The sequence below is a fragment of the Nicotiana tomentosiformis genome, chromosome 2 (assembly GCF_000390325.3).
Source record: "Nicotiana tomentosiformis chromosome 2, ASM39032v3, whole genome shotgun sequence".
Taxonomy (NCBI): Eukaryota; Viridiplantae; Streptophyta; class Magnoliopsida; order Solanales; family Solanaceae; genus Nicotiana; species Nicotiana tomentosiformis.
In genome coordinates this window covers 80,715,328-80,787,416 of record NC_090813.1, presented here as the reverse complement: position 1 = coordinate 80,787,416, position 72,089 = coordinate 80,715,328, and the positions used below count along the sequence as shown (strand labels likewise).

At 38.9% G+C, this 72,089-nt stretch overlaps 4 protein-coding genes across 4 annotated transcripts; 2 read left to right on the top strand and 2 right to left on the bottom strand.

Annotated features, from left to right (window-relative positions):
- The first annotated feature begins 24,710 nt into the window (after nucleotides 1-24,710).
- Nucleotides 24,711-35,827, top strand: LOC104096310 (uncharacterized). The gene is made up of 3 exons (XM_009602666.4): nucleotides 24,711-24,937; nucleotides 32,207-32,375; nucleotides 32,499-35,827. The coding sequence occupies exons 1-3, from the start codon at nucleotides 24,824-24,826 to the stop codon at nucleotides 35,435-35,437; spliced, it is 3,222 nt and encodes a 1,073-aa protein (XP_009600961.1). The 5' UTR covers nucleotides 24,711-24,823; the 3' UTR covers nucleotides 35,438-35,827.
- A 49-nt stretch (nucleotides 35,828-35,876) lies between these two features.
- On the bottom strand, nucleotides 35,877-39,100 carry LOC104096311 ((-)-alpha-terpineol synthase-like). Its single transcript, XM_009602669.4, has 7 exons — nucleotides 39,020-39,100; nucleotides 38,492-38,768; nucleotides 37,642-38,020; nucleotides 37,150-37,368; nucleotides 36,703-36,841; nucleotides 36,350-36,598; nucleotides 35,877-36,258 (listed from the first exon to the last, which is right to left on the bottom strand). Exons 1-7 carry the CDS (start codon nucleotides 39,098-39,100, stop codon nucleotides 35,962-35,964), a joined length of 1,641 nt encoding a protein of 546 aa, XP_009600964.1. The 3' UTR covers nucleotides 35,877-35,961.
- A 9,805-nt stretch (nucleotides 39,101-48,905) lies between these two features.
- LOC138905138 (WEB family protein At5g55860-like) lies at nucleotides 48,906-50,486 on the top strand. The gene is made up of 2 exons (XM_070193644.1): nucleotides 48,906-49,442; nucleotides 49,752-50,486. The coding sequence occupies exons 1-2, from the start codon at nucleotides 48,906-48,908 to the stop codon at nucleotides 50,484-50,486; spliced, it is 1,272 nt and encodes a 423-aa protein (XP_070049745.1).
- Nucleotides 50,487-59,569: 9,083 nt separating this feature from the next.
- Nucleotides 59,570-60,394, bottom strand: LOC104096312 (small ribosomal subunit protein mS78 (rPPR3a)-like). Its single transcript, XM_070193643.1, has one exon. It carries the CDS (start codon nucleotides 60,392-60,394, stop codon nucleotides 59,570-59,572), a length of 825 nt encoding a protein of 274 aa, XP_070049744.1.
- Nucleotides 60,395-72,089: the final 11,695 nt, after the last annotated feature.

Sequence of the window (72,089 nt, the reverse complement as noted above, 5' to 3'; positions counted from 1 at the left end):
GTTTCTCTCATGTCTATTATTTACTAATTTCATTCCTTACATACTCGGTACATTATTTGTACTGACGTCCCTTTACTTGGGGACGCTGCGTTTCATGCTCGCAGCTCCCGATAGACAGGTCGAGAGTCCTCCAAGTAGACTATCAGCTCATTGGAAGGTGTTGGTGCACTCCATTTTCTCCGGAGTTACTATTTGGTCAGTATGATTAGGATATGTATTGATTGGTATGGCGGGGTTCTGTCCCGACCTTTATGATATTTATGTACTCTTAGAGGCTTGTAGACATATGTCATGTATACAGATACTTGTATGGCCTTGTCAGCCTATATTTTAAGTATATAATGGATCCAATTGGTCTTATAGGCCTGTATGTCTATGTTTGAGTTGGTATTACAGGTTGGGTCATCCTACGACGAGTGTTCCCTCATGTTTCATTCTAGTTATTTCATGACAATCTTCTGGCCCATTTATCAATGATAATACGATAAGAAAGATACATTATGTTGGTACTCGGTTGAGTAAGGTACCGAGTGCCCGTCGCGGCCCATCGGTTTGGGTCGTGACAAAAGTGGTATTAGAGCAATTCTGTCCTAGGGAGTCTACAAGTCGTGTCTAGTAGAGTCTTGTTTATGGGTGTGTTGTGCACCACACTTATAAGCATGAGGCTACCGGGGATTTAGGATTGTCACTCTTTGTTCTTACTCTTAGATCGTGTGATAGAGCTCAGTTATAAGAACTCAATTTCCTAAACTCTATCTTATTCATAATACGACGATGCCTACATCTAAAAAGACGGTTGATAAGAGATATAGCTGTGGAAAAGTTGATTCAGAGGAACTCGATTTTTCATGATTCTTATGATGAATACATGTGAGGTGTTCAGCAGATCATGTGTGTACTAAAATGTGTAAGGTTCTTGATAAGGAGCTTTAAGGCTAGAATATTTATCCACTCTTACGGTAAAAAGGTATAAGAGAATCGGAAGGTAGACACAGGTTTCACCAAGTAAAAGAAGCAAGATGAAAAAGGCTACGAGCTACCCAGCTAATGAAGATTATCGCAGAAGAATATAAGCCTTTTGAGTTACCTTCAACAATAACAAAGGTATGTACAATTGGCTATACCCATCTCATTTATTCCCTACGGGGGCTAACAGAAGTAGTATAAGAGAATGAAGGATATCAGGATCTAACTGGGGTTAAGGTAACCCAAAATGGTAAATGGATTTTAGCGTTAGCTGACTTTTCCGAAGGATGTTGCAAATGTGCTAATAGGTCTCCTTGTAAGACACCCAGAGGATGCACTCTAAAATAGTACAGCTAGATATGAGTACCACAAATATAGGCACAGAAAGCCTGGAAGGGATAAATATTACCTTAGTGTGGCTCGCGTCCCTAGTAGAGCAAGAACGTTAAGCAACCCGAAGAGACACTAGGTGGAGCAAGGGGGAGCTAAAAGCAAAAGAATGCCTTGTTCGAGTTTTCAGAATAAAGTGATGGACATAAATGGTAGCGGGAAATAAGAAAAGAGTTAATGAAGTATTATGAGTAAGATATGATACATGGATGACAATGGTAGATCAAAAGATGACAGTATTACAGAGTCTATAGTCAAGTGAAGGAAATACGAGAGGTGACAGGCCTTGAGGCAACAAAAGAGTATAGGCCATAAAGTCATATCCTCATTTCGAGAAATAAGTTCGTGACTCCTACGCGACTACTGGAAAGAAAAGTTAGACCCTAGAACAATAGAAATCAATATGGGCTGGTAAAAAGATAAACTAAATATGAATTATGGACTGAGTGATTGGATAATAGTCAGCATCATGAGAATTTCATATTTTGTTCCGGCGATAATAGAGTGGACAACAGAAGAAGATTCATGAGAAATTCAGAGAATGGTCATTCAGGAAGACGCTTCCCTAAAGCAAGCAATGTGAGCAAAGTTAAGCTTAAGGGACTGTATGTGCCAGTTATACTAAGTGTCACCCTCGCGAATAAGGAATTTTATTATCCTTGATACAGAAGGATTTCCACAAGGCGAGTAAGGGTCATCAATGATTTAAAAAGACACCAAAGATGAAGAGGTAAAATATCTATAGGTAGATCCGCGTGGCTCCAACTCTTAGTACTCGCCTAAAGGGGGGAATATGGAGTGATGTGGCATTAAGTCAAAACTAAGTGGTTTTAGTAATTATGGATTAATAAAGGAAGAATGTGATAAGAATGAGAAAGGGATAAAATTGCACTTATTCAAATCCTACCGATATGCTACGATTCCAGAACATTATGCAAATATGACATAAAAGAGAGGAAGTAAGGGTTCCTGCCCGAGATGTTATTGATAGATAAGGAACCAGTGCGAGACGTAAGTTAAGACAAAGGAAATAACCCAAGAAAGATTACGTGAAATATTGATATGAGAATGGGCTAACGATTAGTTAGTAGTTGATTCAGGAAGAGCCTAGTTATGTCTAGACTGGAGGTTACAGATAAAACAATAGATCGTGCAAGATAAACATAGTGAACCCCAACATGGGGAATTCAGTCTCGCAGATATGACATCGTGATCCTTGAGAAATATTCAGATAAGAGTTGGGGTAGATAAAGGTACTGTATGAGTGTTACGGAGATAAAAGAGAGTGCCACTGGGAAGACAATCAAAATATCAGCTCAGAAGTAACCCTACAAGTACTAGGGCATGGAGCTTTACATGAGTCAGAGGGTCCTCCCTAAATACTACAACGAAAGCCTAGCTGAGGAAATAAGGAGGAAGGCTTCAACCTAAGCTCAATAACTTAAAGAGGAAATGGTCTTGTAGCAATAGTCTCACAACAATATTGTATGCACTCCATAAGAAAGTGACACATGTCGTGGCTAAGAAACGGGAAGTAAAAATCAAAAGTAAAATTCGAAATCATATGATTTGCACAAAAACTCTGGCATGCATAGGAACTAAGATAAGCTAAGTATGCATGCAACAAGGGGCAGAAAGACCAGGAAAAGTAATTGCTTACGTTTAAAGAAAGCTGAGATGGAACGAAAGGAAGTATTCGATAAATGATCCAGAGTGAGTTACGTTATGAACGCACTTAAAATTTCGGAGTATTATCCATGCAACATATATATTGACATCCATACAGCCGTAGAAGGAATTGAGCCGAGGGCATAGACAAAGGATTGAATTGTCATAAGATTGTATCATGGATATTCCATAACGCTCATGAAAGGCTAAAGTAATAACTACTACCATGAGCCGCAGATCGGAAGATAGCTTAAGCCTACATAAAGGTTGATCAAAAGGAAGAGGAAACTAAAGAGTTACATCAACGAAGTAAATCAGGAGTCTGATTATTGGACCCAAAAAACTATAGACATCATAATTGAGAACATTGCAGAATCACTCTTAATATCAGAGGTACAAGAGAGATAGTACAACAACCATTCTCTATAACGACCCTACGAAAAAGCCAGTTAGAAGAGTACCAGCCTCATAAGAAGTCAGTATGAAGCTTCCACTGAATCGTGTACGCACCAGAGTTGCAAGTGTTATAATAAAGCTTTAAGTTGTGGATGTGAATTATACCTATGTGGAAGGAAGGTCATAAAGGAGATAGAAGATGTGATGCGAGATTTTAAGGTAAGTAAGGTAAAGGTGAACAACGTACGAGATACTCACATGCAGAAGGTTATGTATAGTCCATATTTCGGATAAAAGGCTAGAAGCACTGGGATTCAATATCCAGGAATGATAGCGGCGTCATCAATGGCATATTTTCCAGCCTATGGTTTCTAGGTATCAAGAAGCCTAATTAAAAGAGTAAAGAAGAGTTAGAGACAATGTGATGCCTCGCTTGATGTTCCATGATGACATAAGAAAATCATGTTACAAGCAAGTTGAGGGAAGGTTGCGAGTAGTATAAATAGATATGTGTAGGTCGCAAGCTAAAGTATGGTAAAGAGACAATGTTTTAGGAAGACAGGAGTAAGGATAAGAAAATGCAAGTACTAAAGTGACAAGAATGGACCTCGGGATTAAGCCCATGAAAACAAGAGAGTTTATGGTTTCTCTAAGTTATAGAAAGCTCAGTATAGACTGAATGAACTCAAAGGAATCTAAGACTAGTAGCATTTAGAAGAGATGGAATGCTGCCCTGGTAGTAGAATGAGGGTGTATTTGTGATAGATAAAGGATGACGTTTGGGCCTTAGATTGAGTAATGACTTGAAGAGGATTTCATGAATTGTACGAAATTAAAATACCCACATAAGTGAATCACAATTGGATGCTATAAAATACGGTTATTGAAGTACAGTATCGCCGCTAAATGGATCAGAAAAATCACTTCAAATATTCCTCGATGCAACGTAAGCCCTAGTGGCAAGGTATTACATAAGAAGTTTCAAGTTATTAGTGGTATATTGTGGAACAATATTGAGGTGAATCAACGATTGATGGACAAAAGTCACAAAGTATGATATGAGATTAGGTCGTCATTCTTAAGAGGAACAGTAATGAGGAAACATTAAAGGACTTAGACTTATACATATAGGATAAGCAACGAAAGTAACCTAGAGTTCGGTAGCAGACCTCAATAACGATAAATCGAAGTAAGAGTTATGGTATAGTATGACCAATCTAGTTGCAGTAAAGTCATACGAATGGATAACCGGGTCTATGAAATAAGATATAGCAATACTCGTAAGTTCAACAAAGTATCGAGCAAAGAACTTCAGTATACCTATAGATGCCCAGAGAGACATCTTATAAAGCTTTGTATATGCTTACAAAGTGAGGCCTAGATATTGGCTAAAAAGAAAATTGGAGGGAAAAGGAGAGAAGAGTCGCATTGGCGCACATACAAGGAAAAAGTCGTACAGGCTGCATGACAAAGGGTAGCAAGAGCTACGAGATTGGAAGAATTCCGACCATAGACCGTGGTGTGAGAAAGAGGCCTAAAAGGGGGGAATGCCCTGGCCTTTGGATTTATTCAAAGAACAGTTGCCTAAATGGCAAGAAGAGTATTAAAGTATTCGCAAGAGCTATGGGTTACGACAATGATAAGTGCATCGGTCAACATTCGAGGACGAATGTTCCAAAGGGGGGAATAATATTACACCCCATATTTTCGTACGTGGAAGTACGCCATAAGTAAAATGATGTAAGCTCGGAAATGAGATGTTACATGCCGTATTTTCGTATGTTGAAGTTTCGTCATAAGTTAATCGACGTAAGTTCGGGAATGAGATTATTTTGAGACTATATGCATTATGCTATTTCAAACAAGTGATAAGTTAATTCGTGAAGGTGAGAGGGTAAGCGAATCGAAGAAAATGAGTTTTATCGAAGTTTGATAATTTGGGGATAAAATACGATCCAAGTTATAATACCCCGTATTTATGGACTAGTGTCATACAAGGTACCACATGACCATAATAGTAAGGTGTATAAAGTGTATTAAAGGCGAGTAGTATTTTAAGTAATTTGAGATAATTCCTAATTATGTGGATAATTAGGTAATTGTTGGTTAATGGGGATTAACAAATTAATTAAGGAATTAAAGTGAATGATTATGGGATAAGAATTAACTCCCTAACGTGGCAGCACCCCTCATCCCCATTTATGACTCTTAAAACCATTTTGGTAAGATGGCAAGATTAAGGGCTATGTGGCTAAGCTACCACATGAAGTGGGGCCCACACCCATTTAATATAAGGCTTCTCTACTTTAGCATATATCAAATGCTAAAGTATGATCTTAAGGAATTCAATAACGCAAGCTTCCAAAGATCTTCAAGAATTCAATAACATGAGCTTCCATAGATCTTCAAGAATTCAATACCCGTGAGCTTTCATGGATCTTCAGGAATTCAAAAACGCGAGATTTCACAATGCTACAGCAACATGATATAATTCTAAGAAAGTCCGGTACAATCTTTCTCAAGAATATCATACGGATTTTTCCCTACTTCGATCCACCGTTACGTGTTGTCGCAATTGATGCGTGTTAAAGGGATTGTCAAGAGAATCGACTCAAGTATGTTAAGGCTATCCCTTCTTTATTTTTGGCATGATCCAAATGATACAAATGAAACGAGCATAATACGCAGCTACCATAAATGACTCTATTCATAGAAATACTAGGGGTGTCTATATTCTTGATTCCCCATGTGAATTATTATTATATCTTCTGTTCATGGGTCTCAGAAAAATACGTATTTGATAAAGTTTATCCGACATGCATATTATTTTTATGACATTCTGAGAAATCTTATTAACGTATTTCTTATGCATTTCATGCATTTATACATGTACATTGACCCATGACCAGATGGCGTTATATACGCGTATATTATATGTATATGGGATGTGGGAAAAGGTTATGGCGTTATATACGCACCACCACCTGATCAGCTGGTATACGTTGATGATTTGCCCACAGTGGCCGAGATGATATGATGGGATGACCTCAGAGGCTTGATGATGTTATGAACGCATATACCTATGCATGATATGATATTTATACCCATATGCATGACATTATAATATTAAATGATTCACGGGGCTATTCAGATATACATGTTGAGTCTTTTACTCCATGTTTCTCTCATGTCTATTAATTACTAATTTCATTCCTTAAATACTCGGTACATTATTTGTACTGACGTCCCTTTACCTAGGGACGCTGCGTTTCATGCCCGCAGGTCCCGATAGACAGGTCGAGAGTCCTCCAAGTAGGCTATCAGCTCAGTGGAAGGTGTTGGTGCGCTCCATTTGCTCTGGAGTTGCTATTTGGTCAGTATGATTAGGATATGTATTGATTGGTATGGCGGGGCTCTGTCCCGACCTTTATGATATTTAGGTACTCTTACAGGCTTGTAGATAGATGTCATGTATACAGATACTTGTATGGCCTTGCCAGCCTATATTTTAAGTATATAATGGATCTCTTTGGTCTTATAGGCCCGTATGTCTTATATATGAGTTGGTATTACAGGTTGGGTCGTCCTACAACGAGTGTTCCCTCACGTTTCATTCTAGTTATTTCATGACAATCTTCTGGCCTATTTATCAATGATAGTACGATAAGAAAGATACATTATGTTGGTACTCGGTTGAGTAAGGTACCGAGTGCCCGTCGCGGCCTATCGATTTGGGTCGTGACAATGAAATATCCTCCAACCACTTGGGAGGAAATACACAATGCCTATTGTGCCAAGGCCCGTGCATACGTAGATGACCTGAATGGGCCAACTCATCGGTCTACGCATTGGAGAAGCTCGGACCAAAAGTAAAATGGCCACAAATGATGAGGTCAGACCCGAGCACCAGAAAGTCAAATGCCCTCTGCGAGTTCCACCAAGAGCGAGGTCACAAAATCGAGGATTGCATCGCCCTAAAATAGGAGGTCGTAAACATTCTTCACCAAGGACATCTTAAAAAATTATTGAGCGACCGATGGAGGACCAACTTTGCCCGAGGATGTGAACAACACCAAGGACCGCCGAAACTATCCTCACTGACTCGCACCATTCAAATGATCATTGGGGGTGGCGACGACACTTCGATCAACAGCGTAAAGTTCACCACAACCCACAAGCTCAAACGGTCGATCACTCATGAACGGTATGACGAGCTCGAAGAAAGTATCATCTTCGATAAGTCAGATACCCACGGTTTGGTTTTCCCTCACTATGATGCCCTTGTTATCACCTTACGAATATTAGATACAGATGTAAGATGCATTATGGTGGACGATGGGAGCGGCGCGTGTATTGTCCATCCTCGAGTACTTGCACAAATGAAACTCGGGGATAAGATAGTCCCGCGCGGCATCACACTAACAGGTTTTAACAATGCAGTTGAACGAATGTCTGGAGAAATCACACTCCCCGTCTTGGCCGGCGACGTCACTCTGGAAACTACATTCCACATAATGGACCAAGATACATCATACAACGCCATAATAGGCCAACCCTGGATACACACCATGAGGGCCATCCCCTCCAGCTTGTACCAAGTTATCAAATTTTCGACCCCATGGGGAATATTCAGCATACGGGGAGAACAACGCATATCTAGAGAATGCTACCGCATCGCCCCGGATTATACGACTACCTAAAAAATGAAGGGCAAAGCAAAAAAGGCATAGCAATTAACAGGGTCGAGGCCTAGTTGTGACGAAGGAGATGACGTCATCAGAGATCCCGAAACAGTAGAGGCCACGGATCAACCATAGAAGACCTCGACCCCGTTCAACTTGATAATAACGACCACAGCAAGAAGGCCTACATCGGTTGCAAGATTCAAGAACCGGTTAAATTCCGTCAATTCTTAACTGCTAACGCAAACTTGTTTGCTTTTTCCCATGCAGATATGCCAGGTATCCTAAAGGAGATTTCCACACATAAGTTGAACGTCGACCCGTCCCACCCCCCAGTGAGGCAGGTTAGGCGGAAGTTCAATTCCACAATAAATGAAGTCTGCGAGGAGGTCGAAATATTACATGAAAATGGCTCCATCAGGGAGTCAAAATACTCCCAATGGGTCGCCAATGTGGTCATGGTGAAAAAAAAAGAACAGGAAGTGGCGGATGTGCGTAGACTTTACAGATTTGAATAAAGCATGCCCCAAAGATTCATTCTCGTTACCTCATATCGACTAGCTCATTGACGCAATGGCCAGGCATGAACTGCTAAGCTTCTTAGATGCCTACTCGGGCTACAATAAAATCCTCATGGAAGAGAAGGACCGGGAGAAGACTACCTTCATCACCTATCAAGGAACGTACTACTACCGAGTTATGTCTTTCGGACTGAAAAACGCGGGGGCGACATACCAAAGGTTGGTGACCAAAATATTCAAAGATCAACTCGGCAAGACTATGGAAGTCTACATAGACGATATGTTGGTCAAGTCCAAAAGGAAAGAAGATCACATAGACCACTTGAAAGAAGCCTTCGATATACTCAGGCGGTACAAAATGAAACTAAATCCTAAAAAATGTGCATTCGGCTTGACCTCAGGAAAATTCTTGGGTTTCCTGGTATCACAGCGAGGTATCGAGGTCAACCCCGACAAAATCAAAGCCATAGAAGGAATACTAGAGCACTTAACCACCAAAAAATAGGTTCAGAGACTGACTGGCCGTATCGCTGCCCTGTCAATATTCATATCGCGATCATCCGACATATGCCGCAAGTTCTTCGGTGTACTTAAAAAGGACCACGACCTCCAGTGGACCTCCGAGTGCGCCCAAGCCCTGAAGGATTTAAAGGCTTACCTGTCATCACCGCCGCTTCTTTCCAAAGCGGAACCTGGGGAACGCCTCCTCGTCTACTTTGCCGTATCTGAAGTGGCGGTGAGTGTGGTCCTAGTCTGAAAGGATAAAGGTACGCAATCTCCCATCTATTACATTACCAAAACCTTAATCGATACCCAAACGAGGTACCCCCACCTCGAAAAATTGGCTTTGGCCTTGGTCGTAGCTTCACTAAAGCTTAGACCCTACTTCCAATGCCACCATATCTCAATAGTCACAACTTTCCCCTTGAGAAACATTTTGCATAAGCCCGAGCTATCGGGCAGGTTAGCCAAATGGGCCATAGAATTAAGCGAGCATGATATCACATATCAACCGATAAAATCACAAGTCCTTGCTGATTTCGTCGCCGACTTCAACGCAAAAATAATGCCCGAAGTTGAAAAAGAAGCCACCCACACTTCTCCACAAATGCAAGATCTATGGATTTTGTACACCGATGGCACTTCTAATGCATCAGGGTCCGGACTGGGACTTGTACTCGAAGTCCCAATAGGCGAAGTGATTCGCCAGTCCATAAGGTGCCCGGACATGACTAACAAAGAGGCCGAGTATGAGGTCATGATTGCAGGATTAGGGCTAGCACTCAAGTACGGGGCGAGACGCGTCATACTACGCTGCGACTCTCAACTCGTTGTCAACCAAGCCACAAGGACTTTCTAGATCGAAGAGCAAAGGTTACAAAAATACCAGGCCGAGATTTGCAAACTACTGCCCGAGTTCGACGAATGCCAGCTTGACAAGATTCCTCAAGCACAAAACATCGAAGCAGACGGCCTCACCAAATTAGCAGCAGCCACTAAAAGCATAACCAGAGAAAGAAACGTGGTCACCCTCCTTCACTCATCAATAGATCAAATCGAGGTAAAGACAATAAATCTAACTTGGGACTAGCGCAACCGTATTGTTACATACTTGCAGGATGGCGTACTCCCAGATAATAAAAAGGAAGCCAAGAAGATTCGGATGCAAGCAGCCCGGTACAACATCATTCATAACGACCTATACAAGAGGACGTATGGCGCCCCCCTAGCGAAATGCTTAGGCCCAAATCAAACCCGGCGCGTCCTAGAAGAAGTCCATAAAGGCCATTGCGGAGCTCATTCCAGCGATAGAGCTCTGGTCAGATGTCTCATACAGGCATGTTATTACTGGCCCACTATGAAAAAAGAGGCTGCAGACTTCGTGAAAAAATGCGAGCAATGGCAAAAATATGCCCCAATGATCCATCAAGCGGGCGAGCACTTCTACTCGGTCATTTCCCCTTGGTCGTTCATCAAGTGGGGAATGGACATCGTCGGCCCCCTCCCTACGGGGCGAGGTAACGTACGATTTCTTTTGGTTTTAACTGACTACTTTTCTAAATGAGTAGAAGCATGAGCATTCGCCCAGATACGGGAACAGATAGTGATCGCCTTCATATGGAAAAACATTGTGTGCCGCTTCGGCCTCCCCAAAGAGATCAGTTGCGACAACGGACCGCAATTTACTGGAAAAAAGGTCGCTAATTTTTTTGAGAAGTGGCATATCAAAAGAATACTCTCAACACTGTACCACCCCATGGGCAACGGGCAAGCGGAATTCTTAAATAAATCAATACTGAACATCATGAAGAAAAAGCTTGAAGACGCCAAGGGACTATGGCCGGAGTTATTACCACAAGTGTTATGGGCCTACCATACAATGCCGAAGATGAGCAGAGGAGTTAGGAGAGATGCCCTACTCATTAGTGTATGGGACTGATGCGGTAATACCAGTCGAAGTCGGAGAGCCCAATTTGAGATATTCCCATGAGAGTTGGCCGAGGAACGATGAAAGTAGAAGGCAAGAGCTCGACGATGCCGAAGAATAGAGAGATATGGCCCACATAAGGATGATTACCCAAAAATAATAGGCAGAACATTATTATAACAAAAAGGCCAGGATCAGACCACTCAAAGTCGGGGACTACGTGCTCAAAGCAAAAATACAAGCAAGCAAAGACCCGCGGGAAGGCAAACTGGGAACAAATTGGGACGGTCCATACAAAATCACGGCAACAACAAACAAAGGGTCTTTACAACTAGAAACAATGGAAGGAAAACTACTACCAAACAACTGGAACATCACACACCTCAAGTACTTCAACTTTTAAGAAGAAGTGTTCTCCAAATCATACTCTTTTTTCCCTCACTTGAGTTTTGTCCTAGTTGGGTTTTCTCAAGGAGGTTTTTAACGAGGCGGCAAGGGGGACACTTCAAGTTGAAATACGAATGGAAGGCACCGTACGGGCAGTTCATTGCCCAACCTCTCAACATGTCTCCAGGTCACCCAATGAAGGGACTAGATAGACTGGTACTGGAATGCCATCCCGGAAAACACATGAAAATTTCTCTAAGTATATGAGCAAAACACAAATATATGAAGTCCATGCTTTCGCCAGAGCAATATTGCCTCAATATCTAAGTACGGGTTACATTCGACCTCGTTTAAATCAACACTCGCTTGTCCCCCAGCCATAATTAAATAAAAGTTACATTCGACCTCGTTCAAATTAACCCATATTCGACCTTGCTCGAACTAACTAAGTATGGGTTACATTCGACCTCGTTCGAATCAACACCCGCTCAGACCTCGTCCACAATTAAATAAGAGTTACATTCGATCTCACTCGAATTAACTCACACTCGACCTTGTTCGAGTTAACTAAGTATGGGTTACATTCGATCTCGTTCGGATTAACTAAGTTAACATTCGACCTCATTCGGATTAACTAAGTTAAAACTCGACCTCGTTTGGATTAACTAAATAACATTCAACCTCGTTTCGAATTAACTAAGTATAGGTCACATTCGACCTCGTTCGAGTTAACACCAACCGGCCCCCGGTATTGACAGAAACTTAGATCTGTTTCGACCTCGTTCAACACACATAAACCAAGTTCTTACGACTAAAGCGACCAAATGACAAACAAAAGAAAGAGGTATACAAGCCCGAACATAAGGGAAAGAGTCAGGTATGAACAACAAAAATGACATTTCATAAAATATATTCTTTATAAAGGCTAGAACAGATGCCCGCAAAAATATGTACAAAACTTATAAGCAAAAAGAAAGAAAATAACTACTCACTACCTAACCCAGCAACGTCATCTATACAACCGCCTAGGGGATGGATGAGCCAATAACTGGGACTTATCGGCTTCAAGGGCGACAACTCGTTTGTTAAAGACCGAATTTTCTTTCTCCAACTCCCCTATACGCTCGTCAAGTTGCACCTCTCTGAGCCTCGCCGTCTCCCCTATACGTCTATCAACCTCCTTTTACGAGGGACCAAATCCTCCTCGCTCAGTGACGACTCTTCATCTATTAAATGAAGCAAGGGAGAGGCCGTAGTCTCTGGTATTGAAGTCGTCGACGATCGAGCCAGTCTAGCCAAAATCGGAGGTCGAATAGAAATGGATGGTCGGGCAAGCTTGTCCACAGTCACAATAGGGGCGGACCCCGTTGTAGTGTGCATCTAGAGAAACGCATGAGTAAGAGCTTTCGACCTCCTCGAGGATCCCCTGGCTAGAAACCAAAGAGAAGAAAAAGAAGATTAAGAGGACGATCCCCATAAAACAATAAGCAAGTGACCAGAAGGCCACGACAATAAAGATTCAAAACGGGCAAACTCACCGATCGCTGAAAGCTTGGGCCCGAACTTCTTTAAAAAGGCCGACCATTCGCGAATCCCCATTGTGTGAGGCAAGACCTGGCTAACCCAGTCGTGAATATCTGCAATCAAAGAAGGGGGAGAAGTCTCAGCTGAACAAGATAAAGGCAGAATGTTAGGCTACAATCAAAATGAGCAAAATAAGCCCTTAGTAAAATATACTTACGGGCATAATTCCATGCCTCAAGAAATCCATTCGTATTTGTCACCACGTCCTCGGTCTTGATGTAGAAGTAGCTGAGCCAAAATTGATGATTCGCTTTATCATTTATCTTCACTACCAAGCTCTTACTTCCTCGGTGACGAAGATGCAACATCGTCCCCCTATAGAAACTGGGCACGAAGAGGTGCATCAGGTGGCGAAGAGAGATCCCGCGGCCGGCCAATTCCGCGTACTTTGTTAATATCCGGACGAGTTTGTAGATGTAAGGAGAAAGTTAGGCCGGGCAGACGCCGTAGTAGCGGCAGAATTCCTCCGCCAATGGGAGAAGAGGAAATGAGTAGCCCACATAGAACAAATACTCATAGAATGCGCAGTATCCGGGGCGATGAATAAACACCATGTCACGACCAGCCGGGACCAGATCGATGTAGGCCAGAATTTTGAACTTCGCTCTAAAATTAGCAAGGGCAACTACATCCATCACCGATTTCGTGGTCTCTGCAACATCTTCGGGCAATTTTGAAAAGTAAGATCTAGCTTTCTCATTACGGGAAATTACTTCTTCCACCATAGGAAAGTTTTCATCCTCTGCAACAATGGCAACCCCATCGTCATGGAGAGGCATGCGCATTGCCAAAGGAACAGGGTCAGGTACCCCCTCCCCTCCCCCCCAGAACTAGAAGACACGTTGACCATATTTGTTTATGAATAAAAAAGGTGTAAACACAGAAGAGTCGAGTAGCAGGAGCCACCAGAATCAGTAAAAGCAAGAATATGGAAGTAAGTTCAAAAGAGCAAGGATTCTGAATGAGGAAGGAAGAAAAAGGTATGAAGGTCCAATATTTAGATTGCAAAGAGTAAGGCAAAGGGTTTTGTACCCCTATTTATAAGATTTCAGGCATCAATATCGAGAAAGCAAACCGTCGTTACCCAACTCAGGCATCGAAGAAGTAGAGGCATGAGAAACGATGCAAGGTATTGGAAAAATGCGTAGTAATGACGTATGATGACATGACGTCACTCTGAAATGACGTGACCCTGGGTTGTGGCTCACAGAAGGCCACGTTTTCACCCCATCTGAAATGCTACTACTCGACCTACTCATCTAAACTTCTCAACCATAACTAACAGAGTCCGCTCATCGAGGTCGCCCAGGGTCGACATCAATAAGCGGAGGGACTAACTTTATAGGTCAAAATTTACCTCAATGGGATTTAACACGGAGTGGTATTATGGAAAGTGGTGTGGCCGAGGTTGACTAGTAGATAGCGGGGCTCGTAGCTGGGGGTCTATAATTTCCAAGGTCAAGTATCAAGGACGATACTAACAACTAATTTTTGTAATGGGATATTTAAGGGAATATTTCATTAAATATTCTATGTATTGGTACTTTTAGGGTTGACTGGGGATATGTACCATATAAATAGAAAGAGAGATAAGGGGAAAGGGGTAACACTTTCTGATAAAAGCACCTTTTGAGAAGAAAACTCTTTGTAGAAAAGATACAAACACTACCTTTCTAATAAGATTCTACCATACATTATTCCATACTTTTCCATCACATCTGAGAATAGTTTAGATATTCTAAGATTTATCTGTCACTCATCACTGTCAGAAAGAAGGATCATCCACCTCATTCAATATTAGGTGAATCATTCTCCTTATTTACGTTAATGTCATTTATTATTATTTATTGTTTGATATTCTTCCATCATTACTCCTCTTGAAATATTAAATGTACACTGCATTTAATCCCTCACCTACATTATCCTGCGTTATTGGTGTTAACTAGTTGTAAAATCCAGGGATATTATTGTTAACTAGGTTTGATCCTTCATCACATAAAACTAATTAGTTTAACCGAAGATTTACATATTTTGGTCAAACAAAGACATGCTGGTATTTATTGTTAAGAGACCAAACAATACTATTACGATGAGCTAGTCCACGAGACCCAGAGCATTATTACACAAGTAAGATGCTCACCAGACTTTTGTTTAATATTGATCAATTGTGTTTTAGTGACATGGCCAGAATATATATTTTCTTAAAGATATGGCTTGATTTAACAAATTAATAGAAGTTAACAAGCAACATACTGGAATTTATTTAGGATAGGCAAAACAAAAAAGCAAAACGAGAAGCTAAAATTATTTCACAACACGCACAGAATATGAACACATTTAAATTTTGAATCGAAAAGAAGATAGAAATCATGGACCTGCTTTAGGGCAGTGAACTGAGGTAGGGATCTAAGGTGCACTATCAAACTCCGGTCTAGGACTCGCTACCTCGAACCAACGTTAATCGCCGAGATAAATAAATAAAAAATACTTTTGGTTTGGTTAAAAACCAACAGAACTGAGAGATTTAAAAGAAGGAAATTTTTTAGAGGTAGAGGTGACGGCTAAACAAAGGTTAAAGGAGGGAGATCCAAGCTTATCCCTAATGGCTGCAATGGATTGGTATTTATAGGCAGATTCTAGGGTTCTTTTGGTGGGATTTTTACCCCTAGCATTTGAAATTTGAATTTGGGGGTCACGGGTTGAGGCTGTAAGGAGCCGTTTGAAAATCAAACCAAATCTCTAAGAAATCAGTCCTTCAGACTTAGAGAATCAAAATTTTAGGAGTCTTTTGGCTTCATATGTTGACTGACCCGTTGAAGAAGAGAGAGAGATGAGCGTTTGAGAGACTTGAACAAAAATGGGGCGGACAACCTCTGTTCTTGGCTGAGCATCGATGTATTTTGTATTAAGATGGCAAGAGGAAAGAGATAGGTGGGAGAGAGAGAGCTAAAAGTAGCCATTGTACTTTGGTCTTTTGGAGTAGAGAAGTGGGCCGGCGAGTATGGGCCTCCGATTTGTACTATTTTGGTGGGCCTGTGAGGGCTTAAGGGAATTTGGGGGCTAGGAATTGTATTGAGTTTTAGGTGACTAGATATTGGACAATCCACTTCTTTCTTCAAATTTTCTTTGGGCTTCTAATTTTTTTTACATCTCTTAATTAATCACATTAGCATATATTAATATTAAATAATTAATTTATTTATTCGATGTGTTTTATCTAAACATAAGATTTTATAGCATTTAATTTTGTAAAATAACTATTACATTAATTGTGAAAATAAAGAGAAAATATTATAAAGAAATGAATACTACTATTTGATTACATAAAGGAAAGCGATATACTTTTCGCAAAAGACGATAAGAATGATATTAAAAATAAAAGTAATAACAATAACAATAATAGTAATAATAATAATAATAATAATAATAATATCTAATGCTCATAATAATAATAGAGATAATAACAATAATTAAAAAAATGATACTAATTAGGTCTAATTTGGGATAACAACGGTAAAATAATTATTCTTAAAGTATTAGTAATATTAGAAGCTTAAAGAAATAGTTTGGAAGAAAGGAGGGACAAAATTGGATGTCAACAGGCTATACATCGCCCTCTTCCTCGTCTTCCTCGTGATCTCAAGGTCCATGACAGAAGCCTATGAAGGGCCAAGAGGTTCTCACTTGGGATGACCTTGCAATCCGTGCAAAGACCTATATCGTACTTCCTGCAGAGTAAATAATCAATTTGAATCTCGACCACCAAACTCCGGAAGGTGACCAAGTGCTCCCTCTTCTTCGGGAAACTTGAGTTTGCTATCACCAAATCAAATTCTCTAGCAAAGTCTAGCAGAGACATTTCTCCCCCGTTTCTATCTCCAAAACCAAAGCCACCATGCACATCATCATACCCCCCAGACGTCACTCCAATATGGCCATTGAAATCTCCTCATATGAAAAGCTTCTCGGTATGTGAGATACCACGCACCATCTCATCCAAATCCTCCCAGAAACACCTCTTGACTTTCTCATCCAAAGCTTGAAACTGCCCACATCTCGCGCCTTATCTCCTACCCACCAAGTCTCTTGTACACATGCTATATTAATCTTCATTTTCTCGAGAATCTTCGCTAACTTCACAGATTTTCCAGTCAAAGTTCTTATGTTCCAAGACCCTACTCTCAGCCTAGTAGCTCCCTTAGCCCTCTTACCCTCCTTGCTCTCTTCCCCCGCACTGACACCTCCAAGGACAAGACCTTACCCTACCATCGTTCACCAAATCACTATAATCTAGGAGTCACTACGCAAGCACTATCCCGAAAACAAGCGAAAAAAATAAAATAAATTATAGAAATATAATCTACCACTAAAGGCCGCAAAATAAGTGAATAAATAAAATAAAGGAACTAACGGGAACTATAATCTACAACTAAAGATAAGAATAACAGGTAAAGAAATAAAATAAAGGAACTAACAGGAACTATAATCTACAACTAAAGGTTAGAAAAACAGGTGAAGAAATAAGACAAAGGAACTAAAGGAGCTATAATCTACAACTAAATGATAGAAAAACAGGTGAAGAAAAAAAATAAAGGAACTAAAGGAATTATAATCTATAACTAAAGGATAGAAAAATAGTTTGAAGAAATACAATACAAGAGCTAAAGGGGGATATAATCTACAACTAAAGATCACAAAGAAAATGTGCAAAACTAGAGAAGAACTACTAGGGGATATTTGAAATAAAGATTCAAAATAAAGATGAAAACAGGTAGATAACAATATAAATAAGTAGGCAAAGCTATCACTAATGCAATTAATTTAACAATGCTAGGGCAAATACTAACTAAAGATTCAAGAACAAAATAGGTAGGAAAGGAGATACAATTACGTTAAAATATTAAACTATTAAAATATCATGACAAGAGAGGAACAATAGAACCTGGATTGCAAATCCGAAGACCTGAGTTTAGAAATTCCGAACGAGAACTTATCGAATTCAGTTTTCAATCGACACCAATATATACCTTCAGCTTCAAATAGCTTAAGAATCAAACCTATCGAATCAGCTTTCAGTGATTCAATTTGTTCAAATAATCCCCGAATCGAAAGACCTAATTTCTTCGTGTTCTTCGACTTCGATTCCGAAATTTTCAACTAAATCTCTAGAAATTCAGCCCCATCCCTAGAAATTAATAATTTCGTAAAATCGCCCCTACCATCCATGGGCCCTTGTAATAATTAGTAATATTTTTCAAGTTTTCCCATAAAATATTTCTTTCTGATGTGTCATTACTAGCATAGATAGCACTACAAAGCCAAGTAAGTTTAGTAGGCTTTACCTCAATCATGACATGTATTTCCTGGTCCCTTCTTATAAAATTGTTGACGGTTACCATGTCATGGTTCCACAATATAACCAATCCACCAGCTTGGCCAACAACAGGGACTTCAATCATCTCAGTGAAGTCAAAGGCCTCCAAGATGGGTGTGTGATTTTCCATTTTAGTCTCCAAAAGAGCAACTAGATACGACCTATAGGTATCCATGAGCTCTCTAAAATTTCTTCTAAAGTTATCATTATTAGCACCCCTTACATTCCAGATTACAAAATTATTTGGTTGATTCATCATTGTATGGTTGCTTTGGTGGTTGTTCAATGATATCCTCATGTTTCTCCTTAGAGATAGCACTACTATCACTACATCCTTACCCATTGTAGGGTCCTGTGGTGGTCTTATGTCCAGTGAGTACTTGAAGAGTGTCACTGGATAGCTGAAGATAGATTTCTTGTGTAGACTCTCCTTGAATATTAGTATTTTTACCTCACTTATGGCTCCCCTAGGTGTGGCATGATGTCCTCATCCTCCTTTTCCTCCTGTATTCCTTCCTGGTTTTGCACGTTTGGTGGTGGAGCCTGTTCTTCTATTGGATCTGGTTGTGGTGCCATTGATTGGTTCTCCTTGTGTTGCGCAGTACATTGAGTGAATATTAGGTTCGTCAAGGTCAGTTCTTCTGGTGCAAAGAAAGGAAGGTTTAGGGGAGCATTTTGTGGAATCTGTTGGTTGGAGCTGCTTGGTATATTCCACATATACTGCATAGTATGGACTAGGTTTTGGTTCATTGAGGGTGCAAGAGCTTGGAGGATGTTGTTCATCCATAGTTGATTTATATAGTTATTCATTGCAAGATTCATTCCTTCCGAGATTAGTTTTGAAAGATAGTTTGTGTTTTGGATTATCAGAATGGATTCTTGGCCATTGATCTCTAGGTTGAAAGAGACTGCATAGCCCATCAGACCTACTTCAACCCACGATTGAGGTTGGTAGTTTGGTAGATTTGGTGGTTGTGCATATATAATTGGGTTTGATGGGAAGTGAGGGGGAAGAGGTGGAAGATTGCTCATATTTTGTTGGCGAGGGAAATGGTAGAGTTGTCTGAGCATGTATCTCCGCCTTAGTATTAGTGATACTCTTGGCATTGTTGTGGTATTCTTTCTTTATACTAGAGTTGTTTTCTATAGGGTTAGGAGGGGTGGTAATGATGAGCTCTATTTGTATGGAGTTTGAGAGGGTTGGCGTAAGGTTTTTTTTAATCCAAATCTTGCATGGATATCATCTCCGCCACTTATCCTTCCCTGTCTTCCATGTGTTCATTAGTTACTTGGTTGAGAGGGGAGTGTTTTACATATTGATTGTTATTGGTTAAGCTCATGGTAATAGAGTTATCATTGTTAATAGGATAATTGATATGATCTTGGGGTGTCCGATTTATAGGTAAATAATTGTTAGTGATATTTTTGTTATTAAGCGGAGGATTACTATTACTAGAGTTGCATGTATTTGTTGCCACGTTTTTGCCACTTGTAATGTCACCACTTATTGGTTCATGCATGTGGTTAGTGATTTTGTTGATTTCATTTTCTTCTTTTTCCAAAACCATGTGCTCTTCTTGGAGCATTGCAAAATTGTTGATCATATCGCCTTGTGGTTTATCAAAATGAGTTAAGTAGTTTTTTGGTCCGTTAACGATCATTAGAGGGGTGTGTTTATTACACTCAATGTTGGTATCCCCTAAATGTTGTTTGTTAACATATTCCAAGTGTTGAGTATTAAGGTACTTACCAGTAGAAGCATCATAAATGCGTAAATTAATACTTGGCACCTTTGATGTGCTTGCAATGTTATTGTAGTTTTTGGATATTCTGACCTTGCTTTATTTTTTTGGGAAGGAGACCGTCTGCCACTCTTGAGATCCTCCTTGCACGGGTTGAGATGGTTGTAAAAGCTTTTGCTCCCCATTTTGTTGGATTGGTTGAGTAGAGTAGGGACAATTATGACATATATGCCCTAACCTTCTACAAGATTTGCATAGAATATTTTTCCCTTCGTATAGGATGGGTTGTTTATGAAGTCCAACGAGTACATGAGTTTGTACTGGCTGTTCTAATGGCATCTCTACGCACAATCTTGCGTATCTTCCCCTTAATATGGTAGACGTGCATACATTTACTTTGAGTAGCTTCCCAATTTTGTTCCCAATTTTTGCGAGGATAATTCCATCGTAAAATTCTGTGGGGAGTTAGGCAGCCTTTCCCACACCTGCAGTGTAATTTTGTTGAGCTTTCTTTGTCACACAATTTGGGACCCATTTTTTTTACTGATAAGAAGAACCCGTTTATAAACCAAGGTCCATTTTGTAGTACCTTAATCATGTTCTCTTCTTTACAGTATAGTAGTCTTCTCCGAGATCTATTAGTGAATTTTTTTTATTAGGCTTCCACATGTCTTGTATTTTGTTTTTAAGATAGTGGTGCACTAGGCGTTTTCCCATGAGCTTTATAATGACTGAATATTTCCATGGTTGTAGATACGCTGCTTGTCGACATTCGTTAATATTATTTGTCTCAAATTTTTTTTGTCAATTCCTCCACTAACGTTGCACTGGCTAGCTTTTTTTGCTGATTTTCCTCTCTCTGTATAAAGTCAGTCCCAGTGTTGGGCAGAGCCCATTATCAAAGGATCGTTTCGCTGGAATGCTTGCTTGAATATAGCTCTGATGATTGTATCTCCATTGGAAATGTTGGAGTCTCTTCAGATGAGTGTGTATTTGTAGTAAAGACTTCATTCCAACAATTTATCTTATAGTAGAGAAATCCCTCATAGTAGAGAAATCCCTCACAAGCAATAAATGTATGTGGCCGAAGCCATTTTCTAAGTACTTTTAAATATGAAAATAATATTTAACGATCAACCCTTTATAGAACAGTTCCTGTCAATCACCCTTTTATATGCCACTTTCTCTCAAGATACTATAAGATATGCGTTTATGCTTTAAACTCTGACACAAATTGTTTTTTTCCACTATCCGAGCATATAAGAGATTATTAAAATTTCCTAACTTGCATAAAATTATTTTATAAGAAAAGTTTAGTACATACTTTACCCCTAGCTTGCATGAAAATTCTTTTAAACTTTTTCTTATTTTTATTTTTGGAAAAGCATAAACACCCCTAAACTTGTGTTGAAATGATAGTTACATGTAGTGGTGGTAAAATGGATTAAAAAAAATCAATTATCCATCTATATTATCCAAAAATAATAGGTTGGATAATGAACTTTTTAAATCTGGGTCAAATATGGATAAGATTTAAGTAAAAGATGGATACTTAATGCATAACCAATGAGTTTAACTTTTATATTTATAAAAACTAAAATTCTAATTTCATTTTTGAATGAAGTTAGAAGATACAACTCTTATTAGTTTAATAGTTTATCCAAGAGTTACTCAATAAATCCGTTGATTATTGGGGGTCCTCAAATTTGGAAGACTATAAATTCTCCCAAAAGTAACCACATAGAAACAATGTATAATATGAGTATCTATATTATCCACCGGTTAACCTATCTTTTATATATATATATATATATTAAATATGACCGTGTTAGGTATTTTATCTGTTTTACATTACACGTTTTCGAGCCGCGTATATCCGACCCGATTTGTTCGTTTGCCACCCCCTTGTTACATGCATGTACTTTGTAAGGGTTTAACTTTTTTGAAGTGGAGTAAATACACCCTTAAAATGCTGCAACTAGATTTGTATTACATGGTGAATATATACACTAATTAATGTGTGTAGCTGGTATTTCGAAATAAGTTTAGGAGGTATTTATACTTTTTTTTTTGTTTGGGGAATTATCTACCGTAATCTATCCAAATTTGTAAAAGTGAAACTATCTTTTTTCCCTGCTAATATAAAGTGAAACTATCGCGACTAGTAAAATACTAGAAGATGAATAATAAAAAATGTATATATATGGCCTTATTTGATGCCACATGTCTAACATATATATATACACATATGCAATTTGATTTAATAGCTTTAATTATAAAAAATTGTCTAAATTAGCCTTTATCTTTTCTTAAAATTTTTAATAAGTACTCACCAAATCAAAAGGACTAATATTTTAAAATCGAAGCGAGTAAAATATTCTCATAGAAGTGAAGTGCACACATATTAAATCTGAACATATAAACTTATGCAACATTTCCAAGTTAATCACACAATCATTTTTTTTTTAAACCTAGGACTTAGGAGTGTATTTAGGTATTAAAATAATCTATATCTATATATATAATAAAGTTGGGAATAATAGTGATGACTTGACACTTCTCTTAGGCCAAGAACTCTATTTATCTTTTTTCTCCTTTTTTTTATTTTTTTTATTTTTCATATTCAATTGTTTAGGCCTTTTTAATGTAAGGGAAGTGACTGATCCCTCATGTCTCTTATGTTACGAATTTGGCTGTCTAATTTCTTTCAAGTATATATATATTATGGATCAATTACCTTTTCTTCACCTTTTGTGTTCTCTGTAGCTCTCTTTCTCGGGTTTGTTTTGCTCTAATAGACATGGATTTTATTAGAGTTGTATTTCCTAAATAATTTTGTATTTGTTTCTCTTCATTTTAGATTTTACTTTGTGATTGTGCACTCTTCAGTCCTCAATCACATCATCAGATTCATAGAAAATGGAGTATGCTATTTACATTTCTTTTTTCTCTCTCTCTTAAACTAGCCAGCATTTCATATTGGTATTTTTTTGAAGTGTAAATCTGGTATTGAGATAATATTGCTTCTGCTCTCAAGTTTCATAGAAAATATTATCTGAATGCAGGTGAAGCAAAAGCACACAAGCAAATTTACAACATAATTAATGTGCTGAGGGAAGGTATGTTTGATAAATAGCTTCATGCGAAAAACTTTCATTACTATGTTCTAAAAATCAGAAATGCATGTTATAATTGTTTATCTGAATTAATATTTTTTTTCTTTTTCTTTTCTTTTAATTAACATTTCTTAGTCTACACGTTTACAAAACTAAAATTTGTATACTTTTGTAGATTTTGAAGAATTTAGTATAATGCTTTTTCTTAGAGTTTTATAATAGTATTAAGAAAAACTAAAGGTTATTTGAAATAATATTCTGAAATAAATTACAGACATATAAGTGTTTTTGAGAAATCAAACATTTGATGATCAATTTTGAGACTAAATTTCGATAGGTAGGGGTCATATTAAATGTGTTGTCCAACTTTACGTTAAACATATTATAATATGAAGGTTTTTGTTTATGTTGTCTGTTATTTATGTCATCGATGTTATAGAGAGTGTACAAATGGAAAAAGTATAAAGTTTTGTGATTAATTAATTTATAAAACTGATTTTGTATGCATGTAAATGTAGTTAATTCCCTAAATGGTCACTCAAGTTGATGAATTTACCTGCCAAAATCTTTCTTTGTTTTATCACAAAAAGTTACCAAACTATTTATTTATTTATTTCTCTGATAGTCATACACCACCATAAAAGCCGTTTTAATAGAATTTTTTTTTTATTTATATCAGTAAATACATAATAAATAAAAAAATCTATCCATGAAAGTTTCAGATGCCTAATGTCGGAATATCTTATAAAAATTATTATTTTTTATTACCTAATATTGAAAACAAAACACAAAAATACTTTTATCATAATTCTTTAAAGATTTATCAAATAAAATAAATTAAAAAATAATTCGTTTGGTCTTTGAGAATTTGTGGTACAACATTGATAGTGGAATGTAAATTTTAAAGAATAATTAATGTTAAATAAATATTTTATAATAAATAGCCTAATATTAAAAAATATACCGAGTTTATAATATATTTTTTCTTCTACTATTTTATTTCTAATTGCTTCAATTTTTTATTTTTACCAATTTGAATCTTAATTTTAATTTCTTTCACCGCTAACATCGCATACTTATTGACATGGGTAAAATTATCCTTTTCTATAAAAAGTGGCTTTTATTATGGTGTATGACTTTGGAGAAGTAAGTGAATAGTTAGTGTCTTTTTTGTCCTAAAACAAAGAAAAGCAATTTTGCTAGGTAAAATTATCAAGTTAAATGACTATTTGAGAAATTAACTCTATGTATATGCAAATTTTATCTTGATATCGATTTCTTTTTTATAAAAGAAGAGTAATTGTTATATTTCTCTATACCGGGTGAAGCACGGACAAATTTAAGATCGACCTTTTGCTTTACATGTATTACTAGTGAACTTGCTTTACATGTATTACTATTTACTAGTACTAGTATTTGATTTTTCTTCTATTTCCTACTTTTCCTACAATTTCTTGAACGTCGTCGTCTCGGTCAGCTGTACTCCCTCTCATTCACTTTCAACAAAGACGAAACTCCAGAGGAAAAAGGGTATCAGCGATTCTTCTTATATTTTCTTTTTCTTAAAAAATGTTGGAGAAGATCGGATTGCCGTCAAAGCCATCACTGAGAGGGAGTAATTGGGTAGTTGATGCATCTCATTGTCAAGGATGTTCTTCTCAGTTCACTTTCCTTAATCGCAAGGTTTGATTTCCCAATATTTCTTCAACTTTCGTTACTTTTTCTTGTCACCCTTTATACAAAATATTATTTTTCTTGATACACTTTACGCAAAATCCCAAGTTTCACAGTTTTGATCATTATGGGGTTTGATTGTCGAATAATCACATGTTAGATCCTAAAATATTTAGTCAATCAATTTAAGTTTTTGATTGAATTCATATGTCATCTCTTTTTTATCTTTCCCCTTTCAATGTTTAGGCACGGGGTTTTTTCTTTTTTGTACTTTACTTTATTTAGGAATTGGAGTAAGGTTTAAATTGATAATATATTGGGGAGTGATAGCAAAAATCTCAGCTCTATGTTGAAGCATCTCTATCTGTCTAATTAACTTTCTTCTTTTAAAAAAAGAGTTATAGATTTGTGTTCTAATTATAATTCTATGATTTGGGAAGTTTGGTAACGGAATGAGAATAAGATTTTTCCTTACTTCCTTGCTCTATTAAGGCTATTATGTTCCAATTCGAGCATCTAACTTAATCTTATGAAGCCCCACTGCGATAAAAATGGAGGCTTACTAGAGGTTTCAGCCAGTGTTGTGAAGAGCGTGAAGCGAGGAAAAGCGACAACCCCCATTTCGCTTAAAACGAGAAGCGAAGCGCTCGCTTTTTTGAAGTTAAGCGGAATTTAAAAAATAAAATTAAAATAAATACTGGGCAGCATAAAAACAGTGAAAGAAGAACTGGGCAGTATTTCAACAAAGAGGAGAGGACTGAGAAAGAAGAACCGAAGGAAAAAAAAAAATTCGCCAGCATTTCGCTGCTATTTGGACACTGAAACAGTGAAAGAAAAAGAAAAAGAAGAAGAAGAAGAAGAAGGAAGAAGAAATCACATACCTGTTGCTGCTGGTCGTATGTTGAAGTTGAAAAGTGTACAAGACTTGGAACCCTAGTCGCCTCTTTCTCTCTGTTGCTGCTGGTCGTATGTTTTAATAAAAGAACACCTTTCTTTTTTAATTAAATAGGTTGACAGGTGTTTAAAACAGAGAAGCGCTCGCTTCGCTTCAGCGCTTCTCGCTTTTTAGTGGGAAGCGCACGCTTTTGCCTACCTGAGTCGCTTCATATAGCAGAAGCGGTCATATGGTCGCCTCGCTTCGCTTCTCGCTTTAAGCGAGGAAGCAACCGCTTTTCACAACCCTGGTTTCAGCTGCCTTTAGCGTGAAAATCTTACAGATAACTCTGGTTATGATCGAACAATCCTAAATGGCAATGCAACCCTCAGTAAAATACGATACTATAAGGATGAACTCACTAGGAAAGCACGTAGGAAAATGAAACTTAGAAGTAATAGTATAGCACTAATGACTCAGTGCATCTGAAAGTCTACTTGGAACTTTAATTAGTTAAAGAGCAGTAGCTCTCTAATATGGTTCTTCCCAATCATGATTCTGAATTAACTAGAACCATATAATCCTTTTGCTAGCTTTATGATACCGAATACCGATTATATCATGGATCTGCTCAGAGCCTTGCTCTGTCTGTAAAGCTTCTTTAGCACACTCTTAGTGCTGCTGCTTGCTCATAAAATGTTTGACACTTATCAAAGAAAGAAAAATGTTAAAGGAAATCAAGCCACAATGAGGCCAGAAATACCATCTTATTCGGTTCTGGATAGATACTTCTATGCAAAAGTATATTGATTTTGATTGTAAGCTGTGAGCTGCATAAGCTTATGGCGGAATCTCTATTTATTTTCCATTTTCAGTGTCAAGCCATAATGAGGCTAGAAATACCATCTTCTTTGGTTCTGGATACTTCTATGCAAAAGTATATTTATTTGGGTTGTAAGCTGCGAGCTGCATAAGCTTAAGGTTGAATCTGTACTTATTTTCCGTTTTTAGTTTTATGCTAGACGAGAGCTAGCTTCTCTCTATCAACTCTCCACATCTGGAAATAAGTAGGCCCGGGTTGGTCAAATCTTTGTACTTACATATAAGTTGTGCAGAAATATTCACAGAAATATTCTACTTTAATTTGAAGCTGGGAAACCTTTTCATCTGACAAGGAATTGTCACTTGTCACCCTCTAGTGTCAGCTGTCATAGTTTCGTTTCCGATATGTCCTCACTAATTTTTCTTTTAACTTCTATGAAATCATGGTGTAGAACGTACCTCCTATGCCAATATTATATAGGATCTTGAGATGGCTCGTCATGTCCTGTGTCGACCTCCAAATGCACCCGTCTATAGGTGTGAAACGATGGTAAATGAAGGTGTTAAAAGAGAACGAAGTAGACCCAGAATTACATGGAAGGAAGATGTCGCGAAAAGATCTGCAATCTCTCATAGTGTAAAATGGAAGAAAAAGATTTATGTAGGCCATATCTATTAGTTGCGACTATGTTTAGTCATTTTAGTACGCTTACTTTAGGTCTTATGTTTTCTAGAGTATTTTAGTCCTAGTTGAGAATGAGATTTATTTGCCAGTAGAAAATATAATGAACTATTATTGAGTTTAAATGGAGTGGCATGGTCGGTGAGAATTTATACAACCAACCCTAACTTGTTTGGAATTGAGTCGTAGTTATTTTTGTCGTCATTTAGAGCACACACATTATACAAAGGTTATTCTTTATCTTTTAGGGGCTTTGCACTTCTACAATGCTGTGATTTGTCTATTCTGTTTGAAATCTTTGTCATCAAGTGCAACTGGTTATAATTATTTTTTTTTTTGGGGGGGGATAAAGTTGGTTATCATTTATTATGATATGTAGAACTAGGTTATCATCCATCATTTGATGTGTCTCTCAAAAACTTTGGTCTTGGATTTCCTGGATGCACGTCTTGATTTAAAAGGTAAGAGTAAGACTGCAAGTAATGCGATGATGAGGTTAATAAGCATTATTACCGCACCCAAGGGTGTGGCCTGGTGGTCAATGAAATGGGCGAGAACCATGAGGTTAGACAAAATACACAAGGTGGTTTCTTCCGACCTGCCCAAGCCTTGGTGGCTAGAGTTACCCGGTACCTGTGCGGGAGGTAACGGATACCTAAGTTGCTCCGACATGGCAATTTAGGTGCCACACCCGTGTCGACACGACACTAGTATGGGTGTGGGTATGGGATCCGTACCGGATATGGTCAAATAATTTTGGGTACTTTGATCACAACAGACGGAAATATTCGACACGAGATACAATTTGATTCCCAAAATCAGAACCAAAGCTAGGATAAATTTGAAGAAAATAGCATACCTTATCTAAGAAATCAATCATTTACTTATCTATAATTTGAGAATAAAAAGAAATCGACACTTTACAAGCTATACTTAAATATTCCACAAAATTTATCATAATTTAAAGATATTTTTATATTTTCTTTTGAATTATTTTTAGTCGGATCCCTGCACCCGTATCCGTACTAGGATCCGTATCCCCGAATCTTAAAATTTACATCTCGAAGTATCCGACCTCTAGATCCGCACCCGTGTCGGACACCCGCACCCTTGTCCGAGCAACTTAGACAGATACCCGGTGGAATTAGTCGAGATGCACGCAAGCTGGCCCGAGTACCGCTATCATTAAAAAAAGCATTATTATCTTGAATGGACACCTGATTGTACTCTTTGGTTAACTTCGAAGTAGAGTTCACTTCAGCAGAGGCGAATCAAGAATTTTTAAAACATGGGTGCACCACTATAAAAAAGGAAAAAAAAGTACTAAGTGGGAATTGATCTGTGTTCCGTTGGGTAAATAACTCAGTATTCAACCAAATGCATCATTCAACCTTTGTGTAGCGTGGGTGCCAACAAATAATATTGGACTAATTCTAAAAAGTACTTACATAAAATACCTAATTTTGCGGAGAGACCATGGGTTCACGTGCCCCATAAACTAACCTATACATCCGCCTCTGTACTTGAGTAACAGTATATCTTCTGTTATCTGGCATCTTAAAGGATCACCAGGCTCTAATATCAACTAACTGCTAAATACCTGATAAGAGCTTTAATTTAGTGATTGTCATAAGCGCTTCAATTGGGCATCACACATACTAATGGGAGTAACATGTGCAATCTCAACATTTGATGTACCCAGCGGCCAGCAGCAAATATTAATCTTGTCATCATATGGGTCTAATGACCCAATGAAAATGCTCATCTTTCCGAGATAATTGTCATACAGCGGAATGTCTCTAATCTTGTACTTTACTCTAGTGTGTTGCAAGGTGTTTCATATTGCTGAAGAACTCTTGTAAATATTATTCTCATTCGAATGGTCTTCTGTTGAATTCGAAATAAATAGCTGATAGTCCCAAATGTGTTCCTGAATAGCATGGCAATTGAGGTATTTTTGCTAAAACATGTTTATTGAGAGAAAAGAGAGATAACGGGAAAGACATGATGGGATTCATTTTTTTGGTTTAGTGGCAAGACTGAAGTGCTCGTGTGCTCTAGATTTCTGAATCCTCTCACTTGGATTTGTGTAGAATTTTGGATGTGAACAAGCTTGCTCAGTGCATCTTTATCTTTGTTCCAGCTCCACCACTTACTTCCCAAGAAGAAAATAATAGTACCTGCAGCATGCTACTGCTTCCATTGTACTCCAAAGTGGTAATGCAGCGCTCAATCTGTCGGGATGCATTATACAAGAAATAAGCTCGAAAGAATATCAGAGACCTTCGAAGGTAGTAAAGTCACCCAAGAGAAAGATTAAGGCAAACCCAATAACTCATTGTTCTCGAGTAAGAACCTCTTTCTGCAACGAATTGAGAGCAAGAATTTACAATTTCAAGCATATTTTAGTGTACTTTAACTACAGCTTGGGGACATCTTTAATAGACTTCTATATATTCTATAGACCAGCTCAATTAGCTGATAATATTAAACTTCTCCACCTCATCTTCTAGGTAATGCATGCCCTTATGCCTCAAGTGCTTAGTAATGCACCTTGTAAAGAACTCTAATTTTTTTGATAGCCGTGGTGTTAGTAATGCATCTTGTAGAGAACTCTAATTTTTTTGATAGCAGTGGTGTTTGGGCCAGCGTGCGTGCGACTCGACTAATTCCACGGGATACCTGCTTCCTCCCACCAACATAGGTACCGGGTAGTAGAGTTCTCCGTATTTGAGAACTCTATTGTATTGTACATATAGATGAATGACCTGACTTGCCACATTAATGGGAGCTATTTCATGCTAGTCCTCCTTGAGCTTCTCGCCAGAAAAGCCAATTTTCTAGAGTTGCATTGGTACACCATAAAGGCAATAAGTTCGTCACAGAAATCAATCTATTTCATCCTGGTTAAAAACAGTTTATGCGTTTCTATTTCATTGTTACATAAATTGGAATAGGATTTGGACAAGAATAGTTGCAATGTAGCTTCTTTAATGTTACGAAACTTGCACAAAAAAAAATCTTCTATAATATGACGAGAAAGTAATCATTATGGGTGTGAAGATGGGGAATCTATGTTTCTCTCCCCCCCCCCCCCCCATATCTTACCTCATTATCTGCAATATACAATTTTCATTCACTTGTGGCCTTGTGCGCAGTTATCCTTATTGGAGAACAAGAGGTTCTTCATTTTGCTTCTCTAATGAATTTCTTGACCACAAATATGCTTACTATACATTTGGTTATCACCACAGTACTAATTGGTTTTAAAGTGTTTTTGAACTTTTAATAGTTGAGTTTAAAGTGTTTATAACTTTCTCATAGCTAGTAATCCAAATATATAGACATTGTTTTGTGTGCTATTCATACTCTCAAACCATCTGTCAAGCTACAGCTGTATTGAGGCATCTGTCAATCCTGTTTGAAAAGCTGGAATTAAAATTCCATTGCTGAATTGTTTCTTTTTGGTTTCACTTTATTGGACGTTAGCAGGTGCTGTTTCTTGTAAAAACAATGAACCTTCTCCTTTGTGATGTACTTTGAGAGCAAATTATGACAATTATAGCCCAGATATTGCATAACTTTTCCCCAGTTTCCTCCTCTCGGATATCTCTATTTTGGTTATCTTCTCAACTATTCAGTAGTGGTTCAGCTCAAGGGTTAATCTCACTCTCCAAACAAAGTTCACACTTGTGGCCTGGAACTTTTTATGATTTGAAATTGTCTTGCTGCTTCCAAACAAGTGTTTGCGGATTGCTTGTCTAGTACAATGTTGTGAAGAGCGTGAAGCGAGGAAAAGCGACAAGCCCCTTTTCGCTTAAAGCGTAAAGCGAGAAGCGAAACACTCGGTTTTTTGAAGTGAAGCGGAATTAAGAAAAATATTAAAATAAATACTGCATAGACAACACATATTACACATGTAACTGCCAATACTAAAAAAATTGACAGTAGACTAAGAACAAAAGATGAAGAACTGAAGGAAAAAATAAATGGCAGCATTTCGCTGCAATTTTAAGAACTTAAAACGAAAATAATAAGAAGAGAATGAGAAAAAGAAGAACTTAAAGGAAAAAATTTTTTGGCAGCATTTCGCTGCTATTTTAAGCACTGAAGAAGAAGAAGAAGAAGAAAACATACCTGGCTTGAAAATTGAAATCCTAGTCGCTGCAAACATACCTGGGCTTTAAAAATGAAACACTAGTCGCTGCTTGCTGATTTTGTAAAAATAAACTGAGCTTTTTTATTTATTAGTGACTTAAAAGACAAAAGCGAGCTCTTCCGTCGCTTCTCGCTTCGCTGGCGCTTCTCGTTTTTTTGGCAAAAGCGGACGCTTCAACCTACCTGCTACGCTTCACCCTACAAAAGCGACACAGTGGCCGCCTCGCTTCGCTTCACACTTAAAGCGCTGAAGCGAGCGCTTTTCACAACACTGGTCTAGTAGTCTAGCTTTTTGTTGTGAAGTATCTTAACTTTTTGAATATTGCTGCCCAAAACCAATCCTCTTCAATAGCGGGATTTAGGCATTCTTTCGGCTGTGAAAGTAGGTTGCAATGCATTAGGTAGAAGCTGAAGGAAGTAGTTAAGGACATGCTTTTTTGGCTCGCCTAAAATGATTCCATTTCTCTAAGACATAACATGTTGAAGTTTCTACATATGACAATTTAGTTGCTGCTGTGACTTCTTTTTCTGCCTTAGTGTTCTTTTCTTTTATAATGGTATTTGTTGCATTAGTATCGTTGATATATCAGTATCATCTTTTGTATCCTTCTTACTAAGGCTATAGAGATGATTTTATTTCAACGCTCCTGTCTCCTTGCTCTTTGTTTGAATGGAAATATGAATACCATAGGTGTCCGGTTGTCTTTCACTTATGTTGTGATTCTCGCCTATGAAATTTCAGCATCATTGCCGGAGGTGCGGGGGCATTTTTTGCAATAGCTGTACCCAGCAGAGAATGGTGTTACGCGGACAAGGTGACTCACCGGTGCGTATATGTGAACCCTGCAAAAGATTAGAAGAAGCTGCACGTTTTGAAGTGCGATATGGGCATAAAAATAGAGCGAAAGGAGGTACCGTATAAATAACTGGTTATGCTTACATTCATAGTTACTGTGCTGGAACCTTAATTGCATAGTACAGATAGAAAGAAATGAGTACTACTTGTTTTAAAATGCAAGTGTTTTCTCTCACAGGGAGCTCAAGACTTGCATCAAAGAGTGAGGATGAAGCTTTAAATCAGCTTCTGGGAAAAGAAACGGCCTCAGATGTTTTTCCCCTTGATCAACAGTCAGCAAGCACTGCGTCTGGTTCAAATGTTCTAGATTATTCTAGTAAAGATGAGGCTGGAAACAGAAGCGTTAATCAGACTGAGCAGCAGGCTCAAATGGAATCCACTACGCCTGAAGAATTACGTCAGCAAGCGATGGAAGAAAAAAAGAATTACCGAACCCTAAAGGCTTCAGGTAAGCCTGAAGAAGCGCTAAGGGCTTTTAAGAGGGGTAAAGAACTTGAAAGGCAGGCTGCTGCTTTGGAGATTTCTCTAAGGAAAAATCGTAAAAGGGCATTATCTTCCAGTAATGTCACTGAGATCCAGCAAGATGCTGATGACCGCGAAGCGTCTGGTAGGAAAAATAAGCTCTCTCCTCAAATTACCAAAGAGAAGGATGATCTTGCTTCTGAACTCAAAGAACTGGGATGGTCAGATATGGATCTTCATACTGCTGACAAAAGGCCAGCAACCATGAGCCTTGAGGGTGAACTTTCTGCGCTTCTTGGAGAAGTTTCTGGAAAGACCAATCCTGGAAAGAAAACTCATGGAATTGACAAGTCACAGGTCATTGCTCATAAGAAAAAAGCACTCAAGTTGAAGCGGGAAGGGAAACTTGCTGAAGCCAAAGAAGAATTGAAGAAGGCTAAAATTCTTGAAAAGCAAATAGAAGAGCAGGAACTGTTGGGTGGTGATGAAGAGTCTGATGATGAGCTTTCTTCTTTAATACGTGGCCTGGATTCTGATAAATTTGATGATATATCTACTGGATATAAACCAGATTCTAGTTATGATTTTGACAACCTTCTGGGAATTGCTGATGATCTTGGTACACATGGTAATTTTGAAGTAACTGATGATGACATGTATGACCCAGAAATAGCAGCTGCCTTGAAATCAATGGGCTGGACTGAAGATGCCGCTGAATCTGAGGTTTCAGAAAAGCAATTCCAGCCTGTTGATAGGGAAGTGTTACTAAGTGAAATTCAGTCACTGAAAAGAGAAGCCCTTAGCCAGAAAAGGGCTGGTAATACTAAGGAGGCAATGGAACTTCTAAAGAGGGCAAAAACACTGGAGAGCGAGCTTGACAGTTCTGCTTCTCGGGAGACTAACATGAAGGTACAGCATCCTGGGGCAATCCAGAAGGAACTTTCTCCTTCAGTTGAAGAACAACTAAATAATGGTGAACAGGATGTTAGAAAGTACATTGAAAGGAAGGACAAGGAGCACAAAGTAGCACCAAAGAGTAGATCAGTGATCCAGAGAGAGCTTCTTAGTATTAAAAAGAAGGCTCTTGCTTTAAGAAGGGAAGGAAGGTTAGATGAGGCTGAAGAAGAATTGAATAAAGGCAAGATTCTTGAGAAGCAACTTGAAGATATTGATAATCCACCAAAATCCGTGGAGCCCATTGCTGGGAATAAGCTGGATGAAAGTGTTGCAGATATTGATGCTGGAGATGAAGAGGCAGAGGTTACAGATCAAGACCTGCATGACCCAACTTATCTTTCACTGCTTAATAATTTGGGCTGGCAGGATGATGAAAAAGCTAATGTTCCATCTTCGTCATTTCAAGGGAAAAATAATGTTTCTCATCTTAGCGATTCCTTAACTAAGGAAGCTACGAGTAACATCCAAGCTCGAGCATCTAACAAAAGTAAAGGTGAAATCCAGAGGGAACTTCTGGGATTGAAACGAAAGGCACTCACATTGAGACGCCAAGGAGAGGCGGAGGAGGCAGAGGAAGTGCTGAAAGCGGCTAAATTGTTAGAAGAGCAATTAGCTGAAATTGAAGAATCTATGTCTAACAGAGTTCCAACTGAGTCAAATGAGCAGAAAGAACTTAAAGCTATCAGTTCTTCCCTTGAGAACCCACAGTTTACTCCATCTGGTTCACAAAAGAGCCCAATTGAGGACATGGCAAGCAAAGTTACTCGTACTCCTGAGAAACCAGAAGAGGTCGCTCAGTCAGATGAGAAACCATGCATCTCTGAGTCAAAATCTGCCCAGGAACTTAATTCTCAGCTTGATCAAAATTCCCTTCCTCAAGATATACTGGCTCGCAAGAGGAAAGCAGTTGCCTTGAAGCGAGAAGGGAAAGTGGCAGAAGCCAAGGAGGAACTTCGACAGGCAAAACTTTTAGAGAAGCGCCTTGAGGAGGAAAAGACTCTGGATACTAGTAGTTCCACAGTCTCGGCCGGTCCTACTACCTTGCATGTTGGACAAAAGGAAGTTAGTCCAAACAAAGTTCCTAATGTATCTCAAGTTGGACAGACAGAAGTAAGTCCAAGCTCAGGTCCAAAGCCATTGTCTGGACGTGATCGGTTTAAATTGCAGCAGGAGTCTCTCAGCCACAAACGACAAGCACTTAAGTTAAGAAGGGAAGGTAGGACTGAAGAAGCCGATGCTGAATTTGAATTGGCAAAAGCTATTGAGAGCCAGTTGGAAGAAGTGTCTTCGCAAGATACAATGAGGTCTTCTGATCCCACAGCTAATTTAGCAGAGGATGTCAGTGTTGAGGATTTTCTTGATCCTCAGCTTTTCTCTGCTTTAAAAGCAATTGGAATTGCAGATACCACTATTGTATCCCGAGGCCCTGAAAGACAGGAAACAAAGAAACACATAGCTGGCAATACTGATAAGACTGGCACTATTGCCTCTCAAATCCTTGAAAGACCAGAGCCAAAACTATCTGAAGCAGGTGTATCTGATGAGTCTTCCAATGAGAGAAAACACTTGGAAGAACGAATAAAGGCAGAGAAATTGAAGGCATTAAACTTGAAACGTTCTGGAAAGCAGGCAGAGGCCTTGGACGCCCTTCGACGGGCTAAGATGTTTGAAAAGAAGTTGAACGCTTTATCTTCATAACAATGAAGCTGGTACAGTCTGTGTCTGGACAGGTTTTTACATGGTATAAACCAACGATAAGCATGACAACAGTTGGAATGATGGACTAGGTACTACTTCTCATGTACGCTGGTTAAGTCATTCCAATAGATGAGCTCAGTGAGTGAATTATTGGAAGAACCGGAAACATAATAAACCATTTGAATGCCCTGATGATATTGCTTTCTATGGCGACATGTATAATTATTCTTTCTTAACCTTTTTTTGAGAATGAGATTATAATACTTCATCCCCAAATTTAGATTTGGCTGGGGATCCTTGTATTCTACTTGATTGTTCTTTTAGTTTTTTTCTTCCATTGTTATAGAATGTTGGAAATTCGTGAAAATGCAGGTTAACTATTTCTTGCAATACATGCTCTTCCAAGGCCTTATTTACTGGAGGACATCATACAAGTATCTGGATATAGAAAACAGATATTCTTATATATTTAGTTCTTTTACATTGAGCTTCATGTATAAACAGGCAAATTGAAGTATGTCATTTCATGAAAGAGGAATGGGCTCAAAGAACAAGGAGCGGATCCGATCCTTTGTCTCACGATCTGGAATTCCAAATCCATCTCCATGCTGGTACATGCATTGAGCAATCCTAGCAAGATTCATTGCAGTTGTTCTAAAATCCTTTGAGAAGGAGCTGTCCCTTAGAATATCTTTGTTCATCTTCTTCCAGGTCTGATCAATTAATTGCTTTATATAGTTTCGAGCATTTTCTTCAGACCTTCCTGACTCATGCATGTAGCAGTGGATTGATTTAAGATAATCCCCTTTCTTGATTTCATCCTGAACAAAGGTTAAAAAAAAAAAAATTGTTTAACATATCATACTAGAACTTACTGACCTTGCACAGAAATTGTATATAAACATAGCTTACAGGTGAAGTTGCCAAGTCATTTGCAAGACGAAGAATTAGCGAAGGCGATTGAATAATAGCAGGATAATTCTTTAAGCATTCCAGTTCCTCCTCCTTTATGGGGTTTGTGATGCAAAAATAAGCATGCATTATTAGTACAGGACCAGTGTTTGTTATCCATGCATTTCTCAGGAACTCATTCAAGCTTGGTGTGTATCTACTCTGGTACCACTTCACTTCCAGTAAGTAGGCTTTACATAGGTTAGCCCACTGAAATATTTGGTACCAAAAAATGTCAAATGTATAAGTCAGTAAGAATGAAGAGGAGGAGATGAGGAATTCAAGATAAATTACAGGCAAGCAACATTTGCTACCTGCTTCCTTATATGTGAAATTATGCTGAAGCCTTGTTCTTTGAGAATATCATAAGCCAGTTCATTCATGGAGTTGAAGAGAGCTAGGAAGCAGATTTTCATGTAGTCAGGTAGTCGCTCTATTGCATTGATGTCCCATCTTCAGAACATGTAACCACAATAAGTATATGCGCCTCATCAAAAATAAATTCGATATTCTATTCCAGTCCAGTCTACCCCCTTGACCATCCAAATAAAGGGGAAAAAAGGATCTAACTTATATACCCTGCTAGTGTAATGAATTTTCACGCTATCAATGTATTTTAAGTTGTCGTAGGAGGTAACTTGTTTAATTTTCTAGGCTATTTATCTTACTTATTATGGACGGTTATCTATAATTATCTTTTAGATGACATGATATTATAAGAATTGGGATAGAGGAAAAAGGCCTAAAGTATGTGGACTAACCTGTCAACAATATCAGTGAAAAGCTCAAGTTCATCCATGGTGCCATAAACATCATAGATGTCATCAATTGTTGTGAGGAATACAGAAAGCTTTGTTGAAAACTTTCGGCAGTATCCGAACTGAGGATTAGGAGTGAAACCAACAGCCCATAAAAAGCCCTCCACCAATCTGTCCCTAACAAAGCTCATCTTTTTAACAAGTTTAATGTTCTTATCCCACCTGCATTATAATCAGATTAAAACATATCTTCAAGTAAAGTTTTCAGGATTGAAAATATTTTAGTATACCAAAATTAAATCGTATTTTGTGTGTATTCAACAGTGTGCCACTTCCAAAGTCATGTCCACAGTGATGGATCTAGCCATGAGTTTGCAGGTTCGATAGAGAAGCATATATAGTTGGATATCCATATCAATACTCACTCTCTCAACTTATAACCTACAATGTCTAAATTCTGTATCTGCCTCTTTAACGCACGCAACGCCATCTCACCTTGACATTTGTTTTAGTTCCTCCAAGTATGTAGCTTGTACCATGTTGTAGTCCAACTTTGCAAGTTCAAGTATAAGAGGATTCATGTTCTCTCTTTTGTGATAAACTTCTTCTATAAACCATCTTGCTTCTAGCCTCTGCATCCTCCAATGTAAAGGCATTTCTAAAGCATGGTTTACTTGCTCAGCAAGATTCTTATCTGTCTTCTTCTTAAGGCTTTCCGTGAGAAAATGAGTGGTGAAATCTCGAGCTATTTCCAAAATGCTTTCACCTTCCATACAAAGATAGCAAGCTTCATACAAACTCAGCAGTCCGTTAGTATCCACAACAAGGCTTGTTTTGAACTTCCCTTCCTTATTCATGAAAGTGCAAAACATCTCTGGAAAAGAAGAAAGGAATCTACATAAGAACAAGCATAAAAACATGCTATCTTATATTAATGATTTTCACTAAGGGAGATCAAAATATAAAGAAGTCAATATACGAAAAGGTCAAGAAAATTCAATATATATAGTAATTATGCAATTTATTTTTACTTATCAACAAAGTGTAATTTTTAAGTGATATGGTGTCAATTAACAACGGAAAATGAACTTTTACTGGCGACTCTCAAAGACTCTTTAGATATTGTCCGACACGTAAGACCATCTCATTTTTCTTGTAGTGCATGCAAGAAGATATGTGCAAAAACTTTATGCTCGCTGCAATTATGTTGTTCTTTCTTTAAAAGAAAAAAAAAATTAATTTATCTTTTTTGGTTAAGTTCTCCTGAGAGGGGGACTAAGTAAACAGCATTATAAATTATTAGATGAAATCGGTAAAAGTAAACGTAGAGGAAATTTTGAAGTACCTTGAGGGACATGATAACCCTCTTGTCTAAGGAGTCGAAATTCTAGAGCTGTAGCATACAAATCTTCGCTCTTCTGCCCATCATTTCTATTAGTAGTATAAATATTAACGTACATTTCCTTCAAAACTCTATCAATTTCTTCCTCAAAGTAATAGGACAAACCAAGTCTTTGCAAAATGTCAACGAGCTCAAGTTGTTCCAATGGGTGGATCGTTTTCTCTAGCATTCTCCTCACCTCTTCTTTTAGTCCGGCAGCTCGTTCATAATGTTTCTCTTCCTGCTTGATAAAGAAGTTGTCCCGTCAGTTGATAATATACACTTAGTTTTCTCACAAGGGTTTAGCTTAGATGCATTGACAGTGTACAATTTTTTATACAACAGGTCAGTGCCAGTATATATTATCCTATTTAGTAACATAAGAGAAGCGCAGTAAATAGCTTGTTAAGGAAATACTTTAAATTGGTTAGAAAATATACAAAGACAGAAGATTAACAGCTAACTATATTTTTTTTCTTAATTCGGACTTACAGCGTAAAATGTAGCTCGTGATTGGACATATCCATCTTCCCAAATGCTAGGTTTGTAGTTTCCTGACCTCCTAAGATCCATTGTTAGGAAAAGTGAGCAACAAATTCAGCTTTTATAGCACATGACAAGTAAAGTAACTCTACGGATTTTACGCCCAGATAATACACTTGTCAACATTAGAATATCAAACCTTAATTTTGCAATAAAAATTAATCACATCCGTGATTACATCGACTCAAGAGCATAAAATAAAGTGAGAATCCGATAAATCTTTTCCCTACTTTTTATTTCAACTCTTACATGCCATGCGGTAAAAAATATACACCCTCCGCATTCATTTACTTGATACTTTTTTCTATGTTGTATTCTATAGACATCATTATTCTAACAATAATTTTCTTTATATCTGTATACGGGTAAAATCGGATCCGTTGAACATTTCGGTTTCCCAGTAAGACAAACTGGACTGGAACGTGATCATAAGAAATCAGAATCTAGGCGAAAAACCTCTTGCATTGGGGATCAAGCAAAGCATCCGCCCTCGTAAGCATCGGGGCCACATCTCCCGGGTCCGGTTTGAATCCCTCAACTTCGGAGAGCACTACCAAATGGCCGAACACGACTAACAAAGAGCCGGGACATCCGTGCCCAGTTGGATGTCACGGCGTAAATCTTGGCCCGTATCAGCAATGAATCAACGATTAGCATAAAGAAGATTTTAATCCTTTTTTAGAATTGTACTTAGGGTGAAACTCCCCTACTATATAAAGAGGAAACTAACTGTTCATTAGGCACACTGTAATACACATATCAAGGCAATTTATTCCAATTCTCTTTGTTGTTCAACGTTTTTATTTCTTGTTCTTAAGTTTTTCATAAGTATAAGCTTGGAATCGAGGGCAGGTTCTTCATCGAACCATCAACTAAGCTCGGAATTACCCTTATAATTTGTTTGGTCATCTATTACGTTTTTCATTTGTTTAATCTAACGCTATTAATCATTCGTATTGAATTAATTCACATATCCTTAAAAACATATATAAATTAATTGTTATCCGTTTTTAAAGTTTGACGTCCACCGTAAGGCTAGGGATAATAGTGGTAATTTGAAACAAATTTCCATAGCACACTCTTTTTACACTTGTTCTTTGAGATTTTAATTTCAGGCCAAGTAAAAATGTCGAACTCTCAATGTGCTCATTTGAGCGTTGATGCTGAGTCTAGCCACCATGGTGAGAACAATAATGTAGTGCCCAGCAACGATGTGCCCCATATTGACCCCAACGGAGTTGCATCTTTGAAATGTTACACAGGCTCAACATGCAGCGATAGCCCAGTTGTAGAACCAAAGCCGCGCTCCCTGCAGAGTTGAGCCCGAACCATCCCGGGAAAACACTCGCAGAAATGAACCGGCCACAAAAAGGCCGGCTAAGTTGAACCCGGGACCAACCTCGAGATAATAAAGATGCTTGAGGAATTGACAAAACTGGTGTCATCAGGAGAAAAGAAAATTGAAGCCAACGAAAAAAACGTGGAGACCTATAACTCCAGGGTTGATCAAATCCCAGGAGCACCCACGTTATTGAAAGGCTTGGATTCTAAGAAGTTCGTCCAAAATCCTTTCCCTCTGAGTGCAGCTCTGAAACCGATGCAAACTAAGTTCTGTATGCCCAAAATTCCAACATATAACGGGACAACGGATCCGAATGAACACGTGACCTCCTACACGTGTGCAATTAAGGGAAATAACTTGGAAGATGACGAAATCGAGTTGGTTCTCCTGAAAATATTCGGGGAAACCTTGTTTAAAGGAGCAATGATATGGTATCACAACCTGTCCCCTAATTCCATTAATTCATTTGCCATGCTTGCGGATGCCTTCGTAAAAGCTCATGCCAGGGCCATCAAAGTTGAGACCAGAAAATCATACCTCTTTAAAGTTAACCAAAGAGATAACAAAATGCTTAGGAAGTTCAGGTCGATGTTTCAAATTGAAAGGATGGATTTGCCCTGGGTTGCGTACGAATGGGTTGTTCAAGCATTGAATCAAGGACTCAACCCCCAAAGCTCTTTGGCTTCACATCAACTGAAACAGAATTTGCTAGAGTACCTGGTGCTAACTTGGGCTGACGTCCGTAACAGGTACCAATCGAAAATCAGAGTGGAGGATGATCAGCTCGGGGGCCCCTCTAGGTCAGTGTATCCCATCAGAACTAATGACAGGTCTAAATGAGATGTCGATCGTGAACCAAGACCGAGAAGAGATTGGCACCAACCGTATAGCGGATATCGAAGGGGTAGTGGATCCGGATGCAACCCAGCGAGGAATGAAAAAAGAAGCGATCGAGGTCATAATAACTAACGACTCATGAGTAAAAATGATTTTGACAGGCAAATCGGGGCCAGAGAGGCACCGAGGTTATCGGAGTATAACTTCAGCATCGATGCTGCCGGCATCGTATCTGCCACCAGACACATCAAAAGATACCAAGTGGCCACGGCCATTGCAGTCCGTTCCTGCCCAAAGATACCCCAACCTGATGTGTAAGTATTATGGCACCCACGACCACAGGACCAAAGACTGCGGGCAACTAAGAGAAGAAGTGGCCCGGTTATTCAATAACGAACACCTCCGAGAGTTTATGATTGATCGAGCTAAAAATCACTTTAGGAATAAGGACTCCAACAAGGAGACCGAGCAAGAGGAACCTCAGCACATCATCAACATGATCATAGGCGGAGTTGACATCCTACATGGGCCAATGCTGAAGCGTACTAAGGTGTCCTTTACAGGGGAAAAGTGAACCCGAGATTACATGCCGGAAGGGACCATCTTTTTGAATGATGAAGATGCTAAAGGCATCATGCAACCGCATAACGATGCCCTGGTAATTTCTGTACTCGTAAATAAATCTCGAGTTGAGCGTGTGTTGATTGATCCAAGTAGCTCGGCTAGTATCATCATATCGAGGTCATAGAGCAGCTGGGTCTACAAGGCCAAATAGTGCCCGCTGTCCGGGTCTTAAACGGATTCAACATGGCATGTGAAACTACTAAAGGGAAAATAACCCTGCCGGTGAACACTTCCAGAACCATTCAAGAGACGAAATTCTACGTCATCGAGGGGGATATAAGACACAACGCTCTATTCGGAAGGCCATGAATTCACAACATGAGGGCAATACCCTCGACTCTACAGCAGACATTGAAGTTCCCCACACTGGGAGGGATCAAAACAGTTTACGGAGATCTCACGGCGTAACCGGATGTTACGTCGTAAATCTCGGCCCGTATCATCAGTGAATCAATGATTAATATAAAGAAAGATTTTTATCTTTTTTTAGAATTGTACTTAGGATGAAACTCCTCTACTATATAAAATGAAAATAAATTATTCATTAGGCACATTATAACACGCATATCAAGGTAATTTATTCCAATTCTCTTTGTTGTTCAAAGTTCTTATTTCTTGTTCTTAAGTTATTCATAAGTATAAGCGTGGAATCGAGGGCAGGTTCTTCATCGAGCCATCAACCGAGCTCGGAATCACCCTTATCATTGATTTGGTCATCTATTACGTTTTTTATTTGTTTAATCTAACACTATTAATCACTCGTATTGAATTAATCCACATATCCTTAAAATCACATATAAATTCAACTGTTATCCGTTTTTTAGGATAAACAATAACATTTGTAACTTCTGCAAATGCAAATTCATTTGACTATATGTCTTGTTCTCTCTAATAACTAATTGGTACATTTCAAGTATATTAATCAATTTTTTGTTCAATCCATGCCAGATACCATACCACGACAATAATAATAATTTCTACTCCTAGACGGCTAGTCCAATTGCGAGTTCATTAAGATTTGAATGTCTAATAGGTACTAGTTCGAGTTTAGGTATTAAAAGGTAAGTATATATCCAACAAGCATAGGGTGCGGTCTATGAGTTTGGCTATGTTAGTTGATATAATACTCCTTTCGTTCACTTTTGCTTGTCCATTAGACTAAAAATATATTTTTATTTTTATTTATTCACTATACTAAATCAAGAAAAAAATATTATTATTTTTTATTTTACCCTCATCATTAACTATTTATTCCCAAATCATTTTTCAAAACTTTTAAAAGTACTATCATTATTATAGGTAAAATTGGAAAATACATATAAGGAATACAAAGTGAAAAGTGGACAACCAAGAACTAACGGGGGAGTAGTAAGATTTGTTAGTGCTAATTATACGAGTCAACCGACAGAGAGTATCAATTGGTACTTGAGCACATTACCTGGTACTCCATTTATTTTCTCAAATTCCGATAGTGATCTCAAGATTCTCAACCAGAGTTTATACTGTACTTAATTAGCGACTTCTTCTAAGGTTATTGAAGGTATTATCAACTTCGTTTTTACCCCCGGATCCCCCGGCCTCCGAATCCGCCCCACGATACTATTCTGCAGTTACCGTCAACTCAAATATTCTGCATCTCTGAAGCTATTCCTTTCAAATCACTGAACTAATCTCCCGAATTCATTTTCATGACTTTATTTCCGTTTCAAGATGTTTTAAGATATTTTATAAAGTAAGTATTACTTATGATTCCAAAATACTAATTTTGTTTCGTAATATTTGATGTTTATAAAAAAAAATAATCATTTATTATTCTTTTCCTTAAAATCCATCCTTACTGGTTCAATTAGTAGAGTGGTAATTTATTGATAACTTAGAATTCTCATATAATTAAAGCTATGTTAAATGACTTTCTTAAATAGTGTACAACAGTCTTAAAATACATATAATATGGACTGGAGTGAATATTATTAAAATACTACATCTTTCGCAAGTTCATGTTTATTTAGGTTAACTTATTGTCACAATAAATTATCCATTGTAAATTTTTTAAGATATCCTATAGTAAGATAACAGGTGGCCAGGACTTGAGATTTCCAAAAAGGTTGGGGCTATGAACCTATGACATCTCATGCCGGAGGAAGTAAATACGAGGTAAAGCAATTAAGAAAGTTATTTGAACTTTTCTCTTATAACCGGAAGTGTAATTAATTACCCCTAAGATATGACCTCGCCGTACTACTCAAGTTGCACAGGACTCAAAACACTAGTAATAAAGCCAGGTTGGTTTACAATTTTCCAAGTAATTAATTAAATAACTAATCCAAGAAAGATTCATGAATGGATCCGAAATGTCTTCACTTTGCATAGCTCTTTCTTGCGGAATACGTAAAGGATAAGCAGTTCTATTGGATACATTCATTTCACAATTTCTCAAGATACTAATTAATGCACAATCTTTGGTTTACAGTTAATGCACAATCTTTGGTTTACTCTCTTAGGTGTTTAAGCTCCATTAATGAGACCAGCCTCAGTTAAAGCCATGGAGTATAATGTAGAGGGTTTAACATTGTCTAAACTAGGGGTACTTATTGGGCGGATTTGGCGGATAATTACACTTAACAGTTCGGCTTATCGATTATCGGATTATAAATACAGTAATTTGGTAGCCATCCAATAAGACAATGAACGGATTGGTATCGGATTAATGATTATCGGGCGGTTTATCGGCTAAACTAAATAAATTTTTTTTGAACAATCAACAAATCCTTTAACATAGGCATGCATTTTAATTCACCCAACACTTTGAATTAAAATGTTACACGGGACTTGTCACTTTTAGTTTGACAGTAATTTTAAAAGGTACTGCATATTAGCACACATTTTGATGTGATTATATTAAATTTTAAAAGATGTTTCTTCTTCCTATATTGTAATTTGAAAATTTTCTAATGGTGATTTTATGGTGCATATGTGACGATAATAAGATAATTATTTTCGTGTTGTAATTTAAACAGTCAAATGCATAGTTCAAACTATATATGTTAGTTTTTGAACAATCAATACCATTAGCATTGTTATCTACAAAGATAATACTACGGCCCAGTGAGGAATTCAATTCATGTCCACTCATAATTCATGAAAAGTTAGAGACGACTGTCACTAGGCATTAGCTACAGACATCAGACAGTTCTATCATTATATGTTACAATTTTGCACGCATTTGTGACTGTTTTGGTTTAAAGAATGTTCAAATTCAACGGGTAGTATGCTGGAAATAATATCATCCAGTGTCTAAATTCTAAGCATAGTAAGATGACATGTCGATGCTTTCAGACTATGCGGGTGAAATCGGACCCATATGCTGGCCCGGTTCCTGATAAAATAAATCGGGTAAGGGACGCGATGACAAGGAACCAGAATCGAGGTAAAGGACTCATCGGGTCAAGTATCGGGAGCACGACGCCTGCCCTCGAATATGTCGAGGCCACGACCCCGGAATCGGTCCAAATCCCAAGAGACTTCGGAGAGAATTATTGGGCAATCAAACACGATTAACGAAAGACCGTAATATTCGCGACCAATCCGGTATCACAGCGCAGATCTCGGCACGTACTGACGGGAATCCAGTAATCAGTTAAATGGGAGATTTTTACCTTTTATAGAATTGTACTTAGGGTAAAACTCCCCTACTATATAAAGGGGAGTCTGATTACTCATGAAACACATTGTAACACGCATCCCAAAGTAATATACTATTATTTTTACTGTTATTCATAGCTCTTATTCTCGTTCACCAGTGCTAGCCATTCTGAATCCGGATCGAGGGTGGAAATTTCATCAAGGCTGAAAATATCCTCCTCACGTGGTTTGAATTTACTATATCTTTATTTTTTTAATCTAACGCAATTTATCGTTTGTATCGAATTAATCCGCACATCCTTAAAATTACTTACAAATGTAATTGTTATCCGTTTTTAGGGTAAACAACGACCTTTTGTCATGTTTGAATCCACTTTCTTAATGCTTGTATAGGATTTTCGATTTAGACTCAATAATATTAACACCGTTCAAATCCCGTGTCAGACACGGTAGCTCCCTTGTCCTTAGTCCGAATCTAAAGGGGCAAATAAAATATTAGATTTTAGATGTATATAACATATATTAAATATTTTTTGTCGAGAAATTTTTTTTCCACTTATTTCAAGTTTGAACACCCTTACGAAAATTCCAAGTTTCACCACTGTTCTAAGCATCACAGCGTAGACCAAACACAGTCAAATAGGCACAGTAGGTTGAAATGCGAAAATGAGCAGCTCAGATTTTTGATTCACGTCGAACTATATTGGAAAATTCTTAGGCAGAATAGACGCTGCTACATTTACTTGATCGTTTTACAAGTACGGCAGAATAGATGTTTACAAGAGGATGCTGCAAACGGACAATCGTCTGGTTAGCTACAAAAGGGGTAGAGAAATGAAAAAGATTGGAGCCTAAAATGGAAAAAATTAGAGTCTAACCCCTTACTTTGTATACAGTTGCTAAACATAATTATGTTAGGTAATAATGAGAAACTCCCTATAGTTTTGCTAGGAAAAAATTCCTTCAGGTTATCACCTTGACCCATTTGTCTTAACAGCCCATTATAATTAAAACCTTATCATTTTTTATACAATTCTGTTTTGGGATCTTAAACCAAAATAGAGCCTGATCAATCCATCAAGAAAATTCTAAGGCAATGCTAATACAGACTTTATAAATGCATTTAAGAATCGAAAGCAGCGAATTCACTAAATGACAAGGATAAAATAAGAAACGCCAGCTTTACGGTTGAAAGTTGCAGACAAAATTGGGTGATCGAACATTAACCTCCAGCTTTAAGAATCGAAGGCAGCACATTCACTGGAACTGTGTATATCGAGAGCTGAGTGTTATTGATGTTTACCCACAAAATCGGATAATAATTGAATTTATACACGGTTTTAAGGATACGTTATCTAATTTGATACAAAACGAGAAATCAGATTAATATTGAAATAAGCAATGAAAAAATAAATACAAACCACACAAGTTGAACAATCTTAGTGTTGAAGATTAGTCACGCTCGAGTCAGAAATGCTTCTATCGATGCCAGAACAAAATAACAAGATAATGAGAACTAAAATTAATAATATATTGCTTTGGGATGCGTATTACAATGTGTTGAATGGATTATCAGAACCCCTTTATAAAGTAGAGGAGTCCTATTCTAGGTACATTTTTATAAAATGTAAAAATATCTTGATTTGCTCATTACCGGTTCCCTGCTGATACGTGCCGAGATTCTCGCCGTAATATCCGTCCGGTCGCGGATATTTCAGTCTTCTGTTAGTTATCCTCGAGCTCGTTCGAGGCTAAGGTCGACATCAGACTCAATTTTCCTTGAAGGCAGGTTTTTCTACCTCGGGTGCTAGCTCGGTGAGACTCGAGGTCGGTCTTCAGTCCGTGGTCGCCATGTTCCTAATCTACCAAGTCAAAATCGAGCTCGACTTCGACCGTATACAGATAGTCCCCTCGTTTTTTCGGAGAATAAATGACGAGAAACGATATGAGTCGTCGATTCTCACTTCGATATATCATGACGTAAGTGACAAAATCATGAGCTTCCGATTCTCACTTCGATAAATCATGACGACGAAATCATGACGTAAGTGATAAGAATAGTTGAAACGTCCCGTTGGTCTAGTTTTCAAGGTATTAAATGCATGTCAGTTAACGGTCGGCCACTTCAGAATGCGAACCGCCGTTTGAGAAAACTATAAATACCCTTTCATCCATTCATTTAGAACTTTTACATTCAAACTTTTGCTCTTGTGCTTTAAGAAACTTCATCACTCTCATATTCTAGTTTTCTGAAAGCTTACGTAAGTTGTCTGCTAAACACACCTCCTCTTTTATCAGCACTTTCTTTTCTCCTCTATAGAAGCAATGGCAAAGACTTCAAAATCCGTTCCTCAAAAAGAAAACCCTTCTTCCTCTAGACCATCTGAGAACGTTTTGCCTGTTGTTACTGAGGAACCGACACCGGAACCCCCTCTAAAGATGTTCGTCCCTACGGGGTGCCCAACCAGAGCTAATTTCAAGGTTGAGAAAACCCCCTCGGTATCGGGTCGGTGCGAGCCGGTCTCCAGATACATATGTTCGGTCACCGACAGTGTCCTCGCCAAGGTCAATGAGGACTGCAACTGGGTCGATAAGCACGTGGTGGTTCCTACGCCCGAGGAAGCGATCACCACCCACGTGGAAGGTTTTTTAAGTGTTTACACTTACCCTTTCATGTCGGGTCCTTTAGATCCAATTATTATAGCCTTTTGCAAAAGGTATGAGGTGACTCTCGGGCAGATTCATCCTTCGTTTTGGAGGATTGTAATTCTCCTTCGCTTCTTCGTGAGCAAACTCGAGGGGTGTCCCTTCACCATCGACCACCTGATGCGCCTGTATAATCCCTGACTCTATTGAGGGGGGCTAATAAAACTTGCTCGACGGGCCAGTAAGGCCTCATTCTCGACCATCGACGAGGATCGGGACGAAGGCTGGTTGGGCCGATTCGTTCGAGTGAAGACCTCAGACTTAATCTCGACCGAGGACATGCCATTTCCTGAGAAATTGAACATGAAGCGTAAGTATAACCTTGCCTTTAGGATTTTGTTTATCATTTTTCTTTTGCCTTTCTTCTTATCGATTCTTTGTGATGCAGCTGTTGCTCGGATGCCGGATGCAGTTCCTCGACTCAAGGAGTGGGTCGAGGGCATCGTGTCGCAAAACCCCTATTCCGAGAGCACGTGGCACGAACTTTTGAAGGGCCGGTGGGAGGCCCGTGCTCACTGTGAGATTTCTCTACTGAGTGAATCAACACTTAGTTTTCTTAGCTGCATTCGCTCTCACTTTTTTCTTCCTTTGTAGGTCTTCCCAAATATGTCAAAATGAGGCCCTCGCCCGGTGATGAAGACATCCTCCTCGAACCATCTGTTCCGAGGCAGGATAAAGAGAAAAATGGCTCCGAGTTCTCTAAACTTGGAGAAAAAAAAAACAAAAAGGAGGCTGGTGCGCAAATCCAAGGAAAGTGCTAGTGACCGGGAGGTCCCAACAGATTCGCTCAATCGACTGAGGGATGAGTCCGAAGAAGAAGAAGAAGCCTCCGAGTTGATGCCCCGCGTGAGAAGCGGTACCGAGTTGCCTCAAACCAGGGTAGCCGATGAGGAGGCAGTGGTTGAGGCCTCCGAACCAGGGAAGGACGAGGCCATTTTGCCCCGAGCTGGGGAGGTCGACAAGGAGACCACAACCAGTACTCCTCGGGCTGAGAAAAATGTCCCAAAAGATGCGCTCGGGGTGATAGATCTTTCAGAGTCACCATCATTCACCGACTCTATGATAAACGAGGCCCAGATGCTGAAAGGACGCCCAAATGAGGGGCCTCAAAGGGCGACAAATTCTTTCAACAACTTCTTCGATGGCTTAGATTCTACCGCCTTGGAGGACGTCACCGATTTAGATGACTTACGGCTACCAAAGAAGATGTCGCCTTCAGGAGTATGCGGATCTTCTTCGAGTCCGAAATTAGTATACCGGTTCCCAACCCCAGTGCAGATCTTGACCGGAAGCGGTCAATCATCATATCTATACCGGAGGATGCCCGGGTTCTCTCCGCCCCCATGGGGGTTGCCAGCTATCTTCGATGCCTGGTGACCAAAGAGGATCAGGCCAAAATAGACGAGGTGGAGGCCCCCTGTTTTTTCAACGAAGCTAAACAGGCGTTGAATCGGGTAACTTCGAATGTGTTTTTATTATGTACTTAGATTAAGTTACAAACAATCGTAACATTCTTCTTTGTGTTCGCAGGCCTCGGTGCTTCATCACGAAATTTTTCTCCGATATCGGGAAGAGTTAAACCAACACGAGGCCGAGACCCAGGAGCTTATTGAGAATAGGGATGCTTACAAGCTTCTTAGTGTGAAACTCCAGGCCAAGTTAGAAGTGGCTCGGAAGGAGCCTGCCTACCTAGTCAAGCAGGTAAGACAAGCATTTGAAGTTAGTGATGATTATTTAGACACAGTGGCTAACGACCCGAACCCGCAGGCTCAAAAGAAACTTAACCATATCGAGCAGCTCCGGGCGGAGGTGAACACGGTGAAAGCTGAGGCCGAAGAATGGAAGAAAAATATGGACCGCCTGGCCTCGGAAAAGGAGACTGCCCATGCACAGTTGGCTTCGACCGAGGTCGAGTTTCGGGCTGCAAAGGAAAAAACCTTGGTACAGGCCAAAAAGATCGAGGAGCTTCAGTCTTTGTTGAACTCGGCTGTCACCGGTCAAGAAAATCTGGCCAAGGATCTTGATGCGGCCAAGTTAGAGGTTGTCGTGGTCATGGCCGAGGCCGATGATAGGGTGGCTCAGCACAAGGCCGATGCCGAGGTGACTCAGGACCAAGCGAGGAATATGGTGAAGCACGCGAAGTGGCAATCCCGAAGGGAGGCCTTCGAGGGAGTCCATGCTTGGGATTTTGATTTATTGGCTGAAATCGGCCTTTGTAAAGAATTTGTATCGGGACTATTCACCTCTTGTAAAAAGAATTTTTGATATATATATATATAAGGCTTTTTCCCTTTCACAACTTTTGATTTTTTCCTTTGCTTTTTTTATTTGTATTCGCAAAGATCGAAATGCCTTAGCACGAAATAGTTAGGTTATGTTCGAAGGTTCGAACAAACCTTGCCTTTAACATTATTTTGTTTTAAGGCATCATAGGGATTCAGTGTTACCGAAAACTTTTCCCCAAAGTAGTTTAGGTTTATAATTTGCCGAGGGTAGCCTTTAGAAACGGTTATGAAGATTTTTTGAAGGCCTTGTTTTTGTTATGGGTCTCAGACATCTCCGAGCCTTTTTTTAATATAATCGTAGTCTTTTCGAATTCAGGCAATGCCAAATAAGCTTTGTAACTTCGGGTTTTGTTATCCCGGCACGGCCGTAGCCCTTTAATTCGGGAAATGCCAAATAATCTTATGCCCCAAAGGTCTGATGGCTCGGACCGTCCGAGTTTGTTTTCGGGCGGCAGTCCCCGAGTGAGAGTGATTGTTCGAACTCGGATTAAGGTGGCCCTTGGGCTCGATATCTTTAGGGGATCGTATGTAGGAAATTCTTCGAGAAATGTAAGAAAACTTTTAAAGGACAAGATGTTTATGCGCAAGGAAGAGACTTCCTTTCATTTTTGTGCATAATAGTTACACATGTATAAAGGCTTTGTGCTAGGGTCCGAGCAGTCTATTTGGGCACGGTTCATTTGACCATTTGGCCCTTACAATGAATTCTATTGATCGAGACCCTTCAATCTTGAAATCTCTTTCCATGTTAAAGTCGTTTTCCGAGGGTAATGTCCTCTCAGTATTTGGGGTTGATCGAAGAGAGGCCTTGAATGTTGTTGTGATTATCACCGGCTCGTAGCCGATCTTCAACTTTAAGTTAGCATGATTTGTTGGTTGCCTCGTTAAAAACCTTGTCGGAAAACCCATTTGGGACAAAACGGTTCAAGGGAAAAAGAGTGCAACGCATGCTTTCAGACCTAAAATCATGTATCATCCCTTGTTGGTTACCTGTGAGCGTTAGTTTAAAATGTAAATAAAATAAAGAACTGGGTCGTACCTTAGCAGTAATATTGCTTCAAGTGAGTTATATTCCAGTTGTTCGGTAATTGTTCATCGTTCATTGTTCCGAGCTTATAGGATCATTTTTCGATGATCTCGATAATTTGGTACGGTTCTTCCTAGTCCGGCCCAAATTTTCCTTCGTTCGAATTTCGAGTGCTTAGCGTGACCTTTCTTAGTACCAAATCCCCGGTATTGAAGTGTCGAAGGTTGGCCCTTCGATTATAATATTTTTTGATCCGTTATTTTTGGGCGGCCAATCGAACAAGGGCGACTTCGCGCCTTTCATCTAATAGCTCTGGGTTCGTACTCATAGCTTCGTCATTCGATTCTTTTATTGCATATCGGAATCTGGTACTTGGCTCCCCGACCTCGACCGATATCAATGCTTCGGCGCCATAAACCAAAGAAAAAGGGGTAGCCCCGATATTGGACTTCGACGTTGTACGGTATGCCTATAGGACTTCGGGTAATATTTCCTTCCATCTTCCTTTGGCGTCGGTTAACCTTTTTTTACGGTTTTGGAGTATGGTTTTGTTGGTAGATTCAGCTTGTCCATTCCCACTAGGGTGATAGGGTGTCGATAGAATCCTTTTGATCTTGTGGTCTTCATGGAATTTGGTTACTTTGCTTTCGATGAACTGTTTCCCATTATCGCATACAATCTCAGCCGGCATTCCAAATCGGCATATGATGTGGTCCCAAACAAAATCGATGACCTCCTTCTCCTTGACCTTCTCTTACGCCTGGGCTTCCACCCATTTAGAAAAATAGTCAGTCACAAACAATATAAATTGAGCTTTACCGGGTGCCCACAAAATGGGGCCAACGATGTCCATTCCCCGCTTCATGAACGGCCATGGTGACAATACCGAATGCAACAGCTCCCCGAGTCGATGGATCATCGGAGCTTATCTTTGACATTCATCATATTTTCGAAGAACTCCTTTGCGTCTTTTTCCATGTCGATTCAGTAATAACTGGCTCTGATTATTTTTCGAACTAGCGATTCGGCGCACGAATGATTTTCACAGGTACCTTCGTGGATTTCCCTCAAAACATACTCAGTATCACCCGACCCTAGACATATTGCAAGTGGGCCATCAAAAGTTCTTTTGAACAAGGTTCCGTCTTCGGACAAGCTAAATCGGGTCGCCTTGTACGTATGGTCCTCGACTCTTTTGGATCCGAGGCCAGTTTATCGGATTTGAGATATTTCATGTACTTATTCCTCCAGTCCCAAGTTAGGCTCGTCGAGTTGATCTCGGCGTGTCCCTCTTCCAATACCGATCTCATAAGTTTTATGACTTCTCCCGAGTTGAACTCGTCATCTTTGACCGACGACCCTAAGTTAGTGAGGGCATCAGCCTCACTGTTTTGATCCTGAGGTACGTGTTGTAAAGTCCATTCTTTGAACCGATGTAATGTCACATGTAATTTGTCCAAGTACCTTTGTATTCGTTCCTCTCTGACCTCGAATGTTCCGTTGACTTGGTTTACCACAAGGAGGGAGTCGCACTTGGCTTCGATTACCTATGCACCCAAGCTCTTGGCTAGTTCAAGGCCTGCAATCATGGCCCCATATTCGGCCTCGTTGTTAGTCAATTTCACAGTCTTAATAGATTGTCTAATTATATTACCTGTTGGCGGTTTTAGTACGATCCCAAGTCTGAACCCTTTTGTGTTTGAGGCACCGTCCGTGAAGAGGGTCCGAATTCCCGAGGGAGTTCCTGAATTAACCAATAACTCTCTTTCGACCTCGGGTATTAGGGCCGGTGTAAAGTCGGCCACAAAGTCTGCCAAAATTTGAGACTTAATGGCGGTCTGAGGTCGATACTCAATATCGTACCCACTTATTTCTACACCCCATTTGGCCAATCGGGGTCCACGAGAAGTCGTTCTTCTTCTTCAACATTGTGAAGAATCGGTGGCTCTTGTCGGACGACCTCGAAATAAATTGCCCCAGGGCGGCTATTCACCCGGTTAACCTTTGCACGTCCTTTACATTGTCCACGATCGTGATATCTTCGATGGCTTTGATTTTATCGGGATTGATCTCGATTCCCCGATTGGATACCATGAATCCGAGGAACTTACCCGACCCAACTCCAAACACATATTTTTCTGGGTTCAGCTTCATATTGTACCGCTTCAATATGCTGAAGGTTTCTTGCAAATATTTTAAATGGTCCTCTACTCGCAAGGACTTAACTAACATGTCGTCAATGTAAACTTCCATTGATTTCTTATTTTTTCCTCAAACATCCGATTTACTAGGCGTTGGTAAGTAGTACCAGCATTTTTTAATCCAAACGGCATTACGTTATAACTGTATGTGCCGTATTTAGTGATGAAAGAAGTTTTTTCCTAATCACTCGTGTCCATCTATATTTGGTTGTACTCGGAATAGGCGTTGAGAAAACTGAGGATCTCGTGGACGACCGTGGCATCGATCATACGGTCGATATTGGGCAAAGGAAAAGAGTCTTTGGGGCATGCCTTATTCAAATCTTTGTAGTCTACACACATTCTTAGTTTATTCTCTTTTTAGGGACTACCACTACGTTTGCTAACCAATCCGGGTATTTAACCTCCCAAATATACCCTATTTTAAGAAGTTTAGATACCTCATCCTTGATGAAAGCATGCTTGATCTCGGACTGGGGTCTCCTCTTCTATTTAACCGGGTGAAATTTCGGTTCCAGGCTTAGCTTGTGAGTGGTTATCTCCAGCGGGATTCATGTCATATCGAGGTGGGACCAAGCGAAACAATCTTCGTTAGTTATAAGAAATTGAATGAGTTTTATCGTGAGCATGGAGTTTAGACTCGTGCCCAGATATACCTTTCGATCGGGCAAGCTTTCTCGCAATATGACTTGTTCCAGCTCCTCGAACGTCGATTTAGTGGCGTCAAAATCATCGGGGGCTATAAAAGATCTGGGAACCCCATATTCATCATCCTCGACTTCCTTTTGTTTGTCCGAACCAGCCGAAGATATAGATGCCGGTATCACCTCCTCGACCGCGAACATTTCCTTCGCAGTCGGTTGTTCTTCGTAGACTATTTTGACTCCGTCAGTTGTTGGGAATTTCAATGCCTGGTGCAGTGTCGAGGGCACTACCCTTATGTTATGGATCCATAGCCTCCCGAATAAAGCATTATACCTCATGTCCCCTTCGATCACATAAAATTTAGTCTCCTGGATGGTCCCGGTGGTGTTTACGGGTAGCGTTATTTCTCCCTTAGTGGTCTCACATGCCATGTTGAATTTGTTCAGAACTCGAACTGCAGACACGATTTAGTCTTGTAGACCGAGCTGCTCCATGACCCTTGATCGAATGATGTTGGCTGAGCTACCTGGATCAATTAATACACATTTAACCCGAATTTTATTTACGAGTACAGATATTACTAGTGCATCATTGTGGGGTTGCATGATCCCTTCAGAATCCTCGTCATCGAAAGATAAAGTTGCCTTCGGTACGTAGTCTCGAGTTCGTTTCTCCCTAGTGATGGATACTTTGGTGCGTTTCAACATCGGCCCCTATGGGATCGTGTTAATGACGTGTTGAGGTTCTTCTTGTTCTTCCTGTTAGTTAGAATTCATGTTCCTGAAATGATTCTTGGCTCGGTCGCTCAAGAACTCCCGAAGGTGCCCATTGTTGAATAGACGGGCCACTTCTTCTCTTAACTGTCGACAATCTTCCGTTCTGTGACCATGAGTGCATTGATATTTGCACATCTGGTTAGGATCCCTTTGGGTTGGATCGTACTGTAGAGGTCGAGGCCATTTGGTATCTTTGATGTGCCCGATAGCTGATACAATGGCGGCGGCATCGACATTGAAGTTATATTCCGATAGCTTCGGTGCGTCTTTGGACCTGTCGAAGCCATTTTTGGTCATAAGTCCCCGGCTACTTTGACCTCGATCATTTATCCTTTCGTTTCTCATGGAGTTTCGCCCGGACCCTCTGCTTCTCTGATCTCCATTATACGGTTGATACTGATCCCTGTTTGGCCTCGTTTGCGATTGATATCTCTCTTGACTCTGTCTAGGGTTCTGACGGGATAAACAGACCCCGAATGGGCCCCGAGTTGATCATCTTCGACTCTGGTTTTCGATTGATATCGGTTATGCACGTCGGCCCATGTAAGAGCCGGGTATTCTATTCAGTTCTGTTTCAGCTGCTGTGAAGCCACCGAGCTTCGAATATTAAGTCCTTGAGTGAAAGCTTGAACAACCCAATCATCAGCGACTGGCGGCAGATTCATTCATTCCATTTAAAACTGGGACACAAACTCTCTGAGTATCTCGTTATCCTTCGGTTTGTCTTTGAAAAGGTCTGATTTCCTAGTCTCGACCTTGATAGCACCTGCGTGTGCTTTTACGAAAGAATCTGCAAGCATAGCAAATGAGTCAATAGAATTAGGAGGTAAATTGTGATACCATATCATAGCTCCCTTCGACAGGATCTCCCCAATATTTTTCAACAGAACAGACTCGATCTTATCGTCCTTCAGGTCGTTCCCTTTGATAGCACATGTATAAGAGGTTACATGCTCGTTTGGGTCGATCATTCCGTTATACTTGGGTATTTCGGGTATACGGAACTTCTTGGGGATCGGCTTCGGAGCCGCGCTCGATGGAAAAGGTTTTTGCACGAACTTCCTGGAATCCAGGCCCTTCAATACCGGAGGTGCTCCTAGGATTTGGTCTACCCTGGAATTGTAGGTTTCCACCTTTTTGTCGTTATCCTCGATCTTCTTCTCCGCTGATTCTATCTGTTTTGTCAGCTCCTCGGGCATTTTTATGATCTCGAGGTTAGCCCCTGATACGTGTTTGTTCGACCTTTCTATGACCAGTTCATCCCAGTGGGTGACTTCCCGGGGAGGATCGGGCTAAACCCTGCTCGGTGAACGGCTTTGGTTCTGAAACTGAGCTATCGCCGCCTGTTGAGCCTGCAATATTTTGACGATCACTCGTAGACTGATCCCTTCTCCTTCAACGTTTTGCGTGTTTCGAGTTGCCGATCGGGCTCCACCACGAATGTTATTTTCGGGGTCGGTAGGCAAGTTTGCATCGATAGCCAGATATGAATTAGCGTCAATCGGATATGCGATCGGAATTCCAACGGGATCAACAGGTGGTATTTCGTTACTAGGCGCTATGTTGTTGTTTTCACCTTGGTGACCGGACTCGTTGTCAACATTCAAAGGTGTTGATTGAGAGTTTGACATTTTTGTATTTTAGCCTGAAATCAAAGACACTTCAAAGAGCAAGTGTAAAGCAGTTTGTGTTATGGAGATTTGTATCAAATGACCACTATTATCCTCAGCCCCATGGTGGGCGCCAAACTGTTTACCCTCAAGATCGGATAACAATTGAATTTATACGCGGTTTAAAGGATACGTGATCTAACTTGATGCAAAATGAGAAATCAGATTAATATTGAAATAAGCAATGAAAAATAAATACAAACCACACAAGTTGAACAATCTTAACATTGAAGATTAGTCACGCTCGAGTCAGAAATGCTTCTATCGATGCCAGAACATAATAACAAGATAATGAGAACTAGAAATAATAATATATTGCTTTGGGATGCGTGTTACAATGTGTTAAATAAATTATCAGACCCCCTTTATATAGTAGAGCAGTCCTATTCTAGGTACATTTGTATAAAAGGTAAAAATCTCTTGATTTGCTGATTACCGATTCCCTGATGATACGTGGCGAGATTCTCGTCGTAATATCCGTCAGATTGCGAATATTTCGGTCTTCTGTTAGTTATCCTCGAGCTCGTTCGAGGCTAAGATCGACACCGTAAATTTATGTATTTTGCCTTTAATTTAAGTTATTTGCATTCATAGTATAAATTTGTATGCACTATCAATATAATTTAAACACGTGTTACTAGTCTTTCGGGTTTTCATTAATGCTTATTGTAAAAAGTTACATGTAATAAACGTTTAAATCAACACATAAATGTGTAAATATTTCTACAACATCATGCATCGAACTTAATTAAATCCTACTTATTATAGACAATTACTTGTAATTAGATTATACGTAACATGTAGTATTTGTGAAAAAGTTTACACTGTTAATTATAAGATAAATCCTTTATTTAAAGAACATGTAATCTACCTTGTGCAGACGCGTTTAACAACTTTAAGGGAGAGAAAGGATGTTTTCTAGAGAAATTAAGGCAAGATTTAAAGGGATTGATTCCTTGCTAATGTACAAGGCATGATATATTCCGTGGGTTGCCCAAATTCTTCGCCTTCTAGATGACCTCGGGAATGTTCAGGTAAAAAGATAAGGGTATTCAATTTCAAAAGATTGTTTTTTTTCTTACCTACCATACCCCTAATGGATCAACAGTAGTTCTTCACTTACCTCCACTGTAACTTGAGCCTTGGACCTACTGATTACCTACACTGATTATCAAGTTCAGTTGCATACGATCTATTGTCAAAATTGGCTTGTAAGTGAAGTCTAGAATTATAGTATTAGTTTTGAAACTTTACTTCCTGTGTTGATACTTAATTTATATTAATTTTTAACTGGTGTTGGCCTGTTGTATATGTATATATTATTTCTAGAAAAATGTTACTCGCACACCCATATGTAAGGAAATCTTTTTGCCATGCGGTGTCATGTGGCACCCTTTCTAAAGGGTGTCTTTATCACTGATGATTAAGTGGAGGCGTGTCACCGAGCCAGTGAAAGGTTAACCATCCAATAATGTTCTCCAATTTATCTTCTAATTCCTAGTTTTAATTGTACTATAGGACGAGCATCAAGAAGGGAGTGATGGATCGTATGTTAGAGTACTTGATGAAAGAACAACATGGCTTAACTACTGAAGATGCAAAGGCAACATGTTATGGACATGGTTTCAGACATATGGAAAGATCTCAACAAACAGTGCCTCCCACCAACTCCAATTCCATTCTCCTTTCAAAAGACATGTCTCAACATGGCCAGAATGGTTCCTATGATGTACACTTATGATGAGAATCATTGCCTTCCTGTTCTCGAAGATCATATCAAGTCAATATTTTGTGACAAACATGTGGAAACTCGATTATGCACATAATCATGAGTTCTATGACTCCATGAAAAATCTTATCCATAATTCGAGGATAAACAGATGCTCAGGCGCTAGGGTTTCTTTTACCTTAAGTTTTGAATGTATTAAGTCAATAGACTTCTCATATATGTTGATGATGAAAGTGTGAATTGATAGAAATCCTCAGAAATTCAAATCTTCTTTCATGGCTAAAAGGTATTATTATTGTTGCATTGAAGTTAATAATGTCTTAGATCTACAATGAGATTTGAGTTTATATTGCTGAAAGTTTTATGGCCAACCCGTCAACCTACCATGGTTGACTTATCGTACTGGGTGCATTGTTTTTTAATCAGTCCTATTGTACTGGATGTATTACAATCTTCTTTATTTTTGACAATTGAAAATCTTCAGAGAGTCAGTTGGTGCACCATTTAAATTTCGATAACTAATTAGCATCCCCCTTTGCTATTTTTGCCGTGGCAAAGTTCGAACTTGCGACGTGCGCCTAAACACAAACATCATATGTTGTGTTCTTGCTACTGAACCAAAACCGGGGAGCCTGGGTTTTCTTACAATCTTTTGCCTCTAAAATAGGTGCCTATGGTGCTAACCAACTAATTTTCTTTTCTTTAGTTATAATGCTACTACTAGGAGTGCTAACATTATCAGCTGATCTGGAGGCTTTCATGTCAATGATATACCTCATGCCCAGGATAAGATTCTTTAAATAGCAAAATTAATTAAGACTAGTAAATCCGTTTTGATATATTTTGACAGTTAAATACCAATGGACCTCAATTGCTATAAGCAAAATTTTTATACATTCAATTGAAGCATTCCTCAGAACTTATACTCTTAAATCATGAGGGCTATTCATAAACACATTAATAAATCCTAAAAACATAGTTCAGCAAGAACAGTAGTACAAATAAAAGCGCATAACTATTGAAGCAAAGGAAACGAAAGCTTATACCGGAATCGCTTATATGATTTGGCCAAGTTCACCAGCTCCTTTGCGACTTCAAGCTTCGAATGCTCAACCAGGTCATCAACTACCCTCTGCATTGTTGCATTATGAACTGTAACTTTTGAATCCATAGATTTCTTACACAAGTCAAGTGCAAAATCAAGATCATCCTTGTTACAAGCAAAATGAATGAGCATCCCAAATGTTGCATTATCCGGATAACGCTCATTTTCCGCCATTTTCTCATACCATCTTTTCGCCTCCTCCAAGTTCCTATCATCCACAAACATTTTGATTATCGTGTTATAACTCAAAGCATTGGGGATGATGTCTTTCTTCCCCATCTCCTCAAACAACTCAATCGCCTCGTTAACCTGGTTATTCGCAACTAAACCTCGTAATCTAATGTTGTAACTCCACAGGTCAGCAACATTGTTTTTCTTTTGCATCAATACCCACAAATCCTCTGCTTCAGAAAACTTTTTACATTCATGATAAGCTTTCAAAAGCGTATTGAAAGTCACTTTATCAGGTTTAATCCCCTGATTTTCCATCTCATCCATTACACTGACAGCAGAATCCAAAGAACCAGATTTACATAATGCCTTAATCAAAGTATTATAGGACACTACATCACGCTCAATCGATAACTCCTCAGGTAATTCCTGAAACAACTCTCTCATAGTATCGTACTTTTCTGCCCTTACGCAGGCTTCTAGAAGGGCATTGAAAGCATAAACAGTTCGCTGACATTTTAAGTTTGGCATTTCGTCGAACAATTTACGGGCATGTTCATACATTTTTGCTGTACCGTACAAGAGTATGAGGCGGGAGACAAATAACTCATTGCTAATTTCCGGGTATTGTTTTTGGTGCTCAAGAATGTCTTCGATAGCGGAAGAATTATTGTCAAGGCGGCGAATGGCGGTTTGATAGTTGGAGTAGTGGCGTCGGAATTGAGGGGATTCCGATGATTTTTTGAAGTTGTTAATTATAGTTTGGAGTTCTTGTTTTTCGGTAAGTTTAGGTGTGAGATTGGTGGATTTTAAGGAGGTTGTTTTGGGCTTGTCAGTTTTAAGCTTGACGGTTATTTTTTGATTCTCGGCAAAGATGCCGTAAAGCCGGCGATAAAGGGAAGAAGAAGACATGTGAAATGTCGTTAGATTAGAATTTCGTTGTTTAGGTTTAAACCATTTAGGAAACTGGGCTTGCTCTATATGAAGCCCGGTCCAGAATATGGTCTAAATGATTGGTTGCATGGTATAACAACGTACCCATATAATTGGGATTTTTATCTAGTTATATTATATTAGAAACTTATTTACCTATGTTCTCTATGTTTTGTAGTGTAACGATCCGACCGGTCTTTTTGAGCTTTAGCACGCCGTTCGGCGGTTTGAGGCCTTGAGTAGTTTCACTTAAGGTATTATGACTTGTACGTATGATCGGAATTGAATTTCGGGAAATTTAGAGTTGATTTAGAAAGAAAATTCTAATTTCGGAAGTTTTAAGTTTAAAGAATTTACTAAGGTGTGATTTTGAGTAAACGACCTCGGAATCGGGATTTGAAGGTTCCAACAGGTTCATATGATGATTTTGGACTTGGGCGTATGTCCGGATCGGGTTTTGGATGGCCAGGAGCGTTTCGGCGCCTATTGTGGAAAGTTGGCATTTTGGAAGGATTTCATAAATTTGAGTTGAAGTGCATTTCAATGTTATCGATGTCCGATTGGGATTCCGAGCCTGGGAATAGCTCTGTATGGTGATTCTGGACTTAGGGGTGCGTCCATAAGTGGATTTGGAGGTCTGTAAGTCATTTTGGGTCATTTGGCGAAAAATAAAAATTTGAAGGTTTTTGAAAAGTTTGACCGGGAGTGGACTTTTTGATATCGGGGTCAGATTCCGATTCCGGAAGTTGGAGTAGGTCCGTAATGTCAATTATGACTTGTGTGCAAAATTTGAGGTCAATCGGATGTGATTTGATATATTTCGGCATCGAATGTAGAAGTTTGAAGTCCTAAAGTTCATTAAGCTTGAATTGGGGAGTGATTCATGATTTTGGTGATGTTTAATGTGATTTGATGCCTCGAGCAGGTCCGTGTTATGTTATGGGATTGGTTGGTGTGATTGGACGGGGTCTCGGGGACCTCGGGTGTGTTTTGGGGTGGTTTCAGATCAATTTGAGTTGTTTTGGAACTGTTGTTGCTGGTATCTGGTTTCCTTCTTCGCGAACGCGAATGGAGTCCCGCGTTCGCGAAGAGGAACTTTGAGGCTGTTGGGATTTGGCCTTCGCGAACGTGAGGCAGTGGACGGGAACGCAAAGCAGTAGCTGGGAAGGCCTTCGCGAACGCGGCCAAGGCTACGCGAACGCAAAGAAAAAAGAGGGAGCGAGGGCCTGGAGTCATTTAGCCTTCGCGAATGTGAAGCTTCAACCGTGAATGCGAAGCTTCAACCGCGAACGCGAAGCAGTAGGGCCTGAAGGCATCGCGAACGCGAAGAAGGGGCGATTGTGCTGGGCAGAATTTTTTTAAAGCGAGATTTAGCCCATTTCACTCATTTCTCTCTTGGTTGGGCGATGTTTTGAGCTTTTGAAGAGGAGATGTTCATCATCTATATCAAGGTAAGTGATTCTCACCTATTGCAAGTTAAATACTTGGATTATATATAGATATTAACATGGAAATTCATGGAAAATTAGTGAAAATTTGGGATTTTGTAGAAAACCTAAAAATTTATATTTTTGGATTTTGACCACGAATTTGGGCATGATTTTGAGAGTAAATTATATATTTGAGTTTGTGATGCCATGGGTAATGTTTATCTTTGAAAAATTTCAGAATCCGGGCACGTGGGCCCGATGGTAATTTTATCGACTTTTCGAGCGGAGTTGAAAATTGTTGAAAATTGAATAATAATGAGTATTAGAGTATATATTTATGTATTTGCACCTTTATTGACTAGTTTTGGAGCTATGGGCATTGGTTTCAGTTGTTGGAAAGTCTTTGGAGCCGGTTATGGAATTTCGGAACGAAGTAAGTCTCCTTTCTAACTTTGTAAGAGAGAATTAACCCCATAGGTGAATCAAATCATTATGTGTTTCTATTTGTGGGGGCTACGTATGCACGAGGTGACGAGAGTCCGTGCGTAGCTACTATTATGCTTATGTCCGGGCAGTCTAGGACCCATATCATATTGTACTTGCGATGTTTGCACCCTACTTGTTAATTTAATTGTTTAAAATATTTAGAAACTCGATAAAGGAATTGTAAAAAGGTTAAACTTCATTTACTTGACCATTAAATGAGAATTTGAAATTCTTGGAATATTTGCCCCTGAATAAATCTTGAATTGATTGTTTAATGTATTTTCTCTTTTGTGGAGCGGGCTGAATGCCTCGGTAGCAGATCGATGCATCTATGGTTCGCGTCGTTCGACCCTCGGTAGTGCACAGTTTAAATATTTATGTTGGATCGGGCCGTACGACCTCAACATGATTTGCGCATGATATATCTTTGGAATTGATAATAATTGATATTTCTTTCATTGGCCCGAGATACAAAAATGTTAAATGACGAAAATAAATTTGGAAGGTTCCTATTAACAAAATAATTGTTTACTTATTTCATGTTATTGAGTTTACAGTCGTTCTATACAATCCACCCTTAATTATAATATTGGTATTTTATTGTTAGCCCTTAGTAAGTGTCGGAGTCGACCCCTCATCACTACTTCTTTAAGGTTAGGCGGGATACTTACTGGGTACACGTTGATATACGTACTCATACTACACTTGCTGCATATTTTTGTGCAGGTACATATATGTCTAGTGGCCTTGTGGGCGCAGAGGCGCGGTTATTGCGGGGATTTAGGTGAGCTGCATTCTATACTACGATCCGCAGCCAGCAGAGTCTCCTTCAGAGTATTTATATTTCTCCTGTCCAAAATTGTATTCTGGATAGATGTTGTATTTTATTTTACATTCCTAGTTGATGCTCATGAACTTGTGACACCGGGTTTTGGGGTGATTATGGGTTGTCCTGTATTGAAATTGTTAAAAATATTATTATTTACTTTGTAAATTCCATCTTTTACTATTTAATTGAAGGAAATATGATTACAAAAATATTAAAATGAGAACCAAATTACGTATTTATTCTTGGCTTGCCTGACAGCGGTGTCCGGCGCCATCACGACCTTTAATGGATTTTGGGTTGTGACAACATGGTATCAGAGTACTAGATTCACTTAGGTCTCACGAGTCATGAGCGAGTCTAGTAGAGTCTCGCGGATCGGTAAGGAGACGTTTGTACTTATCTTCAAAAGGCTACCGGACTGTTAGGATCACTTCCCTTCTTGATTCCCCATCGTGCAATTTGATTCCTTTGAGGCTTATGCCTTCATTTCCTTCCTATTCAATCTTATTGTTACACCCTGTGCGTCCCAAGGTGACGTAATGAATATGAGACTTATTAATCATACTTTAAATAATTTTAAAGTCATAATATGGCTATATATGATATTTGGATAGAAAATATGAAGTTTTGGGGAAAATCGGATTAAAGTTGCGGAAACACCGACTAAGGATTTGCTATGTAACAGAGCTTTTTGAGAAATATATTTCGTGTGCAATATGAGGTTTTTTGGAGACATATTATATACCAAATTGAAGGTCTTGGAATTTAGTTTCCAATGCACTTAACCGTTCGTTCATACGACATCCGGGGAAAAAGGTTATAAGCGTTGGAAAAGGGCCAATCATAGGGTGCCAAGTAACACCTTTTTAACTTTTAAAAAAATGGGATATTTACATCCCATCTCGTCTTTTTCTCCATTTTTCCCGATAGCTCGCCCACATAACACCCCTAACTTTACTTTTAAGCTCTTTACAAGAGCTTCAAATAATATTATCATCCCGGGCACGGAATCAAGAAGCGATAACATTAAAACGATCCCTACGACGTAAGTATCGCTATATCGCCTCTCCTTTTCTTTGTAGTTTGAGTTTTGGAAGGTACTTCATAGTTAAGAAAATGTGTACTTTCTGTATTTAAGTGTTTAAATATCAAGGAATGTTGATAAATTCGTTTCCTAATAGTTAGAACTTACGGGACGGTGGTCGGAAGCCGTGAGTTCAAGTTATTTGACTTGTAGTGGACTGTTTTGTGGGTTGTTTCATGTTGCCTTTGGGCTGTATATTTTTATACTATTTAATGGAATTTTGGAGGACAAATGGTGTGGAGAAACACCACATAATGACGGAATAGTGGGCTGGTCGTTCGTCGTTACATTCTTTTAAGTTGCTTGACACTACTTTGGTTGTCGTTTTATATATGAAGTGATTAGGATGTGTGGGCTATTTTGTGGTATATTGTGATGGAGATAAGGTTGGAAAATGATGCTTACATATTGTTATTTTTGTTTTATTGTTGTTGTTGGTATATGGTATTGGAGGAGGGCCTAGTTACAGGGGAGATGCTGCCCAAATTTATGTAAACGAGCTACTAGTTTAAGTTGAGGACTTAGCCTTTAGTCAGCACTGATTTTGAATCTCCTTATGATGTGGTAGATTGAATTGAGTTGTTTGAAGAATTTCTTGGAAGGTATTAAGGACTCACCAGATTTAAGGTATGTTAAGGCTATCCCTTCTTTCTTTTTGGCATGATCCAAATGACACAAACGAAACGAGCAAAATACGCAACTTTCATAAATGAATCTATTCATAGAAATACTAGGGGTGTCTATATTATTGATTCCCCATGTGAATTATTATTATATCCTATGTTCATGGGTCTCAAAAAAATACGTATTTGATAAAGTTTGTCCGAAAGGCATATTGATTTTATGATATTCAAGAAATCTTATTAACGTATTTTTTATGCATTTCATGCATTTATACATGTACATTGACCCATGACCAGAAGGCATTATATACGCGTATATTATATGTATATGGGTTATGGGAAGAGGTTATGGCGTTATATACGCACCACTACCTGATCAGCTAGTATACGTTGATGATTTTTCCCATAGTGGCCGAGATGATATGATGGGATGCCCTCAGAGGCTTGATGATGTTATGAACGCATATACCTATGCATGGTATAACATTTATACGCATATACATGAAATTGTAAATATTAAATAATTCACAAAGCTATTCAGGCTTACATGTCGAGTATTTTACTCAATGTTTCTCTCATGACTTTTATTTACTAATCTTCATTCCTTACATACTCGGTACTTTATTTGTACTGACATCCTTTTTGCCTGGGGATGCTGCGTTTCATGCCCATAGATCCCGATAGACAGGTTGAGAGTTCTCCTTGTAGGCTATCAGCTCAGCAGAAGGTAGTGCACTTCACTTGCTCTAGAGTTGCCTATTTGGTCAGTATGATTTGAATATGTATTGTTTGGTATGGCAGGGATCTGTTCCGACCTTTATGATATTTATGTACTCTTAGAGGCTTGTAGACAAATGTCATGTATACGGATACTGGTATGGCCTTATAGGCTAGTACATCATATGTATAAGTCGGTATATCAAGTTGGGTCATACTATATTGAGTATTTCCTCATATTTTATTCTACTTATCTCACGACAACCTCTCCGGCTTAATTACCTATGATAGTATGATACGAAAGATATGTTACGTTAGTACTCGATTGAGTAAGGTACCGGGTGCCCGTCACGGCTCATCGGTTTGGGTCGTGACAAAAGTGGTATCAGAGCAGTTCTGTCCTAAAGAGTCTACAAGTCGTGTCTAGTAGAGTCTTGTTTATGGGTGTGTTGTGCACCACACTTATAAGCATGAGGCTACATGGCATTTAGGACGGTCACTCTTTCATCTTACTCTAGATCGTGTGGTAGAGCTCAGTTGTAAGAAATTCTATTTCTTAAATTCTATTTTATTCTTTATACAACGACATCTACATCCAGAAAGACAGTTGGTAAGAGATTGAATGTGGTTGTGGAAGAGTTGAGTCAGAGGAACTCGATTTTGCATCATGCTTATGATGAGTAAATGTAAGGCCTTCAGTAGACTATGTGTGTACTACGACGTGTGAGCTTCTTGAGAAGGAGCCCTAAGGCATGAATATCTATCTACCCCTATGGTAAAAAGCAACGAGGGAATCAGAAGGTAGATACAAGTTTCAACAAGTAAAAGAAGCTAGGTGAAGAAGGATACGAGATACCCAGTTAGTGAAGATTATTTGTATTTACAATTCAGGTAAAGAAATATAAGCCTTCTGAGTTACTTTCAACAATAAGAAATATATATTCACTTAACAACACCCATTTCAGTTATGCCATGTGTGAGCTAACAAATATAATTTAAGAGAAGGATAGGATATCAACATCCAGCTGGGGTTAGAGTAACCCAAAATTGTGGATGGGTTGTTATCATTATCTCACATTTACGAAGGATATTGCAAACATGGCAATAGTTCTCCTTGTGAGACACCCAGATGGTGCACTCTAGAATAGTACAATCAGATATGAATACTAGAATGTTCAAATTTTTTAGAAGATTGGCATTGGAATCCTAGAAGGGATAAATATTTACCTTTGTATGGCTCCCATACCTAGTAAAGAGAGAGTGTTAGGCAACCCGAAGAGCCAGTGAGGTGAATCAAGGGGGGCTAAAAGTGAAATAATGTTTTGTTGAAATTTTCATAATAAGGTGATAGACAGAAATATTATCAGGAGAATAAGAAGAAAGTAAATGAAGCATTATGAGTAAGATGTGATAAATGGATGATAACGGTACATCAAAACATGACAAGACTATAGATTCTATAGTCAAGTGAAGGAAAAGATAAGAGGTTACAGGCCTTGAGATAATAAAAGAGTATAAGCCATAAAGCCATGTTCCTATTTCGAGAAATGAGTTAGTGACTCATACGTGATTACCAGAAGGAAAAGTTAGACCCCCAGAGTGATAGAGATTAGTATAGGCTAGTGAATAAGATAAACTGAACATGATTTTGAGACCAAAGGATTTGATAATAGTTGATATCGTGATAATTTCATAGATCGCGTTCTGGCGATAATTGAATGGACAAAAGAAGAATAACTTTTAAAGGTCATTCAGGAAGACGCTTCCCTAAAGCAAGAACTGTGAGCAGAGTTAAGCTTAAGGGACTAAGTGTGCCAGTTACACTAGGTGTCACCTTCGTGCGTAAGAAATTCAGTTATCCATGGTACAGAAAGGTTACCACAAGGCAAGTAAAAGTCCGTGGAATTGTGAAAAGACGCCAAAGATGAAGAGGTAAAACATTTATAGGTAAATCTTCATAGTAGTAAATTTTAATACTCCACTAAAGGGGGAAGATGGTGTGATATGGTATTAAGTCGGAGTTGTGTGGTTAAGCTAATTATGGAATAGTAAAGGAAGAATGTGGTAGAAAGGCGAAAGGAATGAGATTGCATTTATTCAGATCCTACGGATATGATACGATTCCAAAATATTATGTAAGCATGATGATGGGGAGAGGCAGTAAGGGTTCCATAACTCTATGTTATTGATAAATAAGTGCAAATGAACACTGGATACATAAGGAGCCAGTGCGCGGGATAAGTTAAGACAAAGGATATAACCCAAGAGAGATTACACATAATATAGATATGATAATGGACTAACGTGTAGTTAGTAGTTGATTCAGGAGGAGCCTAGCCATATCTAAACAAGAGGATACAGACAAATGAGCAGGTTGTGCAAGATAAACACAGTGAAACCCAACATAAGGAATTCAGTCTCGCAAATATGATGACATCGTAATCCTTGAGAAATGTTCAGATAGGAGTTGGGGTTGTACAGTCAAAAATTTCAGTTCAGAATCAACCTTATGAGCATAAGGGCATGGAGGTAAGTAATTAAGTATAATTATGGGTGAGTAAGAACATCGAAAATTCCTTCAAGTATACGATGTAATAAGCTTGCAGCTTTACATGAGTCAAAGGGTCTCTCTTAAGTAACAAAGAAAGACTAGCTGAGGGAATAAGGAAGAAGGCTTCAACTTAAACATAGTGACATAAGGAATAAATAGTCTTGTAACAACAGTCTCACAACAACATTGTATGCACTCCACAAAAAAGTGGCACCTCTTGTGGCTAATGAACGGGAAGAAAAAAAAATCAAAAGATGATATTTGAGATCATATGAGTTACAGGAAATTCTAGTATTTGTGGGCAATGAGATAAGTCGTGTATTCATGCAACAAGTGGCAGAACGACCAAGAAAAGTAATTGCTTATGTTTAAAGATAACTAAGGAAGCACGAGAAAAATTATCCAACCCACGATTTAGAGTTAGCCGTTGTGATTCATGCACTAAAGATGTGGAGACACTATTTGTATGGTATTCATGTTGATATCTATACGAACCATAAGAGCCTTCAGTATATATTCAAGCAAAAGGAATTGAATTTACGTCAGAGGCGATAGTTGGAGTATCCTGTCATATTTACAACCAGAGAAGTGTGGGATAGCCTATGAGATTCATCATCTATCTAGTCTTGGAGTTCGATTACTAGAATCAGGTGATACCAAAGTTACTATTCAGGACACGACAACATCCTCTTTAGTGACTGAAGTGAAGGAACACTAGTATGAGGATCATGTGCTAGATCATTACAGAGATACATCCCCTCAAAAGGAGAATACACCATTTTAAATTACAGGAGATGGAGTCCTCAGATATCGAGGTCAATTATGTATTCTAATGTGACAGGGTTGCTGCACCAACAGGTTTTGGGAGAAGCTCACTATTCTCGTTATTCTATTTATCCAGGAGCTACGAAGATGTATCATGATATCAGGGGAATATACTGGTGGGACAAAATGAAGAAGGATATAACAGAGTTTTTTTGCTCAGTGCCCAAAGTGTCAGCAGGTTAAGATTGAGCATCAGAAACCCGGTGGATTATTATAGGTTATAGAGATTCTGACTTGGAAATGGGAAGTGATTAATATGGATTTCATCATAGACTTACCTCGTACCCAACGTAAGTGCGATTCTATATGGGTTATTGTCGATAGACTTACAAAATCAACCCATTTTCTGCCTGTCATGACTACTTATTCAGCAGAGGATTATGCAAGTCTTTACATTAGGGAGATAGTACGACTTCATGGTGTCTCTATATCTATTTTCTCAGATATAGGTGCTCAGTTTACAGCTAATTTCTGGAGGTCCTTCCAAAAAGGATTGGGGACTCAGATAAGTTTTAGTACATCATTTCATCCCCAGATAGACGGTCAGGCTGAACGTACTATTCAGACAATAGAGGATATGCTACGGGATTGTGTGATGGACTTTAGGGGTAGCTGGGATGATCATCTTCCATTTATTTAGTTCGCTTTTAATAATAGTTATCATTCCAGCATTCAGATGGCTCCATACGAAGATCTTTACTGACGGAAGTGTAGGTCACCTATTGGATGGTTCAAGATTGGGGAAACTAAGTTAGTAGGACCAGAGTTGGTACAACAGGCAGTTGAGAAGATTAAGCTTATAAGGGAAAGGCTATTAGCAGCACAAAGTCTTCAGAAGTCCTATGTAGATAATCGACAACAAGACTTGGAGTTTCAGGTAGATGACTGGGTATTCCTAAAGGTATCACCGATGAAAGGCGTTATGAGATTCGGTAAGAAAGGAAAGCTTAGCCCTCGGTACATTGGACATTATAAGATTATACGCAGAGTAGGCCAAGTAGCAAATGAATTAGACTTGCCTTCCAAATTAGAGTCTGTATATCCAGTATTTCATGTGTCTATGCTCTGTAGGTGTATTGGAGATCCCTCTAAAGTCATTCGAGTTGACGATGTTCAGGTTACAAAGCAGCTATCATATGAGGAAGCTCCCATTGCTATACTAGATAGACAAATTCAGAGGTTAAGAACTAAAGATGTAGTTTCGGTTAAAGTACTTTGGATTAATAATAATGTGGAGGAGATGACATGGGAAGCTGAAGAAGAAATGAAGACTAGGTATACTCACTTGTTTCCACTTCCGGAGGAGGATCAGACTGAGACATCACAGCCTTTAGGTACGTATATGGTGCTTGATTCTTATGTTAGATATTTTTATTGGTCGTGTGAGGCCATTGTTGTTATTGATGATTGTGGCCCTGTGTGGCTTTGTATTGTTGGGTTTGTTGTGTGACAAGTTGGTAGTAGTACCGTTACAGAGGATACTGTGCAAAAATTTCTATAGATTTCTGGGAGTTTAACATTCGAGTACGAATGTTTCTAGGGGGGAAGATTGTTACCCTTGTGCGTCCTAAGGTGACGAAATAAATATGAGACTTGTTAATAATTATTTAAATAATTTTAAAGTCATAATATGGCTATATATGATGTTTGTATAGAAAATATGAAGTTTGGGGAAAATCGGATTAAAGTTGCGGAAAAAGCGACTAAGGATTTGCCATGTAACAGAGCTTTTTGAGAAATATATTTCGTGTGATATATGAAGTATTTTTGGGACATATTATATACCAAATTGAAGGTCTTGTAATTTAGTTTCCAATGCACTTAACCGTTCGTTCATACAACATCCGGATAAAATTTTATAAGCGTTGGAAGAAGGGCCATTCATAGGGTGCCAAGTAGCACCTTTTTTACTTTTAGAAAAATGGGATATTTACATCCCATCTCGTCTCTTTCTCTATTTATCCAGAGAGCTCGCCTAAATAACACCCCTAACTTTACTCTTAAGCTCTCTACAAGAGCTTCAAACAATATTATCATCCCGAGCACGGAATCAAGAAGTGATAACATTAAAACGATCCCTACGACGTAAGTATCGGTATATCGCCTCTCTTAATCTTTATAGTTTGAGTTTTGGAAGTTAATTCATAGTTAAGAAAATGTGTACTTTCTGTATTTAAGTGTTTAAAAATCAAGGGATGTTGATAAATTCGTTTCCTAATAGTTAGAACTCACTGGACGGTGATCGAAAGCCGTGAGTTCGAGTTATTTGACTTGTAGTGGACTGTATTGTGGGCTGTTTCGTGTTGCCTTTGGGCTGTATATTTTTCTACTGTTTAATGGAGTTTTGGAGGACAAATTGTGTGGAGAAACACCACATAATGATGAAATGGTAGGCTGGTCATTCGTCGTTACATTCTTTTAAGTTGTTTGTTACTACTTTGGTTGTCGTTTTATATATAAAGTGATTAGGGTGTGTGGGCTATTTTGTGGTATATTGTGATGGAGATAAATATAAAATGATGCTTACATATTGTTATTGTTGTTGGTATATGGTATTGGAAGAGGTCCTAGTTATAGTGGGAGATACTGCCCAAATTTACGTAAACGAGCTACTAGTTTATGTTGAGGACTTAGCCTTTACTCAGCACTAATTTTGAATCTCCTTATGATGTGGTAGATTGAATTGAGTTGTTTGAAGAATTTCTTGGAAGGTATTAAGGACTCAACGGATTTAAGGTATGTTAAGGCTATCCCTTCTTTCTTTTTGGCATGATCCAAATG

What these genes read in the sequence shown, in the direction of transcription:
- LOC104096312 (XM_070193643.1), bottom strand. Translation starts at nt 60,394, where the DNA reads ATGTATGAACATGCCCGTAAATTGTTCGACGAAATGCCAAACTTAAAA.
- LOC104096310 (XM_009602666.4), top strand. Translation starts at nt 24,824, where the DNA reads ATGTTGGAGAAGATCGGATTGCCGTCAAAGCCATCACTGAGAGGGAGT. An exon ending in TCACTTTCCTTAATCGCAAG is followed by an intron (nt 24,938 to 32,206) that starts GTTTGATTTCCC and finishes ATGAAATTTCAG; the next exon opens with CATCATTGCCGGAGGTGCGG. An exon ending in TAAAAATAGAGCGAAAGGAG is followed by an intron (nt 32,376 to 32,498) that starts GTACCGTATAAA and finishes TTTCTCTCACAG; the next exon opens with GGAGCTCAAGACTTGCATCA.
- LOC138905138 (XM_070193644.1), top strand. Translation starts at nt 48,906, where the DNA reads ATGGCTCCGAGTTCTCTAAACTTGGAGAAAAAAAAAACAAAAAGGAGG. An exon ending in AGAAGATGTCGCCTTCAGGA is followed by an intron (nt 49,443 to 49,751) that starts GTATGCGGATCT and finishes TTGTGTTCGCAG; the next exon opens with GCCTCGGTGCTTCATCACGA.
- LOC104096311 (XM_009602669.4), bottom strand. Translation starts at nt 39,100, where the DNA reads ATGGATCTTAGGAGGTCAGGAAACTACAAACCTAGCATTTGGGAAGAT. An exon ending in GGGTTATCATGTCCCTCAAG is followed by an intron (nt 38,021 to 38,491) that starts GTACTTCAAAAT and finishes CTTCTTTTCCAG; the next exon opens with AGATGTTTTGCACTTTCATG. An exon ending in ATGACTTGGCAACTTCACCT is followed by an intron (nt 36,259 to 36,349) that starts GTAAGCTATGTT and finishes ACCTTTGTTCAG; the next exon opens with GATGAAATCAAGAAAGGGGA.